The sequence below is a fragment of the Dipteris shenzhenensis genome, chromosome 20, assembly GCF_047967505.1.
Source record: "Dipteris shenzhenensis isolate YYH24624 ecotype China chromosome 20, Dip_SZ_1.0, whole genome shotgun sequence".
In the NCBI taxonomy this organism is placed as follows: domain Eukaryota; kingdom Viridiplantae; phylum Streptophyta; class Polypodiopsida; order Gleicheniales; family Dipteridaceae; genus Dipteris; species Dipteris shenzhenensis.
The window spans coordinates 50,175,491-50,247,579 of record NC_141615.1 but is presented as its reverse complement, the minus strand read 5'-3'; the positions used below and the strand labels follow the sequence as shown (position 1 = coordinate 50,247,579).

General features: G+C 40.7%; 1 protein-coding gene and 1 pseudogene across 1 annotated transcript; one reads left to right on the top strand and one right to left on the bottom strand.

Moving 5' to 3' along the window:
* Positions 1-2,026: 2,026 nt before the first annotated feature.
* Positions 2,027-6,763, bottom strand: LOC147889798 (pentatricopeptide repeat-containing protein At3g16610-like). Its single transcript, XM_087391417.1, has 3 exons — positions 6,475-6,763; positions 6,248-6,372; positions 2,027-6,174 (listed from the first exon to the last, which is right to left on the bottom strand). The coding sequence occupies exons 1-3, from the start codon at positions 6,689-6,691 to the stop codon at positions 3,631-3,633; spliced, it is 2,886 nt and encodes a 961-aa protein (XP_087247543.1). The 5' UTR covers positions 6,692-6,763; the 3' UTR covers positions 2,027-3,630.
* Positions 6,764-45,849: 39,086 nt separating this feature from the next.
* LOC147889797 (uncharacterized) lies at positions 45,850-57,438 on the top strand (annotated as a pseudogene).
* The last annotated feature ends 14,651 nt before the right edge of the window (positions 57,439-72,089 follow it).

Sequence of the window (72,089 nt, the reverse complement as noted above, 5' to 3'; positions counted from 1 at the left end):
TGAGCTTTTATATTATTGCTTGTGCTTTTTTGTGCTTTCATGTGTGCTTTTATGTGCTTTTACATGCTTTTTTGTGCTTTCATGTTATTCTGTGTGCTTTAATATTCTTGGTTGTGCTTTTTTGTGCTTTTATGTGCTTTTGTGGTGTGCTTTTTTGTGCTTTTTTATGCTTTCATATGCTTTTGTGGTGTGCTTTTGTGTGCTTTTATATTCTTGTTTGTGGTTTTTTGTGCTTTCATGTGCTTTTGTGTACTTTTATATTCTTGGTTATGCTTTCATATTCTTTCATGTGATTTTGTGGTGTGCTTTTATGTGCTTTTATATGCTTTTTTGTGCTTTCATGTGCTTTTGTGTGTTTTTATATTCTTTGTGTGCTTTTTGTGCTTTCATGTGCTTTTACGGTGTGCTTTTGTGTGCTTTTATATTCTTGGTTGTGCTTTTTTGTGCTTTCATGTGCTTTCATATGCTTTTGTGGCATGCATTTATGTGCTTTTATATGCTTTTTTGTGCTTTCATGTGCTTTTGTGTGCTTTTATATTCTATGTATTCTTTTATATGCTTTCATGTGCTTTTATGGTGTGATTTTGTGTGCTTTTATATTCTTGGTTGTACTTTCATGTGCTTTCATGTGCTTTTGTGGTGTGCTTTTATGTGCTTTTTTGTGTTTTCATGTGATTTTGTGTGCTTTTATATTCGTAGTTGTGCTTTTTTGTGCTTTCATGTGCTTTGTGCTTTTTTATTCTTGATTGTGCCTTTGTGTGCTTTTATTTTCTTTTATGTGCTTTTGTGGTGTGCTTTTATGTGCTTTGTACTTTTCTAGTTCTTGAATGTGCATTTATGTCATTCTTTTTTGTGCTTTTGTATTGTGCTTGGTGCTTTTCCAGTACTTGAATGCATTTTATTGTTGTGCTTTTTTGTGCTTTACAGTAGTGTGCTTTTTTGTGCTTCTTTGTGCTCTTATGTGCCTTGTGATTTTATACTTCTCAAATTTTCTTAGAAGTAATTTTATGTTGTGCTTTTATTTGCTTTTTGATGCTTTTATATTTTTCTCTGTGCTTTTATGTGCTTTCTATGTTGTTTGAAGAAGTGAACATCTGCTTTTATTTGCAAACAGAGTTCTTCTTGAGGTTCAAATCAATGCATCCTGATGTGATTATAGGGCAACGTAGTTTCGAGAAGTACAAACCATATTTTGTGCAGAAGCTTAAGGACAGGAATACTTCTTGCTGTATTCAACACATGCAAATGATATACTTCAAAGAGGCCATCAATCATATTCGGTCCCCTTCGTTTGGTATGCATGGAGCAACATGTGCTTATTCTTGCAAGATTTACTTATGTGATAAAGAGAATGATATATGTGCAGCTTCTGATCATGTCTTCAGTGGAATCACCGTATTTTGGGAGTCATGTCTTTGTAGTAAACCAGTAAATGCAGCATTCCATCAATTGGAATGCCTCATGGCACGTTGTGCACAATGTAAGGCTATTAGAGAAGGTCTTAGGTGCCCACTTAAGTATCAAGCTTGAGAGTTGTCAATGTGCAAATTTTTTAGGATGCTGTTGTGAGCAAAACCAAGGCAAGAAAGGATCAAACGAGAAAGATTTTGTCTCATAAACAAGTCGATGTTGGTACTTTATGGACAGAGCAGCACATAGAAAGATTCATCACCCACAATTTTATCTTCAAATGGCAAGCTATCCAATTCAAAGAATGTCTTTCAAATTTTCTAAAAGATGTGATAGTATCAATCGTTGATTTTGCCAAGAATTACTCATTCAAACAACAAAATGAGATCCAATCAATGCACTGGCACTCTAAACAATATACTATCTTGATACATATCACCTACCGCCGCAAACATCATGATAATTTTGTGATAAAAGAGATACACTTCTACATTTCTGATGACAAAAATCATGATACACTCTTTGTGCAACCTTGTTTTATGAGTCATTGGAATTGGTTGAAAGAGCAAGGCTTGCAATTTAAAAGACATTGGGTGTGGTCATAGGCATGCAATGGAGAACAGGAAAATACATACTGGCAAGATTACTGGTAATCATTCATCAACAGTTCATAATTGAATTCCAATATATTGCATCCATGGGATACAAGGGACAGATCATCTGCGGCACTAAAATCACATGGGTCATAACAAAACATTCCAGATCAATTGCACACTGCCACTCTACAGCCTAACATGCCGACTCAGATGGACTTCTCACAAAAAACAAAACACATGCTCTCCTCAATCAGCACAGCTACTGTTGCACAGCACATTCCTAGCAATTATGGCAATGCGCACACAATTTCCTTATGCAAGCCTATTCTCGATTACTATCGATCCAATCTGCCAACTTGGTCTTGAACATAAAGCCACTCAACTGACCGCCATGCTGTTCAGGATCAAGCGCACTGGCCATAGCTGCATCTCTTTATATCCCTACTGGATTTACACAGGTATCTTTAGTTTCAGTCCAGCCTTAACTGGGAACAGAGACAGATTTCCACCAGTAGGCATCCCGGATATTCCGGATGCTGTGTTAACTTCAGTCAACACTCCTCACTGAAAAGGTTAAACACAACTGGGACCAATCCTCCAACGAGGAGGTGGCTCATGGAGTGTGAAAGGCCCCTCGTTGCCTGCTGATAGTATAGACGCTGCTTCAAGGCTGACTGGAGGGGAAATCTGCCAGATACTGAAGAGGCTAATGGAGAAGGCTGCGCTGGCTAGACTGATGCCGGCTGCTCCTGCTCAAATGAGGAGGTGACATAAGGGGGTGAAGGGCTGTTTTTACAGGTTGCTGTCCCTGATCTGCAGAAAGTGTCAGTCTGATCTGGCCATCCTGTAGTCTGCTGCTGACTTGCTCCTGGATAACTGTCCTTACTGCCTATAGTAAATAGGCCCCTCTGCTCTGTTTGTGGCAGTCCTACATGTTCTGCTATTCCTGCTGTGCTCCAGATGCTTTACAGCCGTGTGGCTGGCTTAGGAGCCTGCCATGCACTCGCCCTACTTCACAAAAGTGATGGGGTAATGGAGAAAGCTGAGCTGCTGCAGATGGCTAGACTAATGCTGGAGGCTAATGCTCAAATGAGGAGGTGCCATGAGGGAGTGCTTTTGCAGGTTGCTGTCCCTGATCTGCAGAATATGAGTCAGTCTGAGCTGGCCATCCTGTAGTCTTCTGCTAACTTGCTGTTAACCTGTCCTACTGCCTATAGTAAATAGGCCCTTCTGCTCTGTTTGTGGCCGTCCTACATGTTCTGCTTCGCTGATGTTTGGCAGCCGCGTTGCACCGTAGGGGCCTGTCATGCACTCACCCTACTTCACAAAGCCCTGGGGTAAAGAGGGGGGTGGCCACCACACTGCATGGCCACGCAACATGCCAAGATCACCACTGTGGTGTGCAATGCAGGTGCTGCAGTGCACTCCCATTGGCTGGTCCACTCTGTACCTGCATTTAATGGGTGCTTCAGAGGTCGAGAAACTGGTTCTCAAGTGGAGACCTGGCTAAAACAGATCTTTGAAGTGCTTCTGCCTGACTTTCGTTGTCTTCTTGTCTTTAATGAGAGATTCAGAAAGTAAGAGGGAGCACGTGACAGGCCCTTTAGATTATTCGGCACCAAGGTCAGTCCACCAGCTTCTTGGCTTCTTCCATGCTTAAGCATTCTTTCATTGCCTGGATCTTATCATGGTCCACCCACATGTGAGCATCTGCATATATATGGGACATCAATGCATATGCTGCATGAAGTTTTCCATCTAATCTCAAAGCGTTTTCAAAGGCACGCTTTCCAATATCTACATTCTTCCACTTTTGACAAGCAGACAATATGGTTAACCATAGAACAACAGTAGGTTGGAAAGGCATGTTCTCCACCATCATCATTGCTTCGTCTACGTGGCCTGCACGGCCAAGTATATCAACCATACAAGTATAGTGAGCAAGATTTGGAACAATGCCATATATGTTGCTCATGGCCTCAAAATACTCGTAGCCCTTGTCCACCCGACCCACATGATTGCATATAGTGAGAACATTAAGAAATGTGACCCCATTTGGCTGTAAGCCTTCCTGCCTCATTCTCTCAAAAAAATGGAACACAAGTTCACTCTCTCCCTGGCAGGCATATCCTGCAATCAATGCACTCCATGTTGCAGGATCTCTAGTGGGCAATGCATCAAACAACTGCTGAGCATCAACCATGCTCCCACATTTAGCATACATGTCAATAACACTGTTTGCCACAATAGTCTCAAGTCCAACCCTTCTAATGTGAGAGTGAAGTTCCTTTCCAATTTCCAAGGCTGATATGTTGCCACATGCTTTAAGTATGCCCACAAAGGCCAAGCTATTTGGTGACAGACCTTGCTGTTGCATTTGTGCATAAACCCTAAAAGCCTTCTTGCTTTCTCCTTGCTCAGCATGCCCCAAGATCATGATAGCCCATGTAACTCCATCACGGTATGGCAATTCATCGAAGACACGCTGTGCATCCTCCATATTCCTACATCTTGCATACATATCCACCAAGGTCGTTCCCACAAATACATCAGACTCAGAACCATGCTTCACTACTTGGAAATGAATGGCCCTACCTCTCTCCAAGCATCCAAATTTCATAAATTTCCCATCGATTTGCTTCACCTTTTCGAGTGATGCCAGGTTACTGCAAGCATTCAATGCACCAACAAAGGTTCGATGCTCTGGTGTGACACCTTCCTGTAGCATCCGTACATAGACATCCAACGCCTGTGTACCCTTTTCCTGCTTACAGTAGCCCAGTATCATGGCAGTCCAGGAAACCACATTGTGAGTAGGTAATCCATCAAAGATGCGGCATGCATCTTCCATGCTTCCGCATTTTGAGTACATATCCACCAAGGAAGTTCCCACGTATACATTTGCCACAAAGCCACTCTCCACAACTTGGGAGTGGATGGCTCTACCTTTCTCCAGGCATCCTGTTCTCCCATCAATTTTCTTCCCCTTTTCCAGGGCTACCAGGCCACGGCAAGCCTTCAATGCGCAAACTAAGGTTCGATCATTGGGTGTCACATGTTCCTGTTGCATCTGTGCATACATTTCCAAAGCCAATGCGCTATCTTTCTCTGCATATCCCAGGATCATGGTATTCCAGGAAACTACATCACGATGATGCAATTCATCAAACACATGCCGTGCATCCTCCATGCTTCCACATTTCACATACATATCCATGAGGGTGGTTCCCAAAAATACATTTGACCCAAAGCCACTCTTTACCACCTGGGAATGGATGGCTTTACCTTTCTTCAAATATCCTATTTTTGCAAATTCTTCATCACCTTGCTTCCCCTCTTCCAGTGCTACCACGCTAATGCAGGCCTTCAATAAACCAACAAACGTCCGATGATCTGGTAAGACATCTTCCTGTTGCATACGTCCATACAAGTCTAGTGCCTGTGCACTGCCTTCCTTGTCAGCATACCCCAGGATCATTGCATTCCAAGCAACTCCATCATGCTGCGGCATTTCATCAAAGACACACCGAGCATCCTCCATGCTCCCACATTTCGTGTACATATCAATCATGGTGGTTCCCAAAAATACGTTTGACTCAAAACCAGCCTTAATTACATGGGAGTGGATGAGCCTTCCTTTCTCCAAGCATCGTAATTTCCCTTCACATTGCTTTCCCCCATCCATTGTTGCCAGGCTGTTGCAAGCCTTCAGAACGCTGACAAACGTTCGAGCACTCGGTTCTACTTCCTGGTGCATCAGTGCATACAACTCCAAAGCCAGCACACCCTCTTCCTGCTTGGCATACCCCAATATCATGATGTTCCATGACACCACATCACGGTTTTGCATGTTGTCAAAAACACGGCGAGCTTCCACCATGCGCCCTTGTTTCACATACGTACGCATCAAAGTGGTTGTCCTAAATAGCGTGAGCTCATTTAAAGGCTCTACCATAAGGGCATTCAGTTGAGGCAACGTCTTGTGGACTGCATTTCCATCTCCGGCTACATCAAAGGAATGACTGCCGGTTCGAAGGCCCTCCCCATCAATCATCCTGGGTGCCTTCTTTTTTGGTGCCTCTTTAGTCCATTCAGGAGTCTTCCAATCATCTACCCAAAGTGCATCCTTGGTGATCTTATGCCTGAAATCTGGAGAGTCGACACTGTCCTAGAAATTCAATCGCCCAAACGGTGAGGCAGTAACAAAAGGCAATCAACTGATTTGACAGCTTGCAACTTACTTTGTTACTTCTGTTATCCCACCATTGGGTGGGATCGTTGAAATACTCCCGCCATAAGCGCTCGGTAGCTAATTGATAGGGTGATGACCGCCCCGTACTCGGTTGACCAGTGGATGAACGCACACCTACAAGCGAAGTTCAAAGGGCCTAGCTCAAAAGCAGAAAAAAGTAGCTTACTTCAGGCAACCCAGTACAAAACTTGGAATCCTATAGTTTGTAAGACGGACCGATAAAAGGTTCCTGGCCCCGAGAGGCATAGGCGTAAAGAGCAGAGTCCAGCTTGGAGGCTTGTACCGAGCCTGATATTCTGCCAATCCACAGACCTTCCCCCGGTGTTGAGTTGGTCTCGCCAGCGGCCTTAGGGCCCATAGGTACTGCAGGCCTAGTCGCAGCAGCCGTTTCCTTTTGCAGGGTCTCTGCAAAAGAGACGGTGGCAGACAACATGCCACTCTGTGGAATGACTCAGAGTGTCGTTCAATCACGTAGAGAACTAGAGATTGAACGACAGTACACCTTACCTTATCAAATTACAACCTAGATCCAAGCAGGTAGCTAGCTGTATTGCTAAGAATATGTTTTATTTAAATTTTTTAATTTTAGCATATAACCACACATTTTGTTTTTAGAAAATCAAATTAGCACATAGCAATTTGAATTTGGCACATAGCACTTTATGTTCTGCACATAGTACTTTGCATTTAGCACAGGACCACACATTTATGTGGAGGGAGAGTTACCACACTTCCTTACCAAAATTATAAGACCAAGGAATGTTTCCTTTTTTGGGTTCATTTTAATTTGCATTTTGCACAAAGCACTTTTAATTTTGCACATAGCATTTTAAATCTGGCATATAGCACTTTGCATTTGGCTTATAGTACTTTGCATTTAGCACATAACCACACACTTGTATGGGGGAGAGTTGGCACACTTCCTCTCCAAAAATTATAAGACCAAGGAACGTGCCTTCCCTTGGGTTCATATTGATTTGTATCTAGCACATAGAAATTTGAGTTTAGCACATAGCACTTTGCATTTGGTACATAGCATTTTGCTTTTGTTGAATACTTTTATAGCGGTATTGATAGGGAATATGTTTTATTTTTATCTTAGAATTTTAGCATATAACCACATATTTTGTTTTTAGAAAATTAAATTTTGCACATAGCAATTTGAATTTGGCACAAAGCACTTTGCATTCTTCATATAGCACTTTACATTCTCCACATAGTACTTTCATTTAGCACATAATCACACATTCGATGTTTATGATTGCGTGAATGCTTTCTTATCTTGCATGGAATATGAAATGCCAGTAGAGGTGCATACAATATGAGAATGCATGATTTGCAATCTTTTCTTATTTGCAGGTATTCGGCGTTATGCACTTCACCAACATCAATATAGATTTGCTTGAGTTTATCTACGAGTCATATGGAGGCGTTCGTGTTAGTCGAGATCCTCTACATCCATATTGCTTCACATGCAAGGGACCTCAGACTATTGCATAGGTCCCTTGCTTGACTGGAGATACTGTTCAGTGCGCAGGTGACTAGGTGCCTATTCATATCAAAGGTCCCTACGTCGACATTATCCTTTCCTTGGGTAATCCTTTCGTGGAGTTGTATGAGCAAGATCTCATGATGGCTCGTGAAAAGATTAGGAGCACTAAGCCTAGTGGAAGCTTCACCGTGAACAGTTCCAATTTAATTGCCTAAATATGATTCTTTATGCTTAATGCAATTGTTTTCTTTGGTGCAATTTCATAGATTAATTGTCCTAAAGACATCATATTTCAAAGAAACCACAATGAATACAATTACCATAGAAGAAGTACTTCACGCAAACAAGTTGTCTCAAAATAAAGAATTCATGATGAAACACCCTCTCAACTCAAATACTCTTATTTGTATTCTAGAGTTTTTCCCCACCATTACATACCAACAATTGCTAACAATTCTATTTGAAAACATCATTGCTACATTTTGAGACAACAAATAATCCATTGCATACATTTGCAAAGATTGAACAAACAAAAAATATGTCTATGCAAACAATGCAACATTTGATAGAAAACTCTTCTACTTCTCGTGCCTTGGTGGTAGACATTCTTCAACGCTTTCATGCTATTTTTAAGTCCTCTTTCCTTTTAATAATTTTTAACAAAAGCAAATTGTTGAGAAAGATAGCAATAGGCAATAAGAAACAAAGTGATGTCAAAGAATTATTGCTCGACGAATCAACTTCTCCTTGCACGATCACTCCATTGAAACAATTACAAGGTAAGCATTCTTACAACATATGGAGCAAAGAAGATGATCTATGTTTGCATAATCTCATTCAACAATTTCCAAGTTCACAAGCAAAAGACATAGCATTTGTCTTTCTTGAATGTTCTTCTCAATCAAATTATACAATGCAAAACACTTTGAACAAAATATACAAGATGAGAAAAGTAATTCTAGAACAAATCTTCCACTTGAACAAAATAATCCAACAACAGAGCCTACTTTAGAACAACCAACACACCTAAAGAGAAAAAGAACAACAATATCCCACCAGTAAAAATATACAAAGAAGATCCTCGATACTCCCAGTTTTCCTTGCATTTTCTGCAGGACATTAACATTTTGAGCAAAATTACAACAACTAAAAGAAGAGATGGGTATTTTCCTTGTAGCTAATGGAATTCATGAATTAGCAACTCAATCAAGTAAAGCTTTTCTATGTAGTGTATGCTACAAAGACATTAAGAATGACAAAATACAATGCTTTCTACCAAAAATATGAAAATGGTTGATGAGAAAACTTTCATAAAAAAACTAAATGCTATTGAAGCATGCTTGGTTGCTATTAGAATACCATTTGCTCAAATACGAGAATTAACATATGAAGGACAATTTGGCATTCATGGAAGTGTTGTGAATGTTTTTGCTGATGTTGGAAGAGCACAAAACATTCTACCACGCTTCTTGGATGAAAATGACACAATTGTTGTAGCAATCAAAAGAAAGTTATCATACCAACATAGCTACATGAGTGGTATTGTTCATCCAACATTTACAATGCTTGCCCTAAAAGAATTGTTGAATACACCACTATACAACTATACAAACAATACAATGTATGCATAAACAAACTTTGGGAACAACATGTAAATTATATTCAAAGAGTACAAGCAATGAATGAACAAATAGAACTCAATTCCGAGAACATCGTTGAAGATGAGCTTCTGACTGACACTTTGGTTCACGACATCTATAGTAGTCAACAAGTTAACTCTAAAAACCAAACAATTGCTATTGCTCCATCTGAAGGCTTCTCTCCACTAGGCATTTTCAAAGAAAAATTCTGTGAAGAGCTAGCATATCCAAAACTATTTTTTGGCACTACTCGAGCATACAACATTCCTGAACGAAGGTCCTACCAAACCATTGTAAAATGGGAATTAATGAATGTAAACGAATGCTTTGCACTGTCAATAGATAATATTTTCTTCAAAACAATGAAAATCCTTGTTAAACAAATACTTTCTTCATCTTGGGTGCGCATGCGCAAAGGCCAACCACAAGGAAGGTCACTTCAAGCAAAGGATGCACTAATAGATACTAACATAGAAAATATAGGTTACCGTGACTTCGCACACCTTCGAACATCATCAGACTACAAATACTACCTCAAAAAAAATCTATTTGCAATGGTGAGACAATTGGGAACCCCAACTTTTTTCATCACATTGTCAGCTGCAGAAAAATTTTGGAACCCACTTATAGATTGCCTTAAGAAACTAAACCCACTTTTATATACCACAAGCCAAAGCAATACCATGAACGAGATTAGAAACCTCATACGTTCGAATCCAGTTACTACAGCAAGGTATTATGTCCATAAATTTCAAGCTCTTAAAACATTACTTCGAAACAATCCCTCCATTCTTGGGAAAATGAATGACTTCTTCTTTGTCATAGAGTTTCAAAATAGGGGAAGCCAACACAATCACAAACTCTTGTGGATTGATAGTGCACCAATTTTTGGAATTTCACCAAATGAAGAAATTGAAGATTTCCTTGATAAAAACATAATTACAAACATATCTTTGTTTCCATGTGCACATAAAGATATCCAAATACATAGGCATCATAAAACTTGCTACAAAAGAAAAAATCAATGCAGGTTTGGTTTCTCGAGATCTCCAATGAATGTAACAAAAATTTTAATTCAATTGGATATTGATTCAAATAATAAAACTTTACAAAAAAACATGAAGACAATCAAGTCATTGCTATTAGAAGATGCAACTTTGACACAAGATTACACTTCTTTCTTGGAAGTTATCAAATTATGAACATGAATACATTCAAAGTCTATGTTCTTCTATTTCACAACCCACAATTTTCTTTAAAAGGGATCCTAAAGACATATATACAAATAACTTCAATCCAACGTTGTCTCATTTATGGGGAGCAAATACTAACGTACAATTTATACTAAATCCACATGGGGCTGCTGTAGATTGCACATCATACATGACAAAAGTAGATAAAGAGACCACAGAAGCAGTAAAAGCAGCTATGTCGCAAATTATGGCAGAAAACACACAGCCGAACAAATGCATTAGGCATAGGCAATGCAATTTTGAATACTCAATAGATAAGCTCTCAACAAGCTGTATATCTTTGTTTGTCACTACCTCTTTCAACATCATCTAGGTGGTCCCAATACATCAACACAAGTCCACCTAAGAAACGCACATTGTTATTGAAGTGTCGAAAACAACTAGAACAACTAGACCCAAATAGTACAAATATTTATTTCGACAATATCATTACTAAATATTTGAAACAACCCTTCAATCTACAACACATTTGTCATGCAAGCTTCGGAAGTCAGTACACCCTCTCAACAACATCCCCAAAGAAACGCAAAAAAGAAAGAGTTATCTGCTTCAACAACTACAATGCACATAGCGATCCAGAAAACCACTACAAAGAGCTATGCACTTTATTCCTACCTTATCACATAGTTGAACCTACTCTTGATGACATAACTGCTACATGGCATGACAAATACAACGATAATAAAGATATCATAGACAAAAACAAAAAGCATTTTAACAAAATTGGTAAATCACTATCACAAAATTGTGCAAATGTTTCTACTACTACAACAAGCTCAACCCAATCCCATGACAAAAACTTAAATATGTACGACATTGTTGTTGATATGACAAATATTAAAAAAACATATGTAAGACCAAAATCATTCCTCTTAGCATATAAACCACTACCACAAAATGAGCATTACACCACATTGAGAAAACTAAACAACCAACAATGTTTAATTTTAAATGACATCATGTTACAGAAGATAATGGAACCACAAAAAAATATACATCTCTTTTTGACCGGCAATGCAGGTACATAAAAAACTTTCACATTACTAGCAATTATACAAGCACTTCTAAGGGTTTACTCACACAAACAAACTACCAACATTGATTTGCCTAGAGTTTTATTGCTTGCATACACTAGAAAGGCAACCTTCAATATTGGAGGAACAACTATTCACTCTGCTCTCCATTTTCCTCTAATGGCATCTCATTACACAAGTCTTTCAGCTGAGAAGCTCCAAGAACTATCACAACTTTACAAAGACCTCCAACTAGTGGTCTTTGACGAAGTGTCTCTAATCGGACATAGTACACTAGTTGCTACAGATATGTGGCTTAGGGAGATCAAACACAACCACATTTTGCCATTTGGAGGGGTACACATACTATTGTGTGGAGACCTCATCAAGCTAGCCCCACAAAAGATTCATGGATTTTTATGGAAAAATTAGTAAACAACTCAAAACTTTCTACTTATTGGGAGGAAAATGTACTCCTCTATGAGTTAACCACACCTATGCGTCAAACAAATCAACATTTCATAGAAGTCCTAAACAAAATAAGAGTGGGAGAGCACACACTTGATGACATAGCATATATAAACAAAAATTACTTTCACAAGCCTATCAACAAAGTAGACGTACCTCACCTTTTCTACATGAATGCAGCAAAAGACATTCACAACAAAGAAGTATTTGAATTGCTAACAACAACCCCATTCATTATTCGTGCAACAGACAAAAAACACAAAACATGTAGAAAAAAATAGAAGTTCCAACAAACCCTAAAAACACAAGTGGACTACACAAAGTGCTGCACTTGAAACTTTCAGGAGAAAATGTCACCTCACCAAATTGGCTATGCCTATTTCATAAGAAACCGTGCTAGACTGGAAGCGGACACACAAACAAATGATCAAGATGACATTTTCCACGATGCAGATTACACATTGAGTGGAACAAGTTCTTTTGATAATTCTGTGCATGGCACAGAAATAAGTGAAGTTCAAATCGAACTTAGCAAATTGATGGTGCAATCACCTACTGAAGAATTAATAAAGAGGAGTATTGCAACAAATTTCGTAGCACACTTATTTGTTTAGGCTTAAAGGAAAATCGACTTCAATCCACTACCTCCACCTCCAAAAAAGAAAGTACAAGCTCCAACTCAAAGACAACAACAGTAGCCAAGAATGTGGAATCCTTTGGTGAAGTTAGTCAAATTCACCAGCAAGAAAGGACAAGATTCAACTGAGATTACACGAATGAGATACAAGAGGGCTATTGACATGATACCTAAAACCCTAGGTGAGACTAGGGTGAGTGAGTTGAAACTCACACAAGTGCTAACTCTGCCTCTAACTATAATTAAGGGGGAAAAGTTTCCCTAACCCTACTAACTAACTAATATATTGGACAGTGCCTTAAAATATTAAAATATATCCAACAACCCTTGTAGTGACAATGTCATGGTGTACAAGAAGTTGTCTCAATCACCAAATAGAAGTAAGATCAAAGCTTTACAGAAAGCTTCAACTGTTTCTTTGGATAGGGCCTTGCTGCAAAGATCCACAACGTTCTGATGTGTAGGATATCGTGCATGTAACCTCTCTCTGACACAATGATAATGGATCTCAACGTGTTTCGTGCATGCATGAAACATAGGATTCTGTGCTAGTGCAATAGCACTCTGACTATCAGTGAGTATGGGAGTAGATGGCTACAAATCACCATAAAGATGTGCCATCAATGTCTTGAGCCATACACATTCAATTGTACTTGTGAAGGCTGCCATGTAATCAACTTCACAGGATGATGTTGCCACAACGGATTGTTTCTTGCTCAACCAAGGAACGCATGAATTGCCAACAAAGAAAAAATTTCCACTGGTGGAATGTATGGTAGATTGATTTATATTGCATATTGGAAATTCCATTTACAAGACATTGTTACACTCTTCTGCTAGGCTATAAATATTTGAACTACAAACACCATATGGAACCATTGCATTACAAATGTGTTTTTCCAATGATAAGCACTAGAGAGTCTTTGCTCCTTCTTTCTTTGAGCTAACTATGGATATTCTAACTAACTATGGCTAGTAACCTGAGCTATTATGGAAGCTTCAAACTCCATCAGTATGTTCATTGAATGCAAGCCATTGGCATCGGTCAGAAATGTCAGGTCTTTTGTTCACACTGTCTTCCAAAGATTGTGGAACACAAACATAGTAATACAAACAAGCACAACTGAGACCGTGACAATCCAAGCAGACATACAACCAACAACTACAATATGTCCACATCCAAATACTAGTACTGGACGTTAACAAACAAAAAGACATGACCATACCCATAGAGAAAGGTGATACACATGCAAACAACATGCCAATCATATACTCTGAACTAAACAATCATATATCGCACACACTAATACAAGAGAAAATCTACATTGGTACTCCGTACAAAGCCCAAAACACCATCTACATCACATGTCAGTGATTCCAGCCCACTTGTACTAAATAGAAAACCAAATCTGAGATTGAGAATAGGCTACATAGAGAACATGGAAAAATGGTTTTGGAAAGACATCAAAGGATTCCAAGAGAGTTTGACCAATTCTCGCAAAATCTCGTCATTCAAGGTGCAACCACCCAGACAGGAACTTATGTGCTCAAGGGACTCGTGACAAGGAAGTTTATATCCTTTCCCACAATTGTTCTCTAAACTAAAAGTAGGAAAGCTCTGTCAGAGGGAAAAGGGTATGCGCTCACATTGTGACAAGCACCTTCATACTTTGAAGTGTTTCCTCTATTGTAGTCCTTTTCTAAAAACAACTCACAGCAAATCATAGACATGAACAACGAAAGGGGATCAGGAGACTTGTGTCTAATCAAATTGCAAGGGAATGGGAGATACAGAAGGCTTAAAACGATCCGAATAGTCAACAAAGATTGACACGGTTCATATGCAGCGTACTATATCAGAGACCATTATATAGCATGGTTAGGCAAGGTAAACCATCCATAAGTGCTCCACATAACAACTACTATGTTTGCACAACCTCCAAAAGTCACCACACACCATAACTTTGAATGTCTTCTACACATGCTGCATGTGTGGTTACACAACAAACTTCCCATACCAAGAGGGAGACTGCAAAACCCCCTTTTGCAGTCAACAATGATTGACACGGTTCATATGCAGCGTACTATATCAGAGACCATTATATAGCATGGTTAGGCAAGGTAAACCATCCATAAGTGCTCCACATAACAACTACTATGTTTGCACAACCTCCAAAAGTCACCACACACCATAACTTTGAATGTCTTCTACACACACTGCATGTGTGGTTACACAACAAACTTCCCATACCAAGAGGGAGACTGCAAAACCCCCTTTTGCTGTAACCTTGAGCAACAACATTCAACACACAAACATCTTGAGCATGCTAATGATGGAAGACAAAGAGAACACATCATCAAAGATTTCGTGAACACCATCCACGTTCACATTCGAAGAGAGGAAGTCTTCCAATCCATATAGACAACTCCATCAAGACATGGTCAAACTCGTCTATAACTTAGGCCATAATGCATGCAGATATCCGTAAATGTATGGAGCTTTTAACTTCAAGAAAAACATGGTCACAACAACGATGTACCTTTAGCAGATTTGAAACCAAAAGGTATTGATCTGTCGACCTAACAGGTGAGCAATCTCATCAAAGAGGCACATTCAATGGAAGTTTATAAGATCTACTCTACAAGCATCTGACTACTACAATAGCTCTACATAGAAATATACCGAGTAAGTATAAGGTTGTGCCTGCTCCAACCACTTAGACCAAGCCTACTTAGGCTGACCTCACCATCACTAACAGCGTCTGTATCCAAGATAAAAAACAACATCTCCATCATGCACATAGCCGATTTAAAATTTATACGCAAAACATTGCCTATCAAAATAAAAGGATCACCTCCCATATATTATGTCGTGTCCATCTCACAAGCACTCCCCATACTAGTCCAAGCGCTTTCTTTCAAACTATGTATGGTCTGACTATACACACACAATTTCACACTACTACGATTGCAAGATGTAGCTACAAATCTAGTGCGCGCTTGCAACCTTTTATAGGCAAACGGAGATCAACAAAATCTGAAAAATAGTAGATGCTGAAGCCAAGAAGCTTTCCAACCACTTCCACAAGTGACTCCATTCCCTCATTTCCATGCAACCAAACAAACAGTCGAATTCGTGACACGATTTACACAAGACCACACAAACACAGACAACAAACACTCTAGAAGGCCCTTTTTCTCTTCCCCTCCACATCGACATGCAAGATTAGCAACTTGCATATGTTGGAGCATCTGGGGAGTACCAGCAAAACACTGCGAATATAGGTGACTAGAAGAAGCAGGCAAAAGCGAGGACCAGCCCAGCAGAAATGAAGACTAAGTCTCCACAGTCGAGAGATGAGAGAACAAGGTGGAGCGGCCAACAAGATGAACCGTAACATCCTCCATATGTGAATGCCTCAGTAGTCTAGAAGAACAGGACAACACCAAAGCCGCAAAAGCGGAGGAGAAAACACATAAATGGTGCACCCAAAAGCCCTAAATATACGAGCCCTAACCTAACCTAACCATCACACTAACCTAAAGATCCTGCTAATCGGGTCAATGTTGACGAACTCCACACACAAACACCTTTTCCTAACCCAACCACTAAAATTCAAGATGCCAAAAAGGTTATTTCCAAAGTTATAACTTGTGTGATAGAGTTTAATTATTAAAAGTAAGTTTGAAACAAGATGAATTACATTCAATAGGCTTGCTGAGTTTGGATATCTATGTTTGTATAAATGAGTGAATGGTTTGTCCAATAAATAAAGTTTGTGCCATGCATGTAGTGATATTATGGTTTATTTGTCCAAATGTGATCTATAGTAGAACCATGAATTGTACTTGGTTGGTAGATTAATTGTGTCATGTTCCACTTGTACATGAATGTGCACAGTTCTTTTGTTCTATTGTTTGAATTGTGGTAGTTTATATTGAAGTCTCCGATAATTGTTATTCTTGTGGATGTTTGTATATCGATTAGTAGTGATTGAAGGCATGAGTTAAGGGTTGTGGTTGATGTTGAAGGGGAATTGTATACATTGATGATAGCAAATTCTTCATTTGTTTTAGTTGAGAAAATTGTTAGTAGGCATTCACAATTTTGTTTTTGGATATATTGTGCTCTTATGAAATGGATGTCTTTTTTGTAACATGTTGCAATTCCAATCCCATTTGTTCTTCGTAAAAATTTGAATATGTGTTGTTATGCAATTCTTGAAAACAAAGAATAGATGCATTTAGGAGGCTTTTGTCATTCATTATATCTTGAAAGTGTGATTTTAAAGCTCTAGTATTAAGTGATTGCAATGTTTTAACGTTGTTATTATCGATGGAAAAGTCTATTTGTTTTGTATTCCATAATCGTTGTTTTTTAAATCAGTCAATTTGGGATCAACTTTGATATGTTTGTTTTGAATTGGATCGATGATAAATAAATTTTCGGGGTTGCATACATGGGATAGGGCTGTGCATGCAAGGCCATGAGATTTGATGGAGGAGGGATCAAATGCTAGTGAGTCCATGGAAAGTTCTTTAGAATGGTGGATTGTTCTTGCTGCAGCTGGTTGTATCGAAAATTGCGTTTGAGATACTATATTCAAGTGGTTTTTACCGATTTGGAATTTGTGAGTGATTGGATGTATTGGTGTCCAAGTGGAAGGTATTTTGTCATTGTGGATATGTTATTGTTGAGACGTGCTTTCTTGCCGATGTTGTTGTTGTTGAACAGGACCCAAAGAACATGTGGTTCTTTATTTTCACGTGAGTCTTTGAAAATGCCATTTGCCCCATTCACCAATCCATCTAAAATGTCCAAAATTTTGGAGCATATTTCATGGACCAAGGTACTCGCCATGTAAGATAGAAATAGAGTAGTGTAGTCACTGGCTACTATTGAGTTGCCTATAGTGCAGTTTGATAAGGAAGCTGCTTGCACTTTTTTGGATCTTGCCACCTTGAGTAGTTGATTATGCTTGTTGCATAGTCGGATGACTATCTGCTGGTAATCTGATGATTACATGCTGACTTGTCTTACTGTTGTTGCACACTTGTATGGTCGGAAAGGGGTCAGAGTACAATCCGCTTCTTGCTGATTGTTGACTCCAAGCCGCAGCTTCATAGACACCTCACTCGTCGCAGTGTGTTCACTTTTTCGGAGTGTTGTGGTGGCTATCTAGCTGATTTGCATAGTGAGGAAGTCATTTATAGAAGTCTTGAATGAATTCCAAAAGTGGTCCGACTTCAAGTGATTTCTGAATGACTTCGCTCATTGAACGTGGTTGTACGTTGTTTCTGCTTTGCTAGAAGTTGTCTATGTGACAATACATCATTGTTGATTTGATTCTTGGGAGTTGTTGTGTCTACTGGTTTATTTTTCCTGTAGTCATTGTAGATCATACGGTTTTCACTCTTTTGCAGAATTGCTATGTAGCAGCAACTGGTAGTCAGAATTTGAATGCAGTAGAGGATCCAATAGTGTTAGTGGTGTCTCCAAAAGATTGAAAAACACCTACATATATCCACTCCTAGCAATGGAAATGCCAGGGTCGGCTGACTAATGTCGGACAAAGGAAAAGATAGTACAAAACATACAAAGAACTGAGACAACTATTTTATAGAGTAAAAATGTTGCAAATAGTTACTATTTCAGCAGATGGCAACAACAACCTTGATGCAAGAGATGATTATCTGCTTATAACAAAATCCGATAGAGCTCTGACTTCAGTCGAGTAACAGTTAGAAACATACATAGTTCCAAAAATGACGTGGTGGATAAGGCCACTACTACTAGCTATTAGGGATAGTTACTATGACTGTCCCTAGAGTTACAAAATTATCCACTATGTACTATTGTAACTCCCCTTTACTAGAGGTCTACTAACCGTCCTTGGTTGAGGTCCATGTGGGTGGAGAGCTCATCCTCAACACTCAATCTTGGTGTTTTACTAGCTCTTCTTAATGAGGAGGTCATTTCCCCACTCAAGGGTTTTTGTTTCTCATGCAATGCATGATGTATTTTTGCCATGAGAAGTTTTTCTTGGGGTATTTTTCATACTCAATAGAAGTGTTTTCATTATTTTTTTAAAGTTTCAATCTCATCCCATTTACCTACTGGCCAACTAAAGCTCCCTACTGACATTTTCTTATCCCATGCTTGATACCATCATGGCCTAGAGTCTTTTACATCCATATCCCAACTAAATCTTCTTAACACATTGATCCTAACAATTCCTAGTGCCTTGCGCATTGATGGCTCAAGTGAAACTTTCTATTATTATGTGCTAGTACCTTGTTGGACATTGTCAACACAATACACCTTCTCATTCATGAAAAAATATTAGTGTAAACATCGTAAAATGAGACCATGATTATAGGAAGTAAAGTCCCAAATAGATTACCTTGTTGGATTAGCCTTGCACTAATATTTCTCCCATTATATCCAAGACTCAATTATCCCACCTTAAACCTTTTATGGAGAAATTTTTGGTTTGGTATGAACCAAAGATTAGACTATTTGTTATAGGATTTGTAGGGACAAATAGATTTCCTTGGTAGTAGACCCTTCCACCAACCTTGATATGATGCCATCATAGCCTATGATCTTGCACGTCTATCATTGTACTCATCAGCATGACCTTATAAAGAAATAGGTTGCATTATCATAGATATGATGCCATCATAGCCTATGCTCTTGTACGTATATCATTGTGCTCCCATAGGCATGACCTTATAAAGAAATAGGTTGCATTATCATAGAGATTAATGTGAATTAATCACATTTGATGAATATTTGCACATTCATGTGAATTAATCATATTTGATGAATATTTGTTCAATTCCTCATTCATATGTATATCATGTAAGTCTACTAAAAGGATTCTTGGTATTGCTTGATTGTGACTTGTTACACATTTGAAGTGACATCTTTGTGAGATTGTTATAGAGATAAAGTGATGTCTTTGTCTCATTGTTATAGAGACAAAAAAGGCAAATGGATTCTCATCATAGTAGGATTTGCACCACCTTTCACTTTATCATAGCCAAGACCCTTGTACATTTGTAGCCCCATTGGAACTTGGCACTCTAAACTCTTATCTTAAGCACAAATAGTTGACTTGCTATGAAAACCAAGTATACTCTACCACGTCATCCCAGCCACATCAACTTACCATCTCAAGTGCCACATCAGCAACCAGCTCTCACTACCACATCATAACCTCCACATCAACTGCCACCTCATTATGCATGTGGTAGTGCCATGTCAGCATGCACAGTCATTAGTGCCACCTATGCACTAAGTGCCACACAAGTATGCATTTGGTAATCAGCATGTGACCCATAGCACCACATCAGCACATGCCACCTCATCCATTTTGACCATTCATTGGACATAGTGTGGTGCAAGTTTCAAATGCCCATAACTTTTGATCCAGAAAGAATTTTCCGGTGATCCGAAGTGAAAAAGTGATCGATAGATCATGATCTATGTGGTGAGCACCTCATATCTACTTTTTGACTTTTCTACATGTTAGAAGAATTAAATATTCATCATTGGAACTACCTCCTAATCCATTGCAGCCATCTAACACATTAATTGAATAAAGATAAATTTCTTTGCTACATTATGCACTTGAACTTGTAGTATAGCTATAGACTAGCACATCAGACTTGTTTAACCTCTTAGCTACTCTTGAGACACAGTTGTCATCACTTTCCTACAAGCTTGATCCTTCGCACATAGTTCTTCTTCCATCACATGACACAATTTACAAATTGATAGGTTTACCATGTGGAGGCTCGAGAAAAAGACCGCAGTGGTAGCTCTCATACAATGTTCTCATGGGTAGACACTCTCATCAAAACACGAGTAAGCCTCTAACACAAAGCACCAGACTGCCTCCATCATGGAGTTATTCAGATCGCACAATTGATGATACAACAATAATGAATCTGGATGACATCTATGTGAGTGGAAAGAGAACCTACTTCGACCATTCTGCCATAGGATATGTACCGATATATTATGGAGACTCAAGCATCATTGGTCTTGAGAGATAAAAAACAGATGTTCCACATGTTAGCATGGATCAGCCTTCACATTTTGATCATGCACATTTGATGGTAAGCCCTCAGCACGAGGAACATTTGATGGTAAGCCCTCAACACAAGGCAATCCCATCTACATTAGCAGAGTTTGATTCCAATGAAGTATAGACAACATCACATTTATGCATGGTTTCCAATCTATCTACTATCACACTAGATGTAGATATTTCATAGGAGTTCAGAAGTGGTGACCATGCAAAAAGGTAAGTCCCATTGCATTCAACTCCTCTGGTGACTTCATTCCATTATCCATTATTAATGCTTTACCGTATGATATGGAGCATATTACATCCTAGGACACAGTTTCCATCAGCAGCTCAGATAGCACATTAATCTTCAAAACATTCTAGCATCGACTCAGTCATGCTGCATTGCACCATCCTTAGATCCCATTATCACCACCACCTTAGATTAGGAGATCATTCCTCAGCATGAGTACATTTATGGATCAGTGCAGCCTTGCCCCAATGCAATGGATATAATTAGGTTCACCCAAATATGTAAGCATACTTCTCTTTGTACTCGTACAGCTATAAATAGTCTTACGTGTACTCCTATGCACTCATACATTATTCTTGTGTATATGTAGTCATATACACAAGAGTGTCTTCATGATAACATATATAATAATCTAATCATTAAGTTTTTTTATGTATACTCTTATCATACATAAGAGTATAGTATTATGTATAGTATTTATGTATAAGAGCACATTAATGTATGAATATACTTTCATGTAAATTGCTGTTGTTCACTAGAGCCTATATTGTTGTTGTATGAATTATATTTCATTGAGGGCTTTGCTTGGAAGTATTTGATTCCAATAAGGTTATGGCACCATCTGGAGCTTTATTTTTCTGAGTCATCAAATCGAGAGGAGTTTGATAATACACCATACAAACCCCTAAAATGAGGACTATGGCTGAAGAGGTTTATAGAAGGGGGATTCTAGGAAAGGCTTCTAAGCTAGAACTGAAAGAAAAGAAAAATAAAGAAAAGAAGATGAGTAGAAGTTAGATAGTTAATGGTCATGTTAGTAAAGGAATGTGAAAAAAGCTTTGAGGGTCATAAGAAACTCATCCAAACCCATATTGGTGTAATCACCTTCACCTTGGAGTTGAATGCAACCTTGAGAGCTGCTTGTGGAGAACCACTTGTCATTCCATGTGTGAACTGAAATTCAAGACCCTGATGACTTAGGCATAAGTCTATGTCCTGTTTTGTTTTGGCATTGTTGATGGGATTTCCTGTTGATGCTGACTGGTGTATTGACGTTCCCTAGTGTTTGTAGCTCCTCTTGCCCTTGGGCTGATGTAGTTGGGATTTGTTGAGTGTGTAGTGCTGCTAAGGACCTGAAGAGGACTGACTGCCTATTTTCACCTAGGACTTCCACATGTGAGAAGAGAGGTTGGACTTCCACATGTTATAACTTGAGTGCTCTTTATGGACACACCTAGACCTAGCACTTGGAATTGAGTTACTATTCACCTAAATGGCCTCAGTACCTATGAGTACATCAGAAGGTGAGTGCATTAACATATTGACCAATTGTGACCCAGATCTAGCAAGAACATCATTTTGTAGACCCCTAGAGTAAGTTTGATAATCACTTTGAAGGAGAGTTTCTAAGACATTACTAGAGATCTTTGTTGGTGAGTATTTGTCATCCCATTGGTGGCAACATTGCTTGAAGTTCTTTGAGATCCTTGATTGTAGTAGCAGGTTCTTGTGGAGCTACTCCATTTTTAGGAGTAGGTTCTTGTGGATCTACTGTTGACATGTTTCTTATTGTCGATGTTGCATCATTGAGCATTGTGATCTCCCACATGTACCACTTCTATGATACTCATTGTAATAAAGTGATATATGTTCTATGTATCAAATGTGAGTAGGATTGCACTGTCTCTGAGATCTCTTGCTTTTGTTGAGCCCAAGTTTTAGCTGATAAAGTTGTCAAGGATGAAGATACTTGTTATTCACATAGGAAGGTTCTTGTGGGACTTTCGTTGTGATGGGAGTTACTTGTGTGGCCAGTTCTTGCATAGCTACCATGATGATAGATGCCAAATTTCTTAGTAAGGAAGGTTCTTGTGAGGCTCCCAATGTGGATTTAGCATTTGTCTTGGCAAGTTCTTGTGTTACTTCTCTTTTTTTAAGACAGGTTCTTGTGTTATTGCCAGTTACCTTGAAGATAATGCGATAAATTGACATGCCTTTTGATAGACTTGTGGTTGAGCAGGTTCTTGTGTTACTCTCTCCCTTTTTGAGATAGGTTCTTGTGTAACTACTCGAGAGGAGGTAGATGAACTCCCTTGCATATGATCCTCCTACATTGGTGCTTTTCCCTTGTCATCCTTGCAACTAGGTTCTCGCTATTCTTGGCATCTTTGCAGAGTAGGTTCTTGTGTGACTACTACTCATGCATCTACATTTGTTGATGCTTTTGTATTGATAGATTTGGGGCTCCGCTCCTACTTTTGTGATGGGCTGCATGGGGTGTACATTTAGGTTTAGGGCAAGCATGGATGGGCTATTGGGATAGAGCTATGGCAATGAGTCAATGACTATTTGACTAGTGCGATAGAGCTATGGCGATGACTCGTGGGGATAGAGCTAAGGCAACGGCCGATGGGATAGCCTTATGGCACCGGATCAATGCATGTTGATCGATGGGATAGCTGACTGATAGTAATTAATAAGGGTGGGGTACTGACATGTGTTAGGTCGGCAGGATAGCACTAAGGCGATGGGTCAATGCAAGTTTGACCGATGGGAAAGAGCTAAGGCGACGAGTCAATGCAAATTTGAACGGCGGGATAGTGACGACCCATGGGGATAGGAACACACAGTTTTATTGACTGGTTTTTGATTATTTTTGATGATTTGGAAGTTTCTGTTCATGTTTTTTTGTGATGGGGGGATGCTAAACTACCTAATCTATCTACCCAATGCAAAAAAGAAGAAAGAAAAACAACATTTGGTTGCAAAATCAGAGATTTCTTGAAGAGGTGATTGTCAACACTCAAAACTACTTGGATTTTCAGCATGATTCATCATTCTTTGTTGTTTTTTGTGAGTTTTGACACCATACACTCTTATAAATCTTCCCAACTATCTTCCTACCAACTCAAAAGGCTCCTAGATTGTTGCAATGTGTTTCCATGAGAGAAAGAGGGAAGGGGGAGAAGGGAGAAGAGAGGGGAGAAGGGAGGGAGAAGGAGAAAGGAAGAGGAGAGTGAAGGAGGATGGAGTGGCAAACACAAAGGCACTATAAAGGAAACAAGAGAACACCCAAAGACACTCTTGGAAGAGAAGAGGGAGCTTGTATTCCAAACTTGTGCATACAACAATGAAGACCAAATTCAACCATTTGGCCTTTTATACATCTCACCTTTTGAAGGGAGGGCCAAGCCTAATCTCTTTATACCACTCTCTCTTCTCATTATTTTACCATCCTCTTGGGCCCATCTAGCACCAAGACACAATCCTTGTTGTATGGACTTGCCACTATCCATCAAATCACTTCACTTAACTAGTAGTGGCATATTGTTAACCAATCTGTTAACATGGCCCATTTTGTGAGAATAGTCTAGCACAAGAGATACATTCAAAATGTTCTTGAATATGTCACAACCTCTAACGAAGCCGTTTTGTTCCTAGTATACCAGAGCTGCACATAGATCTTTGATCCTGAGGTTATTTACTTCGTGATGATCTTGTAAGATATGTTAAGCATGGTGATAGAGCGCTATTCACCCACCCTAATCCTATTCAGTTTCTTGGGGAAGAGTTGACTAGCCATGTGTAGACATACTCAGAAAGGAACCTCTTATTTGATGGCTTCATTTTCCATCTGCATAAGATCACCACCAAGCAGATCTCGGAAAGCTAGAAAGATATCTATTGTCAAGCCGTTCGGGCTAGGGTAGTGGTCTTTTTCCATGGCATTCAGAGCTTCCTTTAGCTCCTTAGTGGTGAAGGGTCAAGCTAGGGTCTCTCTCTGTGACTCCAACACTCTGCATTCCATATTGTGAAGAGACAATTGCAAGCTATCTTGCCGGTCTCTATCTTGCATGGTATCCTCCTCAAGTATCTCACTTAACTATTGTGCTAGCAAAAACCTTCGACCACATGCCAGTACTCAATAACCACATTTCCCTACACATCCTCAACTCTTTCTGCTAGTTCTCTCATTACTTCCATTTACATGATTGGAAGAAAAAAATTGTTGGATAGTCCCCAACCTCCTGCGAGAGTTGGTAGCTCCTTACCTTGGTAGCATGATCTTCTTCAATTTCCTTAGCACTCATGGAAGCCTCCACCTCAATCAATAAAGTTAGAAGAATTAGATCCACTGGTGCATCTTGCAGTGCAGCTCTCTGAGGGCTTGATTAGCAACCACCGTTGCGCCCCCCAGTCCTCCTTGTATTCCTTATCTAGCTCCTTAGCTCTGACATGTGCCCATCTAATTGCGAGATCCCATAACTCACAAGGTTCCTATGCCTGCTCTTTAGCCACCTTCCAAACAACTCAAATCTATTAGCAGATCCTCTTAGATTATAGCAACGCCTTAGTGAATTTAAACGAGATATCCCTGGAGCAAACTGCACCAACTAGAACACAAAAATTCCATTTAATGGGGGTGGTGATCTAACAATCAGGTGCCATTTACCACCTCCCCTTGCATAGGGCTAAAAAGCCACCAACCCTCATGCGATGCATAGAATATGTCTAGCTTGCAAGCCCTAAACTCTTCTCCCCTCCGATGGTTAGAGACCAAGTAAAACCCTCCAAACCAACATTGCACAGGTTCTGGCAATCCACCAGTCCCAAACATAAGCAAAGGTCCTCTCAAGCACCACTTTCTTCCCCTGACCTTGGCAGATGTTGATGCAATCTATCCTTAGGCTCTTCAATGAAATTCTAGTCATCGGCCACCAGCCAACCAATTCCCCTCATTCAACATGCACTTGCATGATACCCATCACCTTGCACAATTGTGAGAAGTCTCATTGGGTATATACACTAGACACCCCAAACGAGAACCCATGCACCTCAATCATCACTACAACTAGGCACCCATCCCCCGGGGGATTCACAAGAGGAAACTTATGATATCACGTGAGTGTACAATAGGGGGGTTTCTTTTAATGAGGCATAAGCTTATACATTAGGGGTGGGGGGTCTTTTATTTTTTCCCAATATTGAATTTAAGTTAGGGGGGCCATGCCATATTTAAGAGGGGGGGACATAGTATAGGCTACCTTGGATAACTAGTCCAAACAAGTTTGGTTTTGTGTATGGTTTTAAATAGTCATAGGGAAAGTAATCTAAATTTTCTTATTGTGCGATCTAAATGCTTGAGAAAGAATGTAGATTTAAGGAAAGGGGGGACATAATAGAATTTTAGTGGTATCTTATAAGCTTAAATAGGGGTGTTTTATCATCCTACACGGATCTTAAATAGGGGGTTTTCTTGAAGTTCATGCACGCAGGTGACGTCCCCCTTTCATGAAGAGTGAATCCCCCGGCACCCATCCTCATCAACATAACTCAACCCTAATCGATTGGAAACTAGCACTACTATGTCTTTGGATCCCCTATGTGGACTATTGATGAAGACTTGGTAGCCTCCCTGCCTGCATGCAAACCAAAAACCATCTTGCATACCACACTTTTCTTCCTATAGGAAAAGGATATATGGCTTCAACTTTTTGAACACCACCATGCAATCTTTCTGTTTGACCTAGTCATAGTAACCCCTTACATCCCAAGGTACCACCCCTACCCCTCTAAGTTCCTCCTACCTCCCATCACCTTTGGACCGCTTATTGCACGATGACTCTATATGCCTCTTTAACTATTTCCTCTCTTCAACCCCGTCAACTGTGTCACCTCCTTAATTCGTTTAGACAAACTTCATGACATAGATGGCGCCTCCTTGCCTTTAGGAAGCTTTTCCTTCAGATTTTTTTTTTGGTGACATGCCATCGGGAGCTCCTCTTCATGACCATTTCCATGCGCCATCAACACTTCCACCGACGAAGCACAACCAATAGACTAACTTGGATTACTACCTTCAGACTCTCATTCCTTGCTACCCTTCTCACATGACTCAAAATCCAATACACCACCGTGGTCTTGCACTTTTTTCCAACCACATGGCAACTTTTTCCATGCTCTGGAGCCTCAATCTTATCATCGGCCTTCCCCAAGGCCCCATCTTTTTGGATAGTCTGGTGAACAAAAATCTCAATTGTTTCACCCGATACACCCAAACTCTTGTCCAATTGATTCCCCAATATTGAATCACCAGCTAAAGCTCCTCTATTTTATCCCCACATGCCAGCGTTGTGCTAACTTCTTTCTCTCGGCATGATCTCACAAAATGGCCAGCCTTCTTCCAAATAAATCATGCATTAGGGAAGATACCAAACCTAATCTACTGGGCAAAATACATTCCATATGGGAACCATATTTTGATGAAGTTGGGTAGCTGCTGCGATCTGTCCCATAGGATCCATGCCCATTTACGATTCGATGTTGGAGGTACTAGGAGAACTCTCTCCAATGTCGTTTTCGGCTTCTCAAACTTGTTCCCAAGATAGGGAGGAGATTGGGGAAGTCAACCTATACAAGACACTCTCTAAACAAGAAATAATAAATGCTAAAGTTGGCACTCCATGAGATGACCAAGACTGATGCACCAGTGAAGACAAAAGATCTACCCAGGAGGTCATTTTGGAGAGCCTCCAAAACATGACGCAATAGGAAAATTCCTCTACCCACAAATCTAGCCACATACCCATTCACAGGCATCTCACACTCATATGCCAAGAACTGCTCCAACTCTTCCAACATCAGTACGCTACCCATAAAAAATAGATAAACCCCCAAGAAGCTTCTCCAACTTTGGTAAGACATCCTTCGTCTTCAGGTCATAGGTGGAGCTTCCGTCTCTACTCAAACCATGACTTGTTGGACCCCTCCATCACCCTTATCTTGCAACCGTCTTTTTGCTTCATCGTCCTACAGTGGGGAAAATCCTACTTGCAATTTTTTGGCCACCACTTCAAGGTATGAGGAGCTCTCCGATGACTCATCATGTCTCTCAGCTTGCTCCAACGACTTGGAATCCCTGCCTTCCTTGGAGGAAGAGTCCTATAGACCACCTCGTTCACTCATCCCACCCGCTATTTGCTCCTTCACGCATGCTCTATTTTCTTCCCTACATCCCTTCCAATCAAGTGCCACATGGACAACATGCATAGGTAAGCTCACCTCACAACCCACTCCTCTCTTCAACCACACCACCTCACCACTTCAACACTTAGTATTGTATTATATTAGTAGTATTCTCTTCTTCTATAGTAGTTCCTTCTTCACAAGGCATGTATTCTTCACTCAAGATTATTGCCTTATATTAGTAGTGTTGGCTAGATAGTGATGTCTTATGTTGATGGTATTGTCTTCTTAGTCACTATACAGTATTGCCATTTTCTTTGTTGGAAGCCTTTTATTTGGATGTGTAAAAATATTTTTGTCCCTTCAAGGGTCTAAGGGATGGACAGATTAGTTTTTTACTAATAGGTTCATCCCACTTCTTTCAGTTCATTTGGTCTTGGTTTAGTGGTTGTTTAAGGCTTTCTAATGTGCTCCTAATATTTGTTAGGGTCAATTTTTTGTCCTCTTGTGGATATCCTAAATGCTTTTATCTTTTGTTGGGTATTTCTCTAGAGATGGAGGCTCTCTTTGTCTCTTATATGACACCACTATTACCAAAATAGCCACGTACCCACTTTTATTTCATGTTTCATCCACCACACACACATCGCGCGCCCCCCCACACAGACACACACAGACACACACAGACACACATGCACACACACACACACACACACACACACACATGTCTTTCACCTCTTTTCTCTCTTCTCTTTCACTCATCTACCTAGATAAAAATCCTAGGGAGGCTCAAAAGGAAACAACATGACAAGATAGAAGGTGAAAGACAAACCATACATTCCATGATAGGGGTTTTTTAAATAGGTAAGTACAAGATCACCATCATCTTTTCCTAGTACACGTCATCACTCCCTTGATGCAATCTATGTAAGAAAATAATACAACCTCTGTGCTCAATAGATAATAGGATCTCATACGCGAGAGAAAACCAGATAGTATGGAGAATAAAAAATTTGATTACTGTAGAACTGATACAATAGATGGCGCTGCCTCCCAGCCGTGCACTCCTGTGAAAGAAGCTTCGATGGCAAGCTAGAAATAGTAGAGGACGGAGGCTGGATGCTAAGGAGTCAGGGTTGCTGTAGCCAGTGATGAAATGGGCTTCACGGGCTTGCTCTTATATAGCCACCAGTCATAGTCAGTTAGGCTCAATTGGGCGACTGACCCAGTCTGCCCAAAACGGTCGACTGGGGGTCGGAAATAGGCCACCGACCACACGATAGAACCAATGCGCAAAATAGAGCAACATACCTATGGTTACCGTTCGGCCCACAGCCATCCGGGATCATCTGGGACTCCAAACGGGCCTCGCAACCCGAGAGTGGGGGCTACCCCAAGAAAAGCTCCGTCTACCCTCAATGCGGTCAGTCATGGGATGCCTTCCCGCACTTGCATGTAGCCTACTTAGCGGTGTGCCAACTCTATCTAAAGCCGTCCAGCCATCAGGCCACACATGGCCCCCATCTGGTGTCCAAACCAGGACCTACCGGATAACCGAGCTACTCAAATGCCTTCTTCTCATATGAGGGGCCTATAAGTAGAGTTAGTTGGTTCCCGCGTAGTTACATGAAAGTGGAGCATTGATATCTAACACCCCCCCCTCAATGTCCACCCACAAGTGAACTTACTTTTTCAGCCCAATGCCAAGTTGATGAAGATGCCTCTCCAGCAAGTCTCTTCCAAGAGTCTTCGTGAAGATGTCCGCAACATTCTCTGTAGTCGGACAGTACACCAGGTCGACCTCTCCATCCATGATGAGCTCACGTACAAAGTGATATTGAATCTCAATGTGTTTTGTGCGAGCGTGGAACACAGGGTTCTTTGCAATCGCCATGCAACTCTGATTATCACATGATAACTGCGTAGGCTTATTCTGCACTGCACCCATGTCCCCCAAAATCCTCCTCAACCACACTGCCTCGCAAGAAGCAAAGCATGCTGATTTGTACTCAGCCTCGGTAGAAGAAAGAGCAACTGTGGGTTGCTTCTTGCTGACCCATGACACAGCTCCAGATCCAAGTGAGAAACAGTAACCTGTCACTGATCTCCTGCTGTCCACGTCTCCTACCCAATCCGAGTCACAGAATCTGGTCAAGATATTGCCCTTGGTATAGGTGATGCCATAATCAAGTGTGCCTTTGATGTATTTCAGCACCCGCATCCCTGCCCTCCAATGGTTCTCCCAGGGCTTATTGGAAAACCTGCTTAGTACACCAGTCGCAAAACTGATGTCTAGCCATGTGTTGCACAAGTAAATCAAACTGCCCACAAGCCTTCTGTACTTCGCTTCATCCACCAGTGGTGATGAATCCTCGTTTGAGAGCTTCACGTCAACCTCCATAGGGGTACCAACTGTGTCTTGCACTCAGCCATGCCAAATGCCCTTAGTATCTCTCCAGCATACTTCACTTGTGAAATGAAGATCTGTTTCGGCTCTTGCCAAACTTCAATCCCTAAACAGAAATGCATTAGTCTGAGGTCTGTCATTTCAAACTCTCTTCCTAGCAAATGCTTTGTTTGCAAGATCTTCTCTTCATGGTTCCCTGTTATGACAAGGTCGTCCACATAAAGGACCATGATCATACACCTGCCTCCTTCTCTGAAGATATACAAATTTGCATCAGATGGGCTCCTCTTGAACCCGTTTTGTAGAAAGTAGGCATCAATTCGCTGGTACCACGATCGTGGGGCCTGTTTCAGCCTGTAAATTGCCTTCTTTAGTTTACAGTCTTTACCTTTTGAACTGGGGATCACAAAACCTGGCTGTTGTTCCACGTATACCTCCTCCTTGAGATCTCCATTTAGAAAGGCGGATTTCACATCCATTTGAAACACGGGCCAACTTCCCTGGGCAGCTAAAGCCAAAACACTGCGAATTATGGTTAGTCGAGCTGTGGGAGCAAAAGTATCCTGATAATCAAAACCATGTACCTGTGCGAATCCTTTTGCCATGAGCCGAGCCTTATACTTATCCAACGTGCTGTCGGACTTGTACTTGGTCTTGTACACCCACTTGGTGCCGATTACCTTGCGTTTTGGTGGTCAATCCACAAGGTCCCAAGTGTTGTTCTTCATTATGGAGCCATACTCCAACTGCATAGCCTCCATCCACCTACCATCTCCTTGTGCCTCTTCAAGACACTTGGGTTCATCAGCATGGATCCTCTATCATCAAAGCATAGTTGACCAAGTGTTCCTGTGCCCTTCCTTGCTCCTCTAATCTCTTGGACCGGTATTCGGATGGTTCCTCCTCAATGGCTGGAGGTTCTCTGCCATCCAAAAGCTGCTTTACCCACTTCCGGAATGGCCATTGCCGTTGTGGTTCTGTAGGCTCTTCTTCATCTTCTTTATCTTGAATCCTCCCAAGCACCGTTGGGGGAGTTCGGTTTGCTGTTGGTGGTGGTAGTGGATGGATATCCTGGTCCTGGTTGTCTGGGAAGGAAGCATCCTCCTCCAATTAATGTGGCTGTTCTGAGAAGACCACATCACGACTTACAATTACCTTCTTGGTAATAGGGTTATAGAGACTGTAACCCTTCGCCTCTTCACTGTAGCCTAAGAAAATACACTTTCGGCTCTTCGGTTCCCATTTGGTCCTGGTAGCATCAGGGAAATGCACAAAACAGTCACATCCAAAAACTCTGAAATGTGCAGCTGAAGGTTTCTTACTAGAAAAGGCCTGTAGTGGAGTCATCTCGTTCACACCCTTCGTGTAGCTATGATTGAGAATGTATACTGCCATGTTACATATTTCAGCCCAGAAAGTCTTTGGCAAATCTTTCCCTTTCATCATACTCCGGCCCATTTCGCAGATGACACGCATCTTGCGTTCTACTACTCTATTTTGCTGTGATGTATGTGGCAGGGGTTTTTGCCTCTTGATCCCGTGACTTTTGCAGTAACTTTCGAATTCAGTTGATGCTAACTCTCCACCTCTGTCTGATCTCAATTTCTTCACCTTCCTCCCTGATTCTTTCTTGACCATTACATGCCATTCTTTGAACTTACTAAAAGCCTCGTCTTTAGTCTTCAGGAAGTATATCCATATCCTTCTACTATAGTCATCGATCAACGTCATGAAGAAGTAGGAACCACCCAACGCTTTCGTCTCCATCTTTCCGCAGAGTCCGTGTGAACGAGCTCTAGAGGAGCCTTTGCCCTGCTGGCCTCTTTAGGAAAGGGATGCCGATGCTGCTTGCCCATCATGCAAGCTTCACATACATCGGGCAGATCTGAAATTTCTGGTAGGTCTGCAATCATTCCAGTTTTATGCATCTCCTTCAAAGAACTAAGATTTAGATGACCAAACCTCTCATGCCACAGCTTAGTGTTCTTCACATCAGCTTGAGCACTGAAAGCTGAGAGTTCATAGATGTTGTTGCGCCGTGTACCTTTACCAATGACCTTCCCTTGAAGATCCACAATCTGTGTGCCATTCTTATCGAAGTGAACTTTGAGGTCCCGGTCCGTGATCGCAGAAACAGACAACAAGTTCCTCTTGATATCTGGCACATAAAGAACATCAGACAACTGTTTTACAACTCCATCTGACTTGAGAGCAATCGTACCTTTTCCTTTTGCTGGACATTTTGCATCCTTGCCGACTGCTACTGGGATGTCATTCCCTACCGACTATAGAGAGGTATACCAATCCTTCCGACTGGTCATGTGGCACGATGCACCACTGTCAATGATCCATGGTTCATCCGCAGGTACATGAACTGCCTCTGTGCAAATCTCCTCAATTGCTATGAACAGCTCTACTGGTACTACCTGCACGCTGTTGCTGGACTCTTTCTTTACTCCGTTCTTCTCATCTACAATCTTCTTTCGACACTCATTCTGCTTGTGCCCTGCCTTGTTGCAATAGAAGCACTTGATCTTCTTCTTTCTCTTTTTATCATCAGAATAAGATGGGTTACCAGAGTCCTTACCTTACCTTTCTTTGATCTAGCATAGAAAGCCAAATCTTCTCGAGTCCTCGTCTTTTGATGCATCTCCTCCTCCAGAAGCATTGCACTGAAATCCTCAAAGTTGAGGGGCAGATTTTTGTTCTGCGTATTCAGCGCCGTAACAAGACCATCGTACTTTGGTGGGAGAATCCGTATGCACCTTCATGCTAGATTCTCGTTGGTGATGGTGATGCCAATCGCAGTCATCTGATCGCGCAGATTCTTCACCCTCGTGATGAACTTCTCTGCCGCTTCAGACTCAGACAATTTCTCGTTCGCGAGTTGAGTCTCCAGATTCTGAATCTGCATCTGATTCGTGGTCTCGTACTAATTTTTCAAGACCGTCCATGCCTCCTCCGCTGTAGTGACATGCTGAATTAATGCCATGATGGAATCACTTACATTGCAGACAATAGAACACAGCGCATCTGCATTTCTTCTTGTCCATGCGAGAATCTCATCCACAGTTGGTACTATCTGTTGTCCTGCATTGGCTGGATCCGGTCTCGCAACCGGCCTCACGTCCACCCCAGTAGCAGTGTCCCAAAGCTCATATGCGCTTAGGATGGTCTTCTCTTCCAGAGTGGATAATTAGAGTCGTCCAACTTTTCGCTTTCGTCGAACGGTGGGATTCGCAGTCTTGCGGGCTGGGCCATCTCTCACAATCTGCTCGCAAACAGAAACACACTACCAAATCTTCTTGCTGGAGTCCAGGCTCTGATACCATGTAAGAAAATAATACAACGTCTGTGCTCAACAAATAAGAGGATCTCATACGCAAGAGAGAAAACCAGATAGTATGGAGAATCAAAAATTTGATTATTGTAGAACTGATACAATAGATGGCACTGCCTCCCAGCCGTGTGCTCCTGTGAAAGAAGCTTCGATGGCAAGCTGGAAACAGTAGAGGAGGGAGGCTGGATGCTAAGGAATCAAGGTTGTTGTAGCCAGTGATGAAATCGGCTTCATGGGCTTGCTCTTATATAGCCACTAGTCGTAGTTAGTTAGGCTCAATTGGGTGACCCGCCCAGTCCGCCCAAAACGGTCGACTGGGAGTCGGTCCTGAAATAGGCCACTGGCCACACGATAGAACCAACGTGCAAAATAGAGCAACTGAGCTATGGTCGCCGTTCGGCCCACAGCCATCCAGGATCATCTGGGACTCCAAACGAGCCCCGCAACCTGAGAGTGGGCTACCTTGGCAAAAGCTCCATCTACCCTCAATGCAGTCAGTCATGGGATGCCTTCTCACACTTGTATGTAGCCTAGTTGGTGGTGTGCCAACTCTATCTGAAGCCGTCCAGCCATCAGGCCACACATGGCCCCCATCTGGTGTCCAAACCAGGACCTACCAGATAACCGAGCTACTCAAATGCCTTCTCCTCATATGGGGGGCTTACAAGTAGAGTTAGCTAGTTCTTGCATAGTTACATGAGAGTGGAGCATTGATATCTAACAATCTACTCTACCAATCACATAATTTCTCTCCATACCACTCTTCTCACATCATTCTAGTACTCTATGGCACCACATTTCTCAACACACCCCCCTTTTTATTAAGCTACTTTACACTTACACTTATAATGACATTCCAAAAGGCTGGGCGATAGTGGGATCCCCACCTTGTTTTAAAAAAAACTAGAGTAAAGAAGTCACAATATGGCCAATGTGTTTATTAAAAGATTTTTAATTCAATAGAAGATTTTTAATTCAATTCCTAAAAGACAAGTTTTTCAAAGGAAACTCTTGAACGAGAGAGAGAAAGAGAGAGAGGAGAGAGAGAGAGAGAGAGAGAGAGAGAGAGAGAGAGAGAGGGAGAGAGAGAGAGAGAGAGAGAGAGAGAGAGAGGGAGAGGGAGGGAGGGAGGGAGAGAGAGAGAGAGAGAGAGAGAGAGAGAGAGAGAGAGAGAGAGAGAGAGAGAGAGAGAGAGAGAGAGAATATTATTATCATTAGAGAGGGGACGACATGATATTGGCTTTTCCATTTGATTAAACTTTGTAATTTTATTTGAGAAGTATTAAAATGAAATGATTCTATAATTTCTATCTATATTTTCTTTCCATGAGGTGCCACATGGCATTACAAGGGCAATGCCTCCCTAGGGCATGCCTTGCCCACCATGCTTTGTGCTTATCGTATATATGTTGCTTTAATTTCAAATTTTGAGTCAGGGTTATAACTGTAATGCCCTTCCAAGGGTGCACCACCCAAAAATCTTCAAGCTTAGGTCTATCTCAATTGTGTATGAGATTTTTTCCTCTAGGGTGATCGTCCTCTCTAAGAAGATATTCACTCTTCCTCTTAATCAAAGCAAGAGGTAGATTTTATTCCTTCTTGATTTATAAATAGCTAATGTGTACCCATCTTCCAATTGCTTCTATACTTCCTTGTTTTTAAATGTGTCACATGGTAGTCAATGGTAGTACCATGTGGAACCTCATCATTGCATGTATTGCCACCCTTGCTTTGGGTTTGAAGGCACTCATCTCATCTCAACCTCTCCAATAGGCGCCTCATGATGTTGCCAATGATTTTGGGAAGATGAGACCTACTAGGTGATAGTCTTGCCAAGATGCCAGACATCTTGACACACTCCTTTTACACCACAGTTTTATTTTGGACATTTATGTCATACAGGCAAGAGTGCTTCAAAAGCAGAGAAAAGTTTGTGGGAGACAAAAAATGAGAAGCCGATTGGTTACATGGGACATGCTCTCGGTCCTGAATTTTTTCATTATCTTGATGTGAAGGCGTCAACAGCAGAGAATTGGCATACTTCCACAATATGAATTATTATTTTTACCCCCCGTGAAATCTCCCCTTTACACTCTTTTTTAAATCACCCCACACACCAAGCACACTAATCCTCCCATACCTCCACTAATCCATTCTCAACCCATGCACTCATTCGCTCCTTAGTCCACTTGTGACTTAAACGTTTTTTAAATTATCTAAGAATCCATATGGTTGTCTATATTTCTAGGTAAAGCGATAATAAGCCGGGGAAAATAGGCATTACCTGTCAACTTTTTTTCTTGTTTTTTCCTTTTTGATAAAATAAAATCTCGAGATTTTATTAATAAAGTGTGGTGAGGTTCACCCTACCAACATTGTAAAAACATTAAAATGCTAGATTAAAGCTAAGGTCAAAAACCTCTCCCACTCACCAAAAAGGATGCCATGTGAATTCCATTACTAATTTGCTCATTATTATCTAGGTATGATCTCCACCCCTTAACCATAAAGTCTCTTCTCCCCATAGATGAATTGGTTATATGTTAATGGATAAATGATAAAAATTCCCACAAAGATAAAATTTATGAAAAAGCCCTACCACTTTCTCTATCAATTATCAAGAGAGAGTCTTTTGGAATACATAGTGTTGGAGGGCCAATCCTCACTTGAGTAGCCATAAAATGGAACTGACAAGAACACCTTAGAAAAGGTAAGTTAGATAGGAACTCGAAAGTGGTCCATAGAGTAAATCCAAAGATGCTTCCATGAAATTTGACCCCTATTATGTAGGGATATAGTTCTTCTAGGATTAATCTAAGCCAAGGGTTTATTACCATTTAGGCTCACCATGTTTGAGCATTATGTCAAATCCTCATAACTACCATCATGCTTAAGACCCCTACTTTTTTTCAGACTAGCTTAGGAGAGAGGGTTTCCCAACATCTCAAGGTCCAAACCCAACATCTTAAAACGGAATGTAAATAGCAACTTTTCTCTCTAACCAAGACTTTTCCCAACTTTAGTAGTGATACCCTTTGTTGATAAAACACATTAGACATTCAATCCATGGGAGAATTAAAGAAGAAAACTATAGGAAAGCACCTGAAACCATGAATCAATGACTAAGTTCTTTAATTGGGAGACCCAAACCACCCTTGTGGTACAGAGGAACTACAATAGCATGCCATGGCATAAATGAACCTTTGGGAGTCATCACCCTTACCCCATGGGAAGTCCCCGTAACGCATGTTTGAGCTTGCTCCAATTACACCAAATAGGGACTTGTACGTATTTAATTGTTCATTCAGTGAATGATCATTTCTACTAAGATTTCATAATCTCTGCATTAGTGTTAGAGGAGATGGAAAAGAATGACAATTTTGGAGTTTCATTTTATTCCAACATTCTAGACCTCCAAGGCTTCAATTGCTTTTGGAACTTCATAATCACCAATAAAATCTCTACTTCAAGGAAATAGTAGCCCCCATAGGACACGCAAGATGCTGCAAAGTAGTGCCTCATTTAAGTGAAAACCACACACATCGGGCCAACACACACATCGGGCCAACGTGGAGTCCACCCGAAAGAAAAATGCCTTAGAGAGATTACACATAAATCTCGGCAAAACTTATAGTCTCGAGTCTTTAGTCTTTCTAGGCTTCTTATTTCATGTCGGCAAAACTAAACTTATAGTCTCGAGTCTTTAGTCTTTCTAGGCTTCTTATTTTTAACAAAATCCTGATGCTGTACAGAACTTATGGAGTCTTTCACGACTAGGAGTAGCTGATCTACTTTATCGTTATTGTCATTGGCGGTCCCGAGCCGGAAGGTACAAAGCTGAGAAGCTCTCGTTAATTGGGACCTTCTTTATGAATCTGTACCACCCACTGGTTTGGCTCTGGGCCTCTGAGTGCACGAGCATTCAATGAAGATCGCTTCCTAGCGTCCGTAGGATGTTGTCCCTTCCAGATTCCTGATGAATCCTGAGCAAAGCCTAGTCATTTATCCGAGAGCTGCGCAATGCCTTCCAACTTCCAAGTTTCAAGCTCAAGTTCCAACTTCGAGTGGCTAGCTAGCCAGGAGGCCGGGTGGCGCCTCGCTGGTGGATTGGCCCTTGAATGAACGTAGTACAAAACGTAGAAGCAAACAAGGAACAAGACAACATTGGCTAAATAAACTCTACACTCTGCAATCTGCTCACATGATCAGAAGGGGCCCGGGGATCTAGGATTTGCAGAGGACTTGCAGAGTCCAGACGATCCACACTACCTAGTGCGCTGAAAAGGAGCAAGTCCTGAGTGTCGGATGTCCTGTTATTAATGCCAGGACATCGTAACAGGACAAAGGGTCTTGGGCGCTATTCGGTGGACACTAATGAGGCTGGATTTCTAAGCCTTAAGGGGAGCTTCTTTTACCTTTAGACAGAATCGAGGCTAACGCACAATTGGATTCTCCAGGCCAAGCCTGTTTCCCTCTCGAGATAGTTGTTGGTCCTTCACATCTTGGGCACGGTGCATCCAAGTTAACTTATACTCCCTCTGAAAAGGAAGTAAACGTGTTGGTAATTTTTTGGTACTTGAATCTTTCACTACGTTATTCTTCCACTATCCACTCTTTGCACGTAAGATTTGAGTTATGTGGTCTATACGTTTGTTCCCAACATTCTTTTGATATGGTTGTTACCAAGGGATAAATGAGCTCAACAAGGCCTAAAAAGGACCGGATAGTGTTGAGATGTGGTCATTTTCCTTATTGTAGAGGAAAATCCAAAAAAGAACTTTAGTAGTTAAGAGGAGCTTTATAAAAAATGAGATCTATGAGTTTTGAAGACCAAGATACAAAAAAATTCAACAATGTTCATCTCATTTACATCCATCAATAATCTTGATTTACCTTATTGTCCTCCAAGGTGCAATGTTGCATGCCATGTCATGCAACTAATATGGAAGATGGTATTGTCACATTAAAAGCCAAAACAATTATTCCTATAGGGAGAGAGGTTGGGTGGTTTCCGCATCACACTTTATGTCCATTAAATGATTACTAGACTATACTTGTAAATTCTTGTGGATACTTGGATGTCCTTGATAATCATTGCTTGTATTACGCTTGAGCAATGATCTTCATACCCACAAGCTCATTATTATAAGTGCCCTCAATTGCACGCGTTTCAATGATTAATTTAAATAATCTTGTTACAAATCTTTCAATTTACAAGTTTTTTTAAGAAAAAAATTTAATAGTGCCGCCTTTTATTAAGGAGGGGTGTCAGACCCAAAATGACCAATACAAAATGTGGCCAAGAGGTGGGTATGAAAATAGGGTAGAGTTAAATCAAACAAGAGATGATATCTTGGAGTGCACTGCCAATCACACTATTAGCCTATGCTAAGAAGCTTATCATTAACACTTCAAAATAGGGTAGAGTTAAATCAAACAAGAGATGATATCTTGGAGTGCACTGCCAATCACACTATTAGCCTAGCTCAGCACCTTGGCAAGGTCAAACAACCATACTTTCATGGAACTAAAGATCAACTTTTCACTTAACCCGACTGTCAGGCCTTCTCTTAAACCCCGACACTCGCACAACTTTTTCACCAATGAGCCAAATACCTCTAGTAGCTGAGCAACGCTAAAGCAAATGCTAAACTATCTCAATCGACCTCCCACAAAAATGACAAAAGCGAGATACCTATACATTTTTTTTCCAACTTGGCTCGGATACATAACCATTGATGCATGACTTTCCATAGATAAAAGTCTATCTTTCCTACCCTACATCCCTTCCAAATCTCCCTAAACCTTCTTCTCCACTGACCCAAGGATCTGCATAGTCCCCAACATTTATTCAGATCACAAGAAGACAGGCGGCTCTCATGTAGAGCTATCTATAAATGCATCTCACTGAGGTCTTTGTAATTTGTGTCTTACCAATAGACCATTGTTTAATTCGCTTACTTTTTGATAGACAAGTATTAGTTTGCCACTAATCCAAAAGCCTTTGGAGAATATGACGAAGGCATGCCATCTCCCTTGCACTAAGGGAAAAGTTGCAGCTAATATCCCCTATAGGCCTCCAAGAACGTCTATGTATATACCAAATCTTCTCCAAATATTTTAACCCTTTTTTGAACAAACTATGAGCACACTTGAGGTTAAGGAGCACCCCTCAAATAGCACCGATTTACTCCACTAGACAGATTCACCCAAACTGGCATCACCCTTGAGCCCACCAAAACCTCTCTAAGAGCAAATATCACCACCTCTAACATAGAAATCAAGTCAAAGCCTTTAACTTGAAAATGGAAATCTAAAAACATCCTTTCATACCAACACAATCCCAAACTTGGACCCCAGGGCTCCTAGAATTCTCCATAACTAGCATACTAGTTCCACCCAAGGCAAGTCAGCAGCAGTAGATAGCTTTAGAAGCCATTTACCTAGTATTAGATAAATGTGCAAGTAATGGATGCATTCTTGGGATACCAAGACCCCCTTGCTGCTTTGGGAGATTCAATGGATCTTAGGGAATGTAATGCATATGCCTACCTCCTTCTTCAGCCCAAAGGAATGCCCTAAAACACCTTTCTATCTCTTGCCAATGTGACTTATTAAAGTGCCACACAATAGCCATATAAGTCATCGTAGGAGCCAAGACAGGCTCAGCTATGAAATCCCTTACATTCCATCCAAGCCTAAACCATGCCAAGAGTTTAAATTTCTCTTAATTTTGTCCTTAAACCAATTAAATTTTTTTCACAAAGATAGCCCAAGACCCAGGGGTGCTCCCAAATACCTTACAACCTCACCATGAGGAATCCACTAAACCTGCATAGAACTAGCCTAACCAAGGGGAGGATCAAGAGATGTCCTTAATTCATTGGATTTATTCCATGTATGAATCAAACCAGGTGCTTCACAGAAACAAGAGATGATATTCTTGAAGACTTAAAAACATTGCATGTCCTCATTATAAAACACCCTCAGAATGCCATCAAGTCATGTACAAACATCTAGGGAATGAGTTGATTTTCAGAGGAAAGACACCACCTCTTAGGTCTCTCTATCTCTGGCCTACTTAAGACTATGAATTAGTGGAACAGAACAAATTTCAAATAAGAGAGGTGCAACAGGGCAACCCTGGCGAATGGAATGGGTTTAATTGAAACATCCCACAATCCCACCATTGAGGCACAAGGTGACAGACACATTGCCGAATAGAGAAGCCACCTTTTTTATGAAGGCATTACCAAATCCCAACTTGTCCATAACCTCCAAGATGAAATCCCACCATGCATGGTCATATGCTTTGTCCAAATCAAATCCAAACAAATTACATTTTTGCCTAGAAGCACAACGTAAAGTGGCATTAACATTCAAGATATTCTCAAAGATATCTTGGCTTTTAACAAAACTAGTCGGTTTTGTGCCAAAGCTTTAGCTACAACTGTATATGAGTTTTTAACATGGTAATGGGCCACAGTCATTCACATGAAGCCTATTTAGATGCTTGGGGAATATCTTGATCACACCCATGTTAACATCCAAAGAAAGAGATCCTTTATCAATTGTATAGCATTAGCCAGTACTAATTCAAATTTACCCAAAAGATCCAAGAAGTGAACATAAATTCAACCGTCAAACCACCAGAACCAGGAGCCTTGTCCTTTTTCGATTTACTTAGAGCCTCCCATAACTCATTCAAGGTGAAGGGCATTCCCAACCTCTTCTTCTAAGATTCAGAAACCTTGGCATTAATCCCCACAAGCATACTAGATACTGCACCTTTCCACTCAACATCTTGCACCACCGGTGCTCCCGCTCCCACCAAGCTCCTTAAATGGGCTTTGAGAATGTCAAAAATGTACCAATATTTGGTTTCCACATTACCATCAAGCCTCATGATTCTACAATTGATTCACATTATTTCTTCCTTTTGGTAGCTTTGAAAAGAACTTAGTGGGACAATCTCCCAATTCTAACCATGTCTACCTACTATAAATAATGGCTAAGCCAGCATCCTCAAGTTTGCTATCTATTCTTGCTCAATTTCAGTTAGTAAAGTAGCCACACATGGATCATTGGGAATCAAAATCACTTCCTGCCTTAACAACCCTCTAATAGCAGTGAGGTATTCCCTCTTCCATTTAGTGACCTTATCTTTCTTTTTCCACATGATGGCTTCATGCACAATCGCGTTGATCATTGCATCCTATCTTTCACAAGGATCTTCAAGTATACCGACTTTTTAACAGAAGCTTAGAAAAAAATTTGTGGGGCAGGATGGGGCTTGTTTCTGTCCCATCTTGCCCCATAGAATTTTCCCCCCCATTAAAGTCATGATTAAATGTTACAAATGCGAAGGTGTACATTACAATTTTGCAAAGAAGGTCTACAAAGAAATGGCAAATATGCTGAATCAATGTGCTAAAAAATGGTAAATCAATCGAAGAAATGTGCTACAAAAGGGCAAAAGTGCTGAAATACTGAATGACTAAATGTCCTATCCTACTATTTCTCCTCCTCGTCCTCCTCTCCCTCCTCACCCTCGATCTCTCTGCATGTGCCCTCCTCACCCTCGGTCTCTCTACGTGCGCCCGATCCCTCACCCTCCTCTTCTGCAAGCCCAACCATTTCTTCTTCAGAGTCTCTCTATCCGGATATCTAGATGGGTCGAATGTGCCTCCCTAAGAATGAAACAAGTTAGAAAAACTAAAAGCGTCGATTGTAAGATAATGGTGATAGTCAAACGATAACTAAGAGGAATAAGGTATACTCACATGATGCGCCGCTACCCTTTCCCAATCGATGTGGACTCTTTCTTTCTCCTTCTCCTTAAACCATTTCTTGGCTCCAATTTTAAATGCCCTTCTATACTCCTCGTTGTCTAGAGGCCTTCCAATCATGGATTCCTGTGGAACCAAATTCAATTAGTCAGATATGAATGACAAGACATTTGAACGATTGAACATATTAGAAATTCAGTGTAGAAGATAAATATATACTTACCACTCATGCCTCGTTGTCGACTCTACCACTGCTCCCGAGGTGCGAAGGACATATGGTGTCCAGGCGTATCCTCATTGCCCTCTATTGAGGCTCAAATGCATCTGGATTCTCCTTGTAATCCTTCTTCACTCTCTACCAATCCTTCGGGTCCGCCCACCCTAGCTTGTGCTTACCATCCTTAACAGCATCCCTTAATTCATATCTACGAGACTTAAGGAGCTCCCCCATGCATGTAAGCATGGCATTTCAATCAAACTCATACCCTTTAGGATTTGGAAAAGTTCTCTTGAGGGCATCTACGATGGCCTTCTTGGCTTTATTGTCTTGTTGGTTCCAAAGGTTTGAATATATTATTGGGGAAGTGGGTGCTCACCAACCTCCTCATGTATCTTGTGACCGCCTTCCTGTCATTGTCTTGTATAACCTCCCCAAGTTGTTCACTCTGTAGGATAAGTCCTTGGGCAAAACAAAGTCCGAAGGATTCGTGGTGGATGGAGTAGCAGAGCTAGAGCGACTTGGAGCGAGGGGTGGAGCGAGCGCTTAAGGAGCGAGGAGTAAGGGAGCGAGTGGTATTTGGGGTGTTGTGGCCTATGAGTGGAGAAGGCAAGGGACCTGACTGGTACTACATCTCATGATATAGGCGAGACCTAGAGGGATGGGAGTGTGAAGAATCGGCTACATCTCTCGTGCCACCACAGCAGCCTCGATCCTTACTACTCTTTCTAGACTTGCGATGGGTATGCCCAAGTGATGACCCCTCAAAAGGGGCTATAGGGGACAGCTGTCTGACAAGTAGATTCAGCCATCAATGTCCTTGATCTACCCTTGAGAGGGTGTAGGAGAGGGAATAACTGAGATCCTCTGGGACAGGAGAGAGAAGAATCTCATTGCCTCAACATTGCTCATGGATGCAACAAATGCATTGGGACTCTCGACGAAGCCATGGGCTGCTAGCAAAGGAGTTCCCCAAGAGGTAGTCCCCTGAGGAGTTGGCTCGTGGGGAGTCCACCCAAGGGTAGTCATAGGGGTAGGCCCCTAAGGAGTCGGCTGAGTGGAATCGAAGTCCTTTGGAGAGTACAACCCATGACACCGCCTCCTCCTACGAGGGGTCCCATGATCACGAGCCCTGTGCTCTCCAGACGTGCGATGTGCTGACATGTCTAATTTGGGGGAATTGGACAAACATAGACACAAACAAGAAAACAAACACAAACACAAGAGTGGGTAAGAAGCAAAAAAAGAAATAAATACTTACAATTTACTACTTAAAACTCAAGTTCAATTTAATAAAACTATGAAAAGACAATTAATTTAATAATTCATTGTATATTATCAAATATCTCCATAAAATAGGATTACCATATATATCCAAAAGAGTATTCACATACAAAATTTGGGTCCAAAAGTATCTCCAACAGAGTGTTTATATATAAAAATTCTCACAAAAAGAGTATTCCTAAACAAAGTTTGTCTCCAAAAGAGACATTATCATGAAGGCACAGGAACGGAATGAAATGGAAATGAAATGACAATACAAGTGCAAAGCAATGATAACCAAGAGTACTCACATGTAGGCCAAGAGAGCTTGATGTTGATTGATTTCACAAAACTAGAAAGTACAATGCCTTTATAGAATAGGCACACACACTCTAGGAGTCACATGTATATGGGATAAGTCCCATAGTGACACATGGCACTTTAGGATATAAAGTAGTCTAGTACTACTCTAGAACACTAGAAAACACTCACTTTGGCTTCATGTTCCAACACCCCCCATGAAGGCAAGGTGAGAGATTACTAGAATGGAGCCAAGAACAGGACATGACATGATGAATCTACTAATTTGTACATCCCAAATAGCTCAGAGGCTCAAAAGAGAAGCATGGCTACTTGACCCAACAAAACAGTCTAGGGAGTGCACCAACATCCTGGAACTCGGCCAGGCTTGATAACAAAATCCATCAATGCCAATAATAGGACTCCCATAGTACATCCCCCCCTGGCTTCATAACATGAAGTGGTAGGAAGCCACACACAAATAAAGTAAAAGAGAATAACATCATTTTAGGAGGACTATCCAAGGCTGAGAACCTTTATTGACTCAACACACATGATTTATTCGCATTCATTTTAGGGGGACTCCCAAGGCAGAGTACCTTCGACACACTCAAAAAACAAAGTCAAGATCATCTGGTGCATAGACCTCTTCATCTAGAGAGAGATCTTGGATGTGAGCAGTGAGAGCATGAATTGGAGTAGAGATGTCTGCATCGTCTTCGTCTTCCTTGGATATAGTCCCAACCAAGTTGGCATGGTCTTTAGATTGTTGTTTGGCCAGCTTCTGGAAGCAACGATCTTCGGTGTGACCAAGCTTCCCACAGTAAGTGCACTTGATAGGTTTGAAGTTACCTTTTCCTTTAGGAAACCTCCCTTTAGAAAATAGTGCATTGGCGTCAGGAGTATCAATATGCCTTCTTTCATGATCAAGAAGCATAGCAACCATGTCATGGTAGCTCATGCTTGCCACTCTTAATGCTTGTATAATCTCCCGATACTTAGGAATGTCTTCAATGCTTGTGAGGAGCACCGCGACTTGGTCATCATCCCTAACTGGGGCCTTCAACGCAGCAAGTTGAGTGATGAGAGACTCCATATGATTTAGATGGGCGAGAAGAGAGTCCTCATGCTTCATCTGGAGTTTGAAGAATTCTTGGCGGAGAAAGACCTTAGAATTGATGACGACATTGCCGAAAAGACCTTCAAACTTCTCCCATAATTCTTGAGCAGTGGAATCAAAGTCAAGATGATGAATAACTTCATCACCCAAACCCAAACCAATGAGAGAAAGGGCTTTGTCGTTTAAATTCTCCCAGTGTAGAATTTTCTTCTCATCCGATTGTGGCTTTTTATCCTTGCCACAAACCACGTTCCACACCCTGTCTTTCATAAGGATAAGACGCAGCTTTGTTTGCCATGTCGAAAAGTTCTTACCCGTGAACTTTTCAATAAAGGCACTTGACTTCGAGGACTCCATGGCAATCAACTTGCAAGTAGCAAATTCAGAGGTACGTTAGGGATTGAAGGGTCATGCACAAGGGGCTAGAAAGAAACGAATAGGAGCAGGGCAGAATTCAGCAACTCTTCTTTGTAGATATCAGAGATCTCCCCACGCAGGTAGTAATCAGCACTCCTCCACGATAGCATTCAGCAGCTTCTCCATGAACTAGGTGGCCAATCAAAGCTTCACGCAGGCAATAGCTTCACGCAGGCAAAAGCTACATAGGAGAGGCAGCAACTTCAGAAATTTGTGGGTAGCTCCTTCAGCATCACGAACAGATCAGCATCAATGTAGGACAGCAACGTGCGGTAGCTCTTCCATTGTCTCAAACAAAAAAAAATGCTGGGCAGAGTGGCGGGCTGTTCACAGTGGCAATGGGCAGAACTGAAGCGGCCTTTGGAGCAGAAAAACGGGCAGCCTCAGGAGGTCTCAAACAGCGGCAAATAGCACGGGCAGATCTACAGCAGGAATGTCGAAGAAGAGGTTCACGGGCAGCATCAAATAATGTGGGCAGATCTGCAGTAGGAACAAGAGCGTGGCAGCCTAAACAGGAGCAGAATCTGGAGCAAAAAATCGGGGCAGCAGCTGGAGATGGCCTTGTCTTCAAGATGGAGGAGAGCATACTCTCTTGCACTTAGAGAAAGAGAGAGAGGGCATGGCTTCTCTTTTTGGCCTCCCTCTCCTCAATCTCTAGGAGCAAAAGAGCAGTGGCTCTGATACCACATGAAGGCACAGGAACGGAATGAAATGGAAATGAAATGACAATACAAGTGCAAAGCAATGATAACCAAGAGTACTCACATGTAGGCCAAGAGAGCTTGATGTTGATTGATTTCACAAAACTAGAAAGTACAATGCCTTTATAGAATAGGCACACACACTCTAGGAGTCACATGTATATGGGATAAGTCCCATAGTGACACATGGCACTTTAGGATATAAAGTAGTCTAGTACTACTCTAGAACACTAGAAAACACTCACTTTGGCTTCATGTTCCAACATATCATGCATATGCTAAAGAGAGGAGGAGGTCTACTGCTCTGCATTGTTGTCATGCTGATGGCTACATGGGTCACTCGGGACCTCATCTTTCACGTCTTCTAATATATATTGAAACTCTTCTTGGATGATGTATCCACTGTCCAAGAAGATGTCTACACAATTCATGATGTACCCACTGTCTAAGAAGATGTCTATACAACTCATATGTCTTTCACAGTCACCTCCTCATTAATTTTGGGCTCGAAGCAGTCTCTCCAAAGCTTGTAGAGATCCTATAAGTTGATTCGTGCGACCCTCAGGTATGCTGCTCATGTGACGATCAATCTGGACCCCACAATGTGCTCGCACTTTGATGATAAACTTTATCTAATTTGCATCATACGTAATTTTTTATGCTTCCGAATGGTGGCAACATGGGGAGGGGGTTGGGGTTCATGGAAGACTATCGGGGAGGAGGGTGTTCCATTTATAAGCTGTTTGAAAAAATCAACCAAATAGAAGCATACTAACCCCTCTTGGATATTTGTTATGCTCTATGATGAGATTATGTTGTATCCCTCTCTTTGTTATTTGTTATGTTGTATGTTTTTGAAAAGAGAGAAAAGATAGGGGAAAAAGAGAGGAGAAAAGAGACAAAAGAGAGGAGAAAAGAGAGGAAATAAGTGAGAAACAGAGGAAATAAGATAGAAAAGAGAGAAAATAAGTGAGAAAGACAGAGGGGAAAGAGGGAGGGAAAAGAGAGGGGAAAAGGGGGAGGGAAAAGAGATGAGAAAAGAGAGGAGAAAAGAGAAAAAAGAGAGGACAAAAGAGAGGATATAAGAGAGAAAGAGAGGAAATAAGATAGAAAAGAGAGGAAATAAGAGAGAAAGAGAGGAAATAAGAGAGAAAGAGAGAGGGGAAAAGAGAGGTGAAAAGAGAGGAAATAAGAGAGAAAGAGAGAGGGGAGACAGAGGACGCAAAAATAAGAGAAAGGGAAAAGGAGAGGAGTGAAGGAAAAGATTGGATGGAGGAGGAAAAGAGAGGGAAAAGACAGGGAAAAAAGAGGGAAAAGAGAGGAAATAAGATAGAAAAGAGAGTAAATAAGATAGAAAAGAGAGAAAATAAGAGAGAAAGAGAGAGGGGAGAGAGAAAATAAGAGAGAAAGAGAGAGGGGAAAAGAGGGAGGGAAAAGAGACGAGAAAAGAGAGGAGATAAGAGAGAAAGAGAGGAAACAGTAAAGAAAAGAGAGGAAATAAGAGAGAAAAAGAGAGGGGAGACAGAGGATGTGAAAATAAGAGAAAAGGAAAAGGAGAGGAGTGAAGGAAAAGAGAGGATGGAAGAGGAAAACAAGGAAAAGAGAGGAGAAAATGAAGGAAAAGAGAGGGGGGAAAGTGAGAAAAGAGAGGGGAGGAAGAGAGAGAAGAGAGTAGAAAAGAGAGAAAAGAGAGGGGAAAAGAGGGAGGGAAAAGATAGGAGAAAGAGAGAGGAGAAAAGAGAGAAAAGAGAGGGGGGAAAGAGGGAAAAGAGAGGGGTGAAGAGAGGAAAGAGAGGAGATAAGAGAAGATAGGAGGAGAGAGGGGAGAAGAGAGTAAATAAGAGAAGAGAGGAGAAGAGAGGGGAGAAGAGAGGAAAAGAGAGGGAAAGAGAGTAGAGAAAGAGAGGAGAAAAGAGAGGGGACAATTTACTCAGGAGAGGATGGCAAAGGAAAAGAGGGAGGGAAAAGAGAGGAGAAAAGAGAGGAAAAGAGAGGAAATAAGACAGAAAGAGAGAGGGGAGAAAGAGGATGTGAAAATAAGAGAAAGGGAAAAGGAGAGGAGTGAAGGAAAAGAGAGAATGGAAGAGGAAAAGAGAGGGGAGAAAGAGGGAAAAGAGAGGGGAAAAGAGGAAGGGAAAAGAGAGGAGAAAGAGGGAAAAGAGAGGGGAGAAGAGAGGAAAGAGGGGAGATAGGAGAGAGGAGAAGAGAGCGGAGAAGAGAGGAAAAGAGAGGGGAAAAGAGGGAGGGAAAAGAGAGGGGAGAAGAGGGAAAAGAGAGAGGGACAATTTACTCAAGAGAGCATGGAAGAAGAAAAGAGAGGAGAAAAGAGAGAGGGAAAAGAGGAGAAAAGAGGGTACCGAAGAGAGGATGTAAGAAGAAAAGAGAGGGGACAATTTACTCAAGAGAGCATGGAAGAAGAAAAGAGAGGGGGAAAGAGGGAGGGAGAAGACGGGAGAAGAGGAAAAAGAGAGACAAAATAAGATAGAAAAGAGAGAAATAAGAGCGAAATGAGACGGGAAAGAGAGAAAAGAGAGGGAAAAAGGGGGGAAAGACAAGGAAAAGAAAAGAGGAAAAGACAGGAGAGAAATAGAGGGAAAAGAGAAAAAGGAAAAGAGAAGAGGGAAAGAGAGGGGAACAAGAGAAAAGAGGAGTCTAAGAGGGAAAAGAGAGGAGAGTTTCTACACCCATCCCTGCAGCTAGCACTTAAGGCACTACCTGCAAGCCAATGTATTCATGAAAAGAAAAATAGGAAAGAGAGGAAGCACGTTCTTATCTAGAAAGTACGTGTCCTAACACCGGATGGTCTCGCTCGCGGGGGAGGTGTTTTGTGTTTATTGCCCTATAAAAGAGAGGAAACATACCATTTTAAAGAAAACTAATTAGTGAAAGGAGGAGTTTGGAGAAGCAACATTCCAAAGTGTACGGATTGAGGAGACAAAGAGAAGCCTACAAACAAAGAGAAAGCACGAAAACAATAGGCAGAGCTTTCATACTCTTCTCTTTCATGGTTGTTTTTCATGTATTGTTTCTTCCTTTAGAGAAAGGAAGGGAAAGTGAAAGTAGAGGAAGGGAAACAAGAGGAGAGGTAGAAAGAAAGACAAAGAAACCAAATAAACTTGAAATAGAAGGGGAAGAGAGGAATTCTTAGCTTGAGATGGAGAGGGAGCTACAGCAAGTCTTGTAGGTGCAGAGGAACAATGTAGGAGAGGATGGAGAGGTAGGAGGGAGGGAGGAGGTAAAGTGAGGAGGCAAGGGTTGCAAGCGATCGCATGTTGAAAGTGAATGCGAGGGAGGGGAATGCACGAAAAATCAAATGGCATTACGGGAAGAACAACGTAGGTTTTTTGTTCTTCCCAGATTCTGTCGGTATGAGCGTCATAATGAAAGTGGGTATATAAAAGCAGGACATCGATATGGACATCGGTATTATCATCAATATATTTTGACACCCATATCGATGAAACAAGGGTTTCCTCAGGGGTTTGGGGTTTAGGGTTTTTGGGGGGTTTGGGAGATTTTGGGGGGTGAGTGGGTGTTTGAAGGGATCTAGGGGGGATTTAGGCCTTGAGGTGTTTGGGGAAAGAGAGGGGATTAGGGGGTTTGGGGGATTTAGGTGTTTGGGTGTTTGACTTGGCTTGGGGGATGGTTTTGGATGTGTTCAAGCGGAGAGGATGAGTAGTGTAGCTCATCGGATAGGGGGCCACCTCCTGCGAGTTTGAAGTGGCTTCATGAGAGATTGCCTTGTCCTTGCATGCATTGCATGTGAGGGGTTCATCATTAGCGTCATATTGTCATACACCACTTGCAGATGTATGGAGAGGCACCACCAAAAGAGGATATTGGTTGACATGCTAGTACATCATCGGTAAACCAATGATATTTGAATGGTTTATGGATATTTATATTGCTTGTCCTTGTTGCACACAATGACCTTGCATCATTATATTATACAGGATGAGGAGAGTAGCGAGGGAGCATGTGCACCACCACCACAGTTTGAGCAAGGTGATCTTGAGGATGATTCTCGAGAGGAGGATGAGGGTATAACAGACATGATGGATTCTTTTTTTGGAGGCACCACGGGAGATGGGGGTGAGATCTCTGAGCATGAGACCGTGATGCAAGATGTGGCATCGACATGCTTGTATGATGGTGCAATGATGAAAAAACTATGAGCTTGCCTCTCAATCTTGAATTTGTAAGCAAAGTAGGGATGGTCAGACAAAAGTGTCTCAGCCTTGATGAGGTTTGGAGCCTTGATCTTAGTATCTCATTCCTAATTGTTTAAATTGATTAGTATCTCATTCACAAGGTTTCTTGGATATGCAAATTGTAATAGGTTGCTCTAGAAGATGTTGCATGTCCCAAATACCATGCCCAATTCCAGAGACAAAGCAAAGAATATGTTGACGATGGTTGGGATGGATTATGACACCATCCACGTTTGCCCTAATGATTGTATTTTGTTTCATCATGAGTATGGCAATTTGGTTAATTTCTCGGAGTGTGGAGCACAACACTACACACAGGATTTCATAGGGGAGACGATCCCAATGAAGGTCCTGAGACATTTTCCCATCATCCCTAGAATACAACACATGTTTGATGCAAGTCCATTGATGATTGCGCAACTGATGACATGGCATGCTACACATTGATCCACCGATGAAACTTTGGTGATCCCTTCATATTGTGCTGCTTGGAAGCACATAGACAACATTTGGCCAAACTTTGCGAGGGAGCCATGCAATTTACATCTCGGGCTCACAATGGAGGGCGTGATCCCTTTTGGGTTACACTCCACATCTTGGTTGACATGGCCCATAGTCTTGGTGAACTACAATATCCCGCCATGGCTAACAATAAAGAAGGGACACCTCATGCTTGCACTACTTGTGCCAGGGAAGTACAAGGCCAAAAATATGGACGTGTACATGGCACCCTTGATTGAGGAGCTGCAAACCCTATGGAGGGGCATACATGTCTTTGATATTTCTAAATCCCCGAGGCACGCCACAAACATGTGCATTAGGGGAATTTTGATGTGGACCATGCATGACTATCCAGGATATGAGGAATGCACAAGTACGTGCTTTTGCATGCCTATTGATACCTTTTTGATTTATTGTGGTGTGATCTATGCATGTCTAATGACCTATTTGTGCATGCATATATGTAGGACTTAAAACACAAGGGTACCATGCTTGTCCTATTTGTGCCCCTAGTTTGAATGTGTGACACTCCAAACATATGAGAAAGATGGTTTATGAAGGTCATGCTCAATATCTTCCACTTGATCATCCTGCACGTGAAGGTCAACTTGATCCACCACCGGTCCATAAGAAGGCAAGTGACTGGATTTGGGATTGGAGAGCAAATAGCAAGGAGCCTCCTCCTAGTATGGTCCATCTATCTATCTTTCATGAGCTTCCATATTGGGGTGAGTTACAAATCAATCACCTCTTGGATCCCATTTGTATCTTCAAGAATGTGGGGGCTTCTATTTGGGAACACTTGGTTGGTGACAAAGACATAAGGTCTTCAAGAATGTGGGGGCTTCTATTTGGGAACACTTGGTTGGTGACAAAGACATAAGGGGAGTGCAAGAAGACTTGCAGGAGATGGTTAGGATGCCTCACTTATGGCCCCAAGAGCATGTGTGTAGAACTCAAGAGTGTGGTTCTACAACTTAGGAGGGTGGTTTAGGAACCCAAGAGCATTCTCCTAGAATTGTTCTTCCAAAGAAACCATGGATCCTTTCCAACTGTAGAGGAGGCAAGGGTCACAGCGGATATATTGCATCTTTTTGGACACCCACGGGACACATGCATTGCCTGAGGGGAGTGTTTACAAAGGACAATAAGCTTAGTGGCCTTAAGTCCCATGATTGGCACAAGGTCTTACAGGTATTCTACATGTTAGCTTGAAAGAAGAGTAGAACTAAGCTTGTGATGCTTTCGTGTAACTTATATGATTGTGACACAGTGTTATAACTCCTTTGTTGCTTGGGTAGTTTATCCTCCCAATTACATTGATAGGATGATTATCAGAAGATGTTAGAACTGCTATCTACAAGATCAGTGGCATTGTCAGGTATGCTTACTATCATATCACCTTCTTTATATTTCATACCAAAATATATATATATATATTTCATACAATTTTAGATGATGGGTAGAAAATATTGAATCTTACAAGTGCATGTGGAATAGGTGGATCTCACAAAAAGAGATCTCTGTATCGAGCATCGAGAGGGCTAAGGTGGACTCCATTGAAGCTTTGTGCTTGCTTGAGAATCACTTTCCCTCAAGCATTACGACGACTCGGGTGCACATGCTTGTACACATAGTTGATGAGGTCGGCATTGCAAGAACCGTTCATAGTCATTGGATGTTTTTCCTTGAACGGTTTTTAAAAACCTCGAAGGGATTTGTAAGGCAAAGAGCTAGACCCAAAGCAAGCATGGTGGAGGGATGGCTTGCACAAGAGTCATTAGTATACGTCACAGAGTTCTTGCATCCATGGATCCCGATATGCTACATGCTTGGAACAGCAAGGACGATTATCATGTCATTGCAGAGGTTCCCTAAAGTAAAGGGGTTGAAAGAAAGATGAGCAAAGAGCAAAAAGAGAAATTTAATAAGTTTAGTGTCCTCCATAGTCCTAAGATGCCAGGACTAAGTAGAAAAATTCGAATTTGTGATTCGAAAAAATCAAGAAAATCGCTCGAATGATTCGAATGGAAGAAAAAATCTATTTAAAAAACGGTGACACGTCATGCTTTTTATATAAATTGCCACATCATCACCACATATTCGTATGAATAACTTTTATTCATATGAATAAACTTATATTAGGACGAATACGTTCCTTCGATTTTGCATATAATCTCATTGTTTGCCAATTTTTCTTAACTCACGTTTGGTTCCTTAGCCAAGCATCAGAGATCTAAAAAAGGAAAAGAAGGAGAAGGTCCTCAAGGTTTTGAAAGCAATCTAGAAGGTCCGAAATAAGATAGATTTTTGTTAGGGAGCTTTAGGATCTCATTATGAGTTCCTGAGATCTCTTGTTTGGATTTTGGTTTTGGTCTTTTGTTTTGTTTGTTGGAGTTCTAGGTTCTCTTTATTGAGTACCTTCGATCTCTTGTGATAAAAATATTTTAGATATTTATGTGTTTGAAATTTGTTTGTGGGAGTTCTAGGTTCTCTTTATTGAGTTCCTTAGATCTCTTGTGATAAATGGGCTTCTTTTTATGTCTATGAAATTTGTTTGTGGGAGTTTTAAGATCTCCTTGTTGAGTTTCTTAGATCTTATGTGAATAGATTTTTGTATGTGGGAGTTCTAGGATCTCTTTGGTGAGTTCCTCAGATCTCTTGTGATGAATGGGCTTGTTTTTGTGTCTATGAAATTTGTTTATGGGAGTTCTAAGATCTCCTTGTTGAGTTTCTTAGATCTCATGTGAATAGATTTTTGTACGTGGGAGTTCTAGGATCTCTTTGGTGAGTTCCTTAGATCTCTTGTGATAAATGGGCTTGTTTTTGTGTCTATGAAATTTGTTTGTGGGAGTTCTAAGAACTCCGTGTTGAGTTTCTTAGATCTCATGTGAATAGATTATTGTACGTGGGAGTTCTAGGATTTCTTTGGTGAGTTCCTCAGATTTCTTGTGATAAATGGGCTTGTTTTTGTGTCTATGAAATTTGTTTGTGGGAGTTCTAAGATCTCCTTATTGAGTTTCTTAGATCTCATGTGAATAGATTTTTGTACATGGGAGTTCTAGGATCTCTTTAGTGAGTTCCTCAAATCTCTTGTGATAAATGGGCTTGTTTTTATGTTTATGAAATTTGTTTGTGTGAGTTCTAAGATCTCCTTGTTGAGTTTCTTAGATCTCATGTGAATAGATTTTTGTATGTGGGAGTTCTAGGATCTCTTTGGTGAGTTCCTTAGATCTCTTATGATAAATGGGCTTGTTTTTGTGTCTATGAAATTTTTTTGTGGGAGTTCTAAGATCTCCTTGTTGAGTTTCTTAGATCTCATGTGAATAGATTTTTGTACGTGGGAGTTCTAGGATCTCTTTGGTGAGTTCCTTAGATCTCTTGTGATAAATGGGCTTATTTTTGTGTTAATAAAATTTGTTTGTGGGAGTTCTAGGATCTCCTTGTTGAGTTTCTTAGATCTCATGTGAATAGATTTTTGTATGTGGGAGTTCTAGGATCTCCTGGTTGAGTTCCTTAGATCTCTTGTGAGAAATGGGCTTGTTTTCGTGTCTATGAAATTATTAAATTAGTTTGTGGAAGTTCTAAGATCTCATTGTTGAGTTCCTTAGATCTCTTGTGGAAATTTTTATATGTGGGAGTTTTAGGATCTTCTCATTGAGTTCCCTAGACCTCATGTGAGAAATATGATTTTATTGTGTTTGTATTCTCACATTTTCTTTGAATGAATATGTAATATTCTTTCAATAGAATGCGAAAGAATACAAAGAGTTTTAAAGTGTACGAATTGAAAGTTTTAAAAGAACTATTAGAAGAGTTGTCTCATTCTTACACTTTCTTTTGAATGAACATTTAATATTCTTTCAATAGAATGTGAATTATTTTAAAAGAGCGTGATTGAATGACAATTAATATAGTGCATGCTTGAACGTGTTTTTCAAAGGATATGTGTTATTTTTTATAAAATATGCATTCCAATATGTTTCTATTGTATACTCAAATTAGGTTTTTTTGCATTTTGTTTTTGGCAACTTCAAAAGCATGGTGCGCGACAAGATTTGGTCATACATGATGGAGATACAAAAAGTACATGCCTTGGTCTCTTTCTTGTAGTGTACATATTGTGGACACAAATTCACAGGTGATTCTACTCGCATCAAGCAACATTGTCTCAAAATAGGCAGTGACGTTGGAGCTTGCACATGCACTCCATCTAATGTCCTTCCATTATGCAAATTGTATTTAGAGAAAGTGAAGAAAGTGGTTAATTTGGCCCTAATAAGAAATTGTGCAAATCAACAAGATGTGAGCACTGAGGTTGATGAGACGGTTGAAGGAGAAGCACCAATAAATTCGAGGAGTGTATCCATACATGAAGGTGATGTAGATTTGCTAGCAAGCGGGTCGTAGGTGAGTTTTGATGCGACTAATGTCTGTCAAGTAAAGAAGAGAACTAAGGGAGAACAATCTTCTATGGAGGATGGATTTCTTTGACAACAAGTGCATGAAGAGCACTTAAGATGGACAGAAGCATTTGTTAAAAATGGTATACCATTCAATGTGATGAGAGATGACACGTTTCATAATGCCTTGAAATCATGTACTAGACTAGGATTTATTTTGCCAGATTATAATAAAATGCGTACCAATCATCTTGATAGAGTCAAACAAACTGTGGCAGATTGCTTGAAAAAAAAGATATTAGACTTTATTCCTACATATGGGTGCACTCTTGCGTTTGATGGAATATGGACTAGCAAGCAGGCCAGACCCTTGATAAATGTAATGTGCATTACTCCCAAGGGAGCTATGTTTTTGGAGAGTATTGATACGCCTCTAAAAGAAAAAAAATATTAAACCTATATAAACAATATTTAAATATTTATTGTCGCATCATTTATTATATTTTAAAATTGAACCATCATTTTTATCGCAATATTCAGTTATACAAATAATATTTAAACATTAATTATTGCATCATTTATCATATTTGACAATTGGATCATCATTTTTATCGCATCATTTACTTATGCAAACAATATTTAAACATTACTTATCGCATCATTTATCATGTCACTATAAATATACAAACTGTTCGAACAATGGAGTGGATCCAAACTTGGATGATATATAAAACTAAAAATGTTACAAGTTCCATGATTGGTCACTCATGTTACATCCCAGCGTCCAAGAAAGACTCGGTCATTGGCTGGTCTAAGTCCTTGCTTTGGACTGAGCTGTATACCACATCTTGGAGCAATGTCAAAAATCCCACAAAAATCTGTAGTACTTGGACATCTATTCGGTTCGGTTGACTTTCCCGAAACTGCAAATCATCGTAAATGCCTGATTAGAGCTTCTATAGGCCCCGTACTTGGCGATGGTGCACAAATGTCCAAGGATTTTAGAATGTGATGAGACATGATATACACATCTTGTGCAACATTGAAAGGTGGGGGATTGGTGCAAAGGCACTCTGGAGCAACATGACGAAACCTAGCAATGGAGCTTCACACAGTGTTGGGGCTATCACTAAGTAATGCGGGATAGTGCTTTCTAGTGCTACATGGGGTCATCATTCCCCAATCACAAATGCTCAGATACACCTCCTTGGATGACTCCGAGAAGTGTAGCATAATGTTTTGCGCATGCAAATCATTATGCAGGACATTATGTTGGTGCATGTAATGAATAGTGTGAACTAGTGCACTTAAAATATCAAATACATGCTGATGGACCTATTGAGCTCTAGCAGGCATTTTCGCATCATCTCTGTGAAACACCGAAGATGGTCGCTTTCTGTCATGTTCGATGCAGGTTAGCCATCTTTCCAAATGATTTCCATTCTAGAACAGAAATAGTATCATTGGGTTATCATCATGGACTAGACCTATTGCCCGGATGATGCCCGAATGTACGACATCGCCCAAGCATGTGGCTTCTTCCAATGCGCTGGCCTTCAATGCATCAATGGACATAGAAACCCTCAGCACCTTACATGCATAAATCTTGTCCCTTTCAAAGGGAGCGACAAGAATATTGCACATGTTGACTATTCCTTTTGTGCCTGTGCCCACAGCTGCACTAGGCGTGAATCGAATGTCTCGTCGCTGAAGCAGTATGGGCTGCATGGGTCTTCGCACTTCTACATGATCACTCAAGCCATGTGATGTGCATGGTGCTTATGCAGGTGAGAATGAAGGAGATGGGAATGTATCTACTTGTGTAGATAGATTGTGCATTTGTAGTGCATGCAAAAATACAAGAGATGAAAACTGGTCTGCGCGTGTGGTAGGAGGCATAAATGGAGGCACAAAAGATGTGGTGAAACATGATCATGCATGTGGTGGGAGAGGTGAAAAAGGAGGAGGAACTTCTGGGTATGAAAGATCTTGGAAAAAAGGGATACTGGGTTCAACATGTTGTGGTGGATGCACTAGTGCATACATGTGGCATGGCTACAGTGGTGCTTGCGGCTGCGTTGGGTGGAATGTGACATATGATTGGGGACATGGGTGCATTGGTGCTTGTGGTTGTGGTGGATGTAATGCAGCATCAGACTGGGGGCATGGGTGCATTGATGCTTGTGGTTGCAGCGGTGCTTGGGGGCATGGGTGCATTGATGGAAGGGAGGTCGAGGCAGCTCCTTTGCCTTTGTAACCTCACCATGCATTCTTGATGTATGTGACCGTGGCATCTACAGTAGGACCCTCCCACTTTGTGTCACATGAGTTTATGTCTCGATCTATTTGACTGAGGCATCGTCGGCCCTCCATCACTAAGTGGTACAAATACTGGTCTATAGACTCTACCGTGAAAACATCTAGAAATCGATCACGCAAGGTCCTCCCTCCACACTCTACCATTGTCCTAACCAAATTTTGTACACCACTTTCACCATTTTGGAAAGCTGTCTCCATGATGTCCTGATCGACATTCATTAATAAGTGTACATTCTCGTTTTTCAGCACCTTCCTCTGAGACTTTGTGAGATCAGGTTGTTGACACTTCCTCTTCTCACCTGCATGAGCCACCTCATATGCAGTTAGCTGCAACACAAAATTCAAGAAAGAATTCAGTGCTAGGTGCAATAAGAAAATCAATGCAAGCAATCTAAGAAATGCAAGCAGTGCAATTAACAATGCAAGCAGTCTAAGAAATTACTTAGGTATAACCTCTCAACTCAAGCTCAAGCCTCAAATCATGTAACATACTATAGAAAATCAAAACACAAAAAATGACCTAGGCATAACCTAATCATGGACTTCACCATCTAACACTAGGCTTCAACTGCAACACACAACTATCAAGGGATAATTGGGTGCCAGACTAAGTGTCTAAAAGCACATCGCATGATTTCTAACTTAGGCTGCAACACACAACTATCCAGGGATAGTTGAGTGCCAGACTAAGTGTTTAAGACAACATCACATGATATCTAACTTAGACTGCAACACACAACTATCAAGGGACAATTGAGTGCCAGACTAAGTACTTAAAAACATCTCTAAACTTAGACTGTAACACACAACTCTCAAGGGAGAGATGAGTGCCAGAATAAGCATCTATGAAAACATCACTAAGCTTGGACTGTAACACACAACTCTCTTAAGAGAGATGAGTGCTAGCCCAAGAGTTCCTACAAACAAACATTTTTATACAAACTGAGACTGCAACACACAACTCTCTTAAGAGAGATGAGTGCTAGCCTCAGGTAAAAGATAATTATTTATATTATAATTAAAATTGCAACACACGACAAAAACAGACTGCAACACACAACTCTCACAAGAGAGATGAGTGCCAGCCTGTCTACACACTTAAATACAATACAAAATAAATATTAAACAATTTAAAAAGACTGCAACACACAAATCTCCTAAGAGAGATGAGTGCCAGTCTTAAACAAAACAAGAGAGAGAGAAACAATGATTACTAACAAAAGACTATAACAAAAGTAAGGTGCAGTAAGGTACCTATGACGAGAGCTGGTGGGTATGGAAGTAAGCAAGAGGTAGCAGGTAGGCAACCAAGAGGTGGTAGGCAGGCAAGTAGGTGGCTCAAGAATATAGCTGGATGTATTTGTACGAATACCAAAAATAACAATTGTTTCAAATTTATACTACATTTATTCGTACAAATAACATCATTTATTCATACGAATAGGTTTATTTGTACGAATAGGTTTATACATATGAATAACCTATTCGTACGAATAAATTAGGAAAAATCGTTGGAAAAATTCGAGCAAATTAATGCAACTTAGTGCCAGGATGGGTGGCGGCCAAAGAAAAAAGAATAAATGAGGGGGCAAGATTTAGAGTCATGCATAGGCAGAGGGTGCCATATCCACCAGACCTTGCTCTTCTCCCCAGACACATTTCCCGTGATTGGCTACAAGAAGCTCTTCATAAAGCCGAAGATGATAAAGAGTACATAACCGATCGAGCGAGAGCTTGCGATCGGATATATGCCACTTACCTTTCTACTTACTTTGGGTATTTATGATCACAATCCCTACAAAATGCATCCTCATTGTTTTAATCATGTTCTTTTGTAGTACAAAAAGTACAGTGCATTGTGGTCACATGGACGACCTTTTCCTGTGGAATGCATCACTTCAAGGAGAGTCACATATGATTGTGGAGTCATGGCTAACTCTGTACAAGATAGCCGAGCAAGTGCTTCTGATACCAATCTTCTCTCCACGCAGTTAGATTATTGTGGGACCATACGTGACATCTATGAAGTTGATTTTAGATGATTTAGTATTTCATTCTTGATGTCAAATGGTCTAGAACCATAGTTAGGAGAGACAGCTGTGGTTTATTTGCCATTGACTCCACCAGACCCTAGATCAATGAAAGTGAAACTTTTGTTCTTCTAGAGCATTGTGAATAGGTATGTCATACTAATGAATTTATGAAAAGCTAATATCTTCATTTTCAAATAAATGTTGGTAGATTTTCATATATATATTATTTTATACTTGAGCATAAATGAATATAATTACTAGCACCTAATTTGTATCTTCAACGTAGGTGGTCTTTCATCTAGGTCATTTGGATCCAAGATGGTGGTACGTGGTCCAAGTTGCTCCTCGAAGCAGACATATTTTTGAAGATAGGAATGTGGATATCGAGATGCCAATAGAAGATCCAAATAATGATGCTGATGGATCTAGGAAAGAGGATGAAGATGATGATATGGGCCACAAAGAAGGTGACAATAATGACACTGTAATGAAGGAAGGTGGAGATCATGACTCTGGAGAAAAAGAGGGAGAACTAGAGGCTAGTGAACTAGAAGATCAAGTCTTAGGTAGACATACAATAGGGGATGATGATGTAGGTGATCAATTGTATGTAAACCTTGAGATAGATATATTTGGTGCGCAAGACTTGGCTCAAGATGAAGCCATCAATGTAAATGCTACTGATTCATAGTTCTGACATCGATGAGACTTCTTATGTGTAATTTGGCCCTCACATTTTTATAGTGACATTTTGTACATTAATTTGTATGTTAAGTTCACTATCAATATATGAGTGTTTTGATCTCAGTTTTGATGTACATACTCTTATATTTTTTATCTTTCAAATGGCCAAACTTGTGGTTCAAAATTATTTTGGGACCCCTTGAAAATGACGTTCTATAAAAATGTCAGTATGGAAAATTGTACCCAGAAGTTGGTAAAAGCATTGGTAAAAGCATCAGTGTAAGGGTTGGTAGTAGTTGGTGTATATGTCACTATAGGGATCGGTATATATCGACCCCTATATCGACGTACATATTGACGACTACTGTTTTTATGTCTATACTGACACCTTCCACGCCCACCAGCCGTACTGACAATCTTCATGCCCGTGCCTATGAAGTTTCGATAGATAGCGTCGAAAAGAGGCCCGTGTCTTATAGTGTGAGGGCAAGCATGAGCACAATTGCAAGGGATAAGGATTGAGCTCACAACTTGATGAGGATTCCTCATAGGACATTCCCATGTATGTTGTAGTCCTTTCTTCATGGTAGTGCATATATCTATATCATCTAGTCTCCCTTATAGGATTTTAGTTTTGTATTCCCCTTTGAGGGGTTTTTTGTATCTGATTCATACACTCATGCAAGAGCATCATTTTAAATGCCTCTATAAAGGCATTTTGTTAACACATGATGGCTTCTATTTTCAAATAGATATACGTTATGGCATGCTAGAAGGGTCCATGTCAATATTAGTATGATGACTTATAGAGGCAGGAAATGGGGCATAGAGACCTATTCATCCTAAAAAATGTCCATGTCAATGCCTCTATCAACATTTATGCTGATGTAATCTATTTATACAAACACCATTAAAAACACTAATGAGTATATTGGCGCTTTGTTTTTAATGCTTTTTCCAATGTGTATGTTGATGTTCTCACACTTAGAAAAAATAATTAAATTAATCATTGAAATTCCATCAGAATATGTGTTAGAAAGGGACTATATGGTTGTAGCATAGAGGAGGGTACCAAGAAGGTTGAATAAGAATCGAACAGCAAATGTTGGAGATCCATTAACATTTGATTTCATGGAAATCTTTGAGTCCGTGATTGGATATACATTTGTAGCTCACATAAATGCAATAATGCATTTGAAGGAGATTTGCCAAAACTATTAGATATTTCATCATTTTTTTGATGGGTTAGAGCTAATTTTATGGGTGATGATTGAATGGATGAGATATTTTGAGAATATCTCAATATTTAAGTTATGCTTAAATGGGACTACAAGCATGCTAGATTCAAGGTGGTAATATTTGCTTTGCACATAGGATCACAAATGCATGCCCAATATATATAAACATGAAGTGGAAAAATAATTTTGAGAAATGACAAAATATAAGAATATTCCTTGCCCATTCCTTGCAAAATCAAATGTCAATTCCTTAGATCTTGTTGCACTTCCATTGTGCTCTAAGATAAGTGTGCCCTTCTTAGATATTGTTGCACTTCCATTGTGCTCTAAGATAAGTGTGACAAGGATCATAATTTTAATATAGTAATGTATAAAAAATGATTCATGTCTAGGCTTAACAATGACGGTAATCATAATGTACACTTAGTATCATGTAAATGGCTAATGTGTTAAATGCATTAGTATTTATTGTTTTCATCAAAGCCTTTTGTAGAAGGGATTCAAGATACACAAGTAGTGCTCCAAGCTCTACATTTTGAAGACTTTGGAATATTGTGTAATCAAATGGTGGCAAATCTCAAATAGGGCCACCATAAGAGAAACATTATTACCAAGAATCACTCATCTCATTACATATATTCAACCTCGGGGTTGAGTCTACAACTATAGATAATGATGATGATATTTTATCCCTCTATGCTTACTAAATATGATTGCTTTGTGGAACGTGATCGCATTTCAAGTGTAGTGCAATCTTTGAAAGGCTAGCCATGTTGTACTTGTGAGATGAGGAAATAATGGTGGTTTGATGTCTCTCTTCATCTTTATCACATGAGATGAGGAGGGAATTCATATCAACACTTGTAGCTATCCAGTCTATCAACCTTACTACAAAATATGGTGGCTAGCATGTGATTGGACATATTATTGCAATATCACTATGTGATTGGCCATATTAATGCATTATGGATTGGCATGCGCTTCGTCATATTGATGCATTTATGGCTAGGAATGTGATTGGCCATATTAATGCATTAAATCCATATTATAGGATGTGAGACAAGAGATATTCAAGCACAATTCAAGGTATCATTGTATACTCAACATTAAGAATTTATAATACCATGAATAAGAGGGAAATACATCTCAAAGCAAGGAGGAGAGGGATAAAAGATATGGAGATATGATGTGAGGGGATGGTAAGGGACATACCTCTCCCATACCACCATGGTGGTGCTTTATAATATAATGGCACTAGGCATCCAATCTTTTGAGAAATCAAATTCAAGCACTGGAGACAAAAATGATATTATGCCATGGAGGATAAAAATGATTATATGAAGGAACTCATTAGTTAAGAGACACCCACACAATGAATCTATCCAGTAGTGTAACCATGGACATGACTTTATTGATTTTGAGAGGTCTACGACTACACACAAAACATAGAGATAGGGATAAATAAAGTATCAAAATATGTAATAATTAAGAGTACGATTAATGTATTGGTAGAACATATAAACTCTTATTCAAGTAATCATAACATGTATATGAGGGGTCATACCTATCATATCACTATAAGCACAAATATATGTTAATAGTATAATCTATTAATGTCTATGATGGATTTTGAGGGAGATATGTACATAAACATAGAGATGAGGAGAGACAAATTAGCAGAATAGCCAACGACGATTATTACAAATTAGCAGAATAGGTACTAATTGTATTGCATAAGTTGGTAGAACGTTTTTAATCTCTCTTCAAGGAGCTGCAATGTTCCGTTTATGACTATAAGTGCAAACATATGTAAATACTATGTACTAAACAGTAGATTGTACCTCATCATATACTATAATCACAAATTATATATGCAACTAGTATAACCTACTCAAGTGTGAAGGTCATGTACTTCCAACATCGCTATGTCCCTACTCATGTGTGATTTCAAAAACTTGTACTCATTGTTAGAATAGTAGACCCAAGATATGTGGGTTACTATAGTTAGAGAAATGGAATTAGAAACTATCACTTACTCTTGGGAGAGAAATAGTCTTATGAATGGGGCGAGGTGCTATAAACTAGATATGATTAACTATAGGTTCTCTATACTTGCAAAGCAAATTGAACTCCAAGCTTGAGGCATTCTATATCAAAAAACTTCTATCAATCATATGCATTCAACAAAAACAGTTTTAGTTATCGTTACAAACCTTAGGTTTTTCTCTTTTTTGTAATTCCACAATAAAATAAAACCCCTTTGCATGCTATATTACATATTACTTCCAAGTGAACCTCCCAATATTCTTAAACTGCATTCCGAGCATTTTTTAGTGCATTCCCACATCTCCAAATTCTAATAGGTAAATTCCACAGATGAAAATGTTGCAAGATTAAGGAAGCTCTTCCCCCCTATCAGCGTACCTCCCCATCTCTCTGTTGTGCATGAATTTTCCAAGAGGATTGTTGGTAACTATCTAGGGGCATCTCGGATTCATGCTTCATACAACTCATGCTTAACATTGGCTATTTTTTTTATATTAATGAGCTCATTCTTTTTACCTTCATTGAAGGTGATAGATTGGCTAGGCTTCTCTAAGAGCTAGTTCATGCAAAAAGAGAGGTTTGCAATTGGCACAAAGTCGGCTACAAATTGAAATGTTCATCCAAGCATGTTTTTTGGCAATGATGATTTTTGGGCTTACACCAGTTTGCTTGATGAGCCCCTACTTCCAAGTACTACGGGCTTGGGAGAAAACAAAGAGTAATGATGACCAGTAGGACATTTTCTTGGAGAGTTTTCACCTTTCATGGGTATAGAGTTTGAGCATCTACCTGTAGACTGTAAAAAATTGCTTTGGAACTCTTTATGTGAACAAAAAAAACCACAACTTGGTTTTTTTCCTTCACTCTGATTTGCAACCACTAATTTGCAACCTGTCCCTAACGATTAAAGTGTGAAGAAGATCTAACACGAGAGCCTCAAGATGAGTGTTCATGAGAGTCCATCAAAGAAGCAGCACCTCATTGGAGTGAGAGCATTTATGTACTCTATAGGAGGAGGTTTGTTGGTAACTGGCTCGAGGCATCTTGCATTCACACTCCTACAAATCATGCTTAACATCAATTGGCCATTTTTTTCAATGTTAATGAGCTCATTCTTTCTACCTTCCTTGAAGGTGACAGATATAGAATAAAGCATGCCATTGGGGATGGTGCTAAATCGATGCTTTGTGAAGATAGAGATTAGCTTGCTAACTAGGGAGGCTTCTCTAAGACCTCGAGACGAGTGTTCATGAAAAACCAAGGTTTAATGTCAAGTGAATGACAATTTTTGAAATTAACTTTGAAATTTGAATATAGAAGGTTTTTAAACCTCCAAATTTAAGGCATTTTTGCTTAAAACATGCAAATGCTCAATAAAAGGCTTAAAGCTTTTGAGCTTGAAACCTTTGTATCTTAAGCAAAATGAACACTGTGAGGACACAATGTACATATTTGTAACAAGTATATGTATTATGTAATATGTACATGGCAGAGGCTCTTTAAGGAGGAGTCGGTCCGGGACCTGGCTCTCTTGGCTCGTGACTCTGTCAATCAAGAGTACCATCTTTGGTTGACCTGATATTTTTTATACCAGGCCCCATGGGTTCTTGTCCTCTGTGACTTAAAAGTTGGAGCTACTTGCTATTTGTTCAAGAATGTCGTTTCTTTATTGTGGTTGCATTTACTGCTGCTTCCGTCGATGTTCCTCACCAGATCCGATCAATCTCTTTCTGATAGTTACCTACATCCTAGTATGAGACTATGAGCTGCAGCTGTCCACGAAAAAGCTTCCGAGTCCCAATCAAGACAGTGCTGAAGCCAACTAATTTTATAAGCAGCATCAGCAGCTGTGGCCTGTGCCCTGTAGACAGAAAAAGCCTTCCACCAGAGTCCTAACTTCACTGTTGAACATCTCACAGCCGCTCTCATTGTCAACTTGGAAGGCGCGTTTTAATCCACTTGGACCAACACCCCGTTTTCTGTAATCTGTTATAGATATATATGAATGCTTCGTTAGCTGCCCATGCGTATCGCTGTATTTCTTAAGAGTTCTTCTGGAAATCAGCAACACGTGAGTTGGACTTGGGGGTGGATTGCGATCGAGTGTGTATTACTACTCAGTATCCTGTACAGTGTATGGAGGTTAGAACCGAGAAACGCCAGTTATGAGCTTGATCGAGTTCCCCTTCGATTTGTCCGGGCGCTGTTATATTTTTATTGGACAGAAAGTTCCTCCATTCTTTCCACCCTTCCAACACAGCGATTGCTTCTACAGATTGACGAAACACCAACCAGCACAGCGGTTGGTCTGATTCAGGACGCTAGCATCTATGTTCCTGTCCTCAAGGCTAGTGCCAAAGACTGTGTTTTGAGCAGTCTGTGCCGAGCTGATCGCTATAAAAGAATTAAGGAATGGGCGATCATTGGAGCTCCAAGCAAGCCTTAGACATGATTCTTACGCTATTATACTTCCAAGAAATACGTCCTGGTTCCGAGAAATTTCATATGCATGGATGCTAGTTGGTGTTGATCTTGAGGACCGTAGCCGGCTCATCCATAGCCAACCAGCCCTCTTCTGGACCACCTCCTCCTGCTCCGAAGATCAGTGATCTCTCATGATAGTCTTCGTCTGGCCGATCATTCATGCGTCTCTTCCCGTCCCACGTCGATAGACACCTTTACGTAGCGTCTACATAGGGAGACTCTCTGTAGCCCTTGCCACTCTATAACTTTCATGCCGGATGCCGTCTGTCTTATCCATTTCACTGATTTGAGCCCTGATTGGGAACGTCTTGCGGAGACTCTTGGATATTAAGCACTTATCGTTCCCAGTTTATCGCGGGTCGCTGATCCGTAAGCTAGCTCTGTTGCGTCGGAGTAGAACTCGTCCAAATGGCAACGATGAACGATGAGTGTCACGAATCCGCTTGGGATTGGCAGTACGAGGACGCATTTAGGCTCGACGTAAACACTCCTCTAGGTAGGCGCAAACACGTCGCAACTAGAGTCCTTGACATGAGTCCATCGTCATGTTTATCTCCAGAATCCAGATCCGCCTATCTATCTGATCGTGTCAACGATGAATGAAGTTCTTCTTTCTCAGGTCTATATGTCTGTTCTGCAGGTGGAGCTCTATGGGACGACTTCCCTCGCGTCGCCAATGAAATGAAAGCATCTTTTCTTTGCGACTCTAGTCCAGCCGATGAAGGTCGACTCTCCACTGTGTCCTCTATGGACGGACCTTCTGAAGTTAACGATCAGAAGATGGCCTTCAGTGCCAATGTTCAGCTCTCTAACCCAGTCCAGAGCGGGTCATGGACAGGTTTCGTGATTGTCTAACTCTCGTCCGCTTGCTCGGTTTTTTAAGTAGCATCCATTTGAATCCCAAACTGACGAAGCAATACTTGCTTAAGCACCAGACTCTCGTTTCAAGAGAAGGCGAATGCTGCTGTTTTCAAACTCTGAAGGACGCAGCTGTGATGAAGCGTTGAAGACTACTAGCAAAATAGTTCAGGTGCGTTCTTGTCTATTCACCAAAAGCTTAAAATCTAAGCTTATTTGAACTTTAGGTTGGACGTATTATCTATCTTATCATTTACGTCAATATGAGTTCCAGGCGCCCAATAATCTATACGAAGAAGAGCTGGTGGAACCAGTACATTTTTCATTGGAAAACTCATTATGGCTCGATGCGGAGCAAGGTAAGCTTTCGATGCTCGTCTAATGACGCTAATCAACCTCTCGTGCCGCGGGCTGTCCGTTCAACTATAACATGTCCGACTTTAACCCAGAGCATTTCTTTTTTTTAATGAAAACCCAGAGCATTTCTTCGTTCCCGGGGAGGAAGAAGTCAATGCGGAATCACCTCGATGTTGGATGGACAGCTGCTACCTCAGCGGGAATTTGGAGGAAGAAGAATGCACCTTTGATGGGCGATTGTAAGTGACTATAGCATGTGCACTTGGCTATTCAATCTCGAGTGTTAAAACTTCACATAACGGATATGTTTGCTCAAGCACTCTTTCAGTTTCCTTACAATCTGGGTTTTGTTGTGGCTGTGGGAAATGGAGCAGCAAGACGAAATCGATGACCATTGTCAAATTGCCCGCTGGTGGTACGTTCAACTACCGAGTTTGTAAAACTGGAGCAGTATCTATGCAGCTCTCGAGGCGCTAACTTTCCAAAGCGGAAACATTTTGACCGTTTGTAGATGTGGAGACACGGCCATCTTCGCCTCTATGGGAAATCCAGGCGGTGAAGCAACAGTTGGGCGGAGCTCCTATGGTTCTCAGTCAAGGATCGAACACTGGTAAGAAGCAGTATGACTATTTGCATACAAGCTGATATCTCTTCGCTATGTCAATTTTATAACTCGCAACTAATTGCTGTCAATGTCCATACGTCGTCTTGTATCCAAATTGTATGTCCGGATAAAGACGACTGCGGAAGCGGGAGTACGCAGAAGGTAAGGCGTGGGAGAAGAAATTCCAAGCTAGTCTATCCATTTGCACTCGTAAAGCCTTGTGGGGTTCATGGAGATGCGACGCTGCAGGACATCAACAAACAGATTCTGGATTCAGCTGGCAGGAATGTTACAGGAGACGATGAATTTGTTCTTGGCTCGCTCTCCTCTTCTTCCTCATCCTCCTGCATAGCCTTCTCAGACCAGCAAAGTCCAAGCTTTTCAGGCAAATCCGTGGTAGCTCTCACCAAGATCCATACGCAGGGTAGGGGAAGTATCACCATACGGCGAACAAAAGGCTAGTCGAGGTATATAAGGCCAGTATCCTGAGCCTATGCTCTAGCTTTCTGTGTATTATTATTCTGTATTATTTAGGCTTCTACATCTTGGCAATCTTTTGTTTTTCTTTCATAGATCATTTATTATTTTGAAATATATATTTTTATATTAAGAAACAGGGTCCTCTGAGAAAGAGAACCCAAAGCTTACTCAAAGCTTACTCCAAAGCCTCTACAATCACAAATGCTACCTCTTTGAACCTCCCGACTGCTGCCAATGGACTGTGTCCGTAAAACTACTCTTATCGTGGACAAATCACCTCTATTTCTCTCCCCATGATTTTTCCATGCTTAAAAATGATTTAGTTTAGATAAGACCAAATAGAATACAACACCCCCATACGCTCTTACCCTTTGTCTAATATATGCTAAAGAAGCAAGAAACCCCACCATGTGACGAAAAAGGCAATGGCAAAAATAACCTATTAGTGAAAATTGATGCAACAACCTTGCACTCCTAATGGCAGCTTGTAACTTCACCTAAACCCTTGGTCCCAATGGCCATCACAAAAAGAGACCAATCTACCACCAATTAAGTATGTCTTTTTAATATAATTTCTTCTCTATACCAACTACTATACATGATTCATCACTCATAAATCATGATAAAAGTTATTTGCACTTTAGATGTATGAGCCATACCTTGCAATCCATATTGTCCATCATAGTTTAATTGCTTTATTTGAGTGAATCTTGCTCTAGAAGCGACTAATCATTCTTTAATATCATTTAAGACTTTACGCATATCAAGCATGGAGATCGACCACCTTGTGCACAATATCCTTTGCCTTACATCTTCATCATTGAATTCCTTCATGCTCCACCTCCATAACATTGTTTAGCTACATGACTTGTATCCATAGCTATGATGATCTGTGGGCATCGATACCATTTCTTGTGTATGGCCAAGGAGATTAGACGCAAGTCTATAGACAGCAACAAGCAGGATGCAGCCTTAAATGTGCAAAGGGGTGGTTTGCCACACTTCTTTCCACCACGAGTTCCAAGATCATCTAGAATTTTTTTCACTAGGAGCTTCAGTGGGATGTTATGCAGTATGGTTTACCTAGCGAGGCCATGATTTATCATCATCATCGAGTACCTCCTCAATCCAGCATGATCTTCACCCCACCTTTATCTACGAGCACCCTTTCATCGCATGATATTGTATAGACCTCTTTTTCATCACTCCATCTTTTGAGGTAGAGCCTCTTTGCACATCAATGGGTACTTCATTAACACATTTGGAGGTGTTAGCTCTATCATCCCCACTTTAAAAGCTTGTACTTTTTGATTCATACCTCTAGTCTCTAGTTGCTAGAGCATTGTCTCTTAGCACATATATGTGGGATTTAGGCATTAATGAAGCACATGTCAAGAGAGATCGATGTAGATGGCATCGATGAAGCACAAGTCAAACCTCTTGGGGTAACACATTGGCCATCCATGTGAGATTTCAGCTAGGCTTATGCACATTTTGCACTACATTTGTATTACATTTAGGTATGCATATATCATATGGTTTGAACCATAGGGAATGAGAATTAGATCCACCTCCACATCCTCAGTGGTTGCAATCCATTTGGCCTTTCATTGTATAACACATAGCATAGTCTACATGGATTTTAAAATGCATTTTTTCAAATTAAAATATGTACTTTTATTTTAAAAATGCAGGTTAACATCCTAAATGCCAAAAAGTGTGTTTCTTTACATCGGCTATCCATTGGCAGCTTAGTGCGTGGTTTGTACTCTTATTGTATAGTATGGTCATCTGAACACCGCATGATATATAACCATACTAAGCGGTATGAGGGACCCTATATGGTCTCGCAATAATATTGCGTAGGTTTTTTTAGGGCTCGCATCCGACATATGTTTAAGTGCAAATCCATTGCAGAGCTTATGTCATGGCATTCCTTCCATTGATCAACCGATGGCAAGTGGAGAACTCCCACAAACACTCTTGCGTGGAAGCATATTGAAGACACATGGCCAAGCTTCAAGGAAGAACTTAGGAACTTGAGAATTGGATTGCGTATGGATAATGTGAACCCATTTGGTCTCAAAAGCACCTCTTACATTGTATGACCAATGATATTGGTGAATTATAATCTTCCATCAATCGATGTGGAACCCTAAACCCACCTTACTTATGCAATTGTGTCTATTGTTTAGGTCTCACTATATCAGGTTACCATGCATGTCCTGTTTGTGGTCCTTCGCTAGTTGCTTCATAGGTGTCTAGACACATTGAATAAGGTCATCTATGAGAATCACCATCGATTTCTTCCACCTGATCATCCTAGATATGTCGTCCCTTGGAATGAAGTCCCCCCACAGTCACTCACTGTAGGAGATTGGATGAGAATTTGCGATGGTTTCATGACTCCTCCACCACTTGGCATGAGCCGATAAGGGTTTGTAACTATTATGTGCTATATTGAATGGAAATAAAGATTGCACGCTAACACCATATTTTGTTTAGATACTCCATCTTTTATCGACTACCATATTGGTCTCACCTCAAGATCAATCACTTGCTTGATCCCATGCATATCTTCAAGAATGTGGCGCCTACCATTTAGGAACATTTAAATGGGACATGAGATTCCATAGGCATAGGGGACGATCTATGCACCACAAGGAGGATGTCTAAAGCTTGGCCACAAGAGAGGCCAAATGGGTGTATCTTTTTACCCTGTGCACCATGGAGGTTATCAAAGCTAGAGATGGTGCCGATGAAGTGAGCTATCACTACAATTCGTACTCCCACTAGATGCATGAGGTGTTTGAAGGGGGCCTTCAGAAAGAGCAAGAAAAGAGGTATAGAGTAATTATATGGCTTGAAATCTCATGATTGGCACAAGTTGCTCCAAGTATGACTTAGCATAATCTCTTTTTTCTTCCAAATTTGTGAGTGTAGCAGCAACTAATCAACCATCGCTTGGTTCATACTACCTACTAGCATTTCTCGTAGTGCATCGAAGGACATGAAGGATTGTATTTACAAGATGGGAAAGCTTTTGAGGTACTTTATAGGATACAAAATGTGAACCGTATCAAGGCTCCATGCAAGGTTTTCATATTGCTAATATGGTGCACTTTCTTCTTTCTAGGTATGTGAGATCAAAGGACATAGATCCCACCACGCTTGAGGATGCTCAAGTTATGTCAGTGGAGGTGGTTTGTTTAGTGGAGGAGACCTTTCCACATTCTATTCTCACAAGCTAACTACATCT

Excerpts from the sequence above, each read along its gene's own strand:
- LOC147889798 (XM_087391417.1), bottom strand. The coding sequence starts at position 6,691 with ATGTTGTCTGCCACCGTCTCTTTTGCAGAGACCCTGCAAAAGGAAACG. Across the intron at positions 6,373-6,474 it reads GGGCCAGGAACCTTTTATCG|GTGTGCGTTCATCCACTGGT; the intron begins GTCCGTCTTACA and ends CTTCGCTTGTAG. Across the intron at positions 6,175-6,247 it reads GGGATAACAGAAGTAACAAA|GACAGTGTCGACTCTCCAGA; the intron begins GTAAGTTGCAAG and ends TTGAATTTCTAG.